The sequence below is a fragment of the Pituophis catenifer genome, unplaced genomic scaffold (assembly GCF_029215685.1).
Source record: "Pituophis catenifer annectens isolate HBS135680 unplaced genomic scaffold, rPitCat1.0.hap2 SCAF_1, whole genome shotgun sequence".
Taxonomy (NCBI): domain Eukaryota; kingdom Metazoa; phylum Chordata; class Lepidosauria; order Squamata; family Colubridae; genus Pituophis; species Pituophis catenifer.
The window spans coordinates 120462316-120534404 of NW_027256881.1; positions in this window are offsets into that span (position 1 = coordinate 120462316).

The window sequence follows — 72089 nt, forward strand, 5'->3', positions numbered from 1 at the left end:
GAAACCATTATGGGCCAGGACTGAATTTTTGTGGGTTGTTTTTTTGGTCTTTTTTTTTTTTTTAATACTTGCTATGGAAAGTCATTGTTGAAATCAATCGATCATATGTAGATCTTTTAAATGGTATATTCCAGATCAAGAACATTTTTTTCCTTTCCCCAGATTTTGAAATAGAAAAATCTACTTCATTATTTCTATACATTTACAAAAATTGCTACAGCAAATGATATATAACTATGCCTGTTTCCAAGGAAATCATTCTTATTAAGACAGGATTGAGGGGGAATAGCCAGGAAAAGCCACATAGAGTATCAAATCATGAGATGCCATAAACATATTTGCAAATACAATATATCTACATATATATACAGGCAAACATAGTTGAAGATGACTTCTCAAGTGCTTCAGAAGCAAGGAATTAGCCATCTTCTCCAAGATTTCACCAAAATCTTAGTTCCCTCCTTTCATCCAATGCTGTTTTCCTCTTTTTTCGCTTCACTAGAAGCAGAGAAGAATCAGAAAATACTGAGCTACAGACCAGTTAACTGGACATTACAGAAAGTTGGCTCAGGCTATGAACAAGGAAATATACAAGTACTGGGTGTGAGTATAGCTTTTCTTCAACCTGAGGAAATCAAGGAGAAAAAGGTAAGGGAGATCGGACCAAGCAAAATCTTGAAGATAACAATACCTGTGTTGAATCAGGAATAAGTCTGAAAATTCTGTCAAGTTGAATAACTGGCACCGATTCATTCACATAAGCTACCTTTTAATGGAGAAAATGACAAGGAATTACTATTCGTGATGTACCATTTATTAGGATCATTTGTTGTTAACAAGTGACTTCTTAGCCTTTCTCTCTTGACTGTAACTGCAATGCCTCTGATAATGTAAGAATAACGATGTTCTTTCAACAATGGAAATGATCATTACTTTTGACTTAGAACACGGATTTAACATCAGCGCCCACCACATGATTACAGAAACTTGGCTTAATTAAAAGAGTGGCCTGCTATTACAGGTAGTCCTCACCTTACAGCCATTTGTTAAATGACTGTTCAAAGTTCAAACTGCCATTTCCAATGGCACTGGATAAAGTGACTTACGACCATTTTTTACACTTACAACCACTGCAGCAGCTCCATGTTCATATAGTCAAAAGTCGGATGTTTGGCATAACCGACTTATATTTATGACGGTTGCAGAGTCCTAGGGTTATGTGATCATCTTTTGTGAATTTCTGACAAGAAAAGTCAATGGGGAAGCCAGATTCACTTAACAACCGTATTTTTCGGAGTATAAAATGCACTGGAGTATAAAATGCAGTTTAGTTTTTGGGGAGGAAAATAGGAAAAGAAAATCAGCCTACCAGGTATTCATCTGGCTAGCGTCCTTAGTATGGTCAGCTTCAGCAGATTAGTTTGCTGGTTTTTTTAAATCCCCTGCTTGGGGATAAAGAACAGTTTCTAAGGCACAGCTGAGAGGAAGCAGCAATGAGAAAAGCAGCCAAATGACGGGGAGATTGCTTCACTCGGTTAGCGCCTAGTTAGGGCTGAAGAAAAGCTTCAAAAAAGCTACATTTGGAGTATAAGACGCACCCAAATTTTCAGCCTCTTTTAGGGGGGAAAAAGCATCTTATACTCCAAAAAATACGGTAATTGATCAACTGCAGTGATTCCCTTAAGAACTGTGGCAAGAAAGGTCGTAAAATGGGGCAAAACTCATTTAATCATTGTTTTGATTAGCAACAGAAATGTTGGGCTCAATTGTGGTCGTAAATCGAGGTCTACCTGTACTGAAATTAGAGAGTTAATATTTTGAAAGTAAAATGTGAAAGTGGAGAGCCCACTTTGATGGAAGAATCTGAGCGTATATGTTGATAGGTAACAAACACACTCCAGGGTTCACATCTTCCTGCTTTTGCTAGCATTAAAAATGGATAGATTCAACATCTTTGTGCATTATGTAATTTGTGCTTTTTCCCCCTCTCAATGGAAAACTCAACTAGACAAACAACCTTCAGAATCGGAATCTCACAACATGCAGTCTGACACAAATGCACCCTCTTTTCTCAGGATGTAAACTAGTAGAGAAAGAGGAGAAAGATCTAAGGATAATAAATTATGTGTTTTTATAATATAAATCTTAGGGTAAAAAAGTGAACATTGATTTAGACATATTGCCTTTTGGTTGCCAAAACAGAAATTGTTTTATGGATGGGGAAAAATAGTTCTTGGAAATCATATATTACAATTTATTATGGCCTTGAGAGAGGTGACTTTGTATTCTTAATGCAAATTGCCTCACATTTCAATTAGCTTGAAAAAGTTAGTAATTTTGAGTTCCTTGCTTTTTTAAGTCACAGTTCTATTTTTAACACATTTTTAAAACTTATTTTTTAATCAGTTTACTACAGAGAAAGAAAGGATAAATTCCTCTCTCAAGTTTTACCCAAGGAATATAATGAATAACGTTTTCTGTTTATAAGACACATATATTAATTTAGATCAAATGACTAGAAGATATCCAAAGTCCCTTCCAACTCTGTTAATTCTGTTCTGTTATAAAATAGGTTTGAGAGAGAGAGAGAGACAGAGAGAGAGAGAGAGAGAGAGAGAGAGAGAGAGAGAGAGAGAGAGAGAGAGAGAGAGAGAGAGAGAGAGATGTCTTGTGATAAAGTGGAACTTGGGAGCAATTCTGTTTCGGAGTCTACATTATTGTAAGATCACATAAATATTTAGAAATCATGTTCCATATAGATTCCACCACCCCCCTATTAAAGTGTATATTTTGATTAAATGCCACATTTGTGTCTTGTGAAGCTGTTAGCAATGTATGGTTACTTATGGTTACAAACTGAAACCAAAGAGGACCTCCCTCCCTCCCTTCCTTTCTATTGGCTGATTTATATTGTGGGCACTGCTATATCTATGTTGGTGTAGCCAAGCTGTGAAATTGATAGTTGTGGGTTCCCGATTCTTCATTCAGAAAGAAACACACACTAAATTTTCTTTAGGGGGAAGACGGATATGTTTCTGATAATACTCGGCTTAGACAAAAGAGAAATTGTAATAAATGTTTCCTATGGCTAGGTGATTATTTTCATTTACTTCTATTATAATCCACCTTTTGCTAGCAGAGCTCTAAGGCAACTGAAGTAAAACCAATTAAAAGCCATGCATCGAGAGAATGAAATGCATTTAGAATATCAACAAAAGTTTTCTAAAGAGGTTTAACATCACCTTGTGAAAAATAAACACCAATAAAGAAAGAAAAAGTAACATTACTCCCTACCCATAGGTTTTGGTCTCCCTTACTGATTCACATTTGTTAATCTGAGTTCATAAAAGATCTATCAGAGTAGCTGAAACTTTAGGTTGTTAACAATGGCAGTTCTCCATGATTTGAAAAAAATGTTTTTTCCAGCATATCATCTGGAGATATGAAATCTTTTACTTATTTCTACATTTTACATTGTCGGTTATTGCTTATCTGAACTTGTTTTTCTTCTTTTAAATGTTTTATTATCGATCCAGGTAACATTGATGCATGGAGAAACAAAATTTGTGGTTTGATTATGGCAATTTATTCTACCAACCTGGACTGGGAAATTGTTTCTTCCTTTTGGACCAATAAGTACTGGTGCTAGTTCCTTAGTTGAAAGACTAGATAAGACAAAATAAGACTCTTAATAATTGTAAGTGAAATGCCAATTTGTTTATTTTTATTTATTTATTTGGAAAATATATATTATTGCCAACTCAAGGTGACTCAAAGCAGCTTACAGGAAAAAAGGAATATATAAACACATTAAGTTTGTAGAAACTTAAATGGCTCTGAAGCAGACTTCAGATTGCTTGAAGTATGAAGAATTTGATCCAAATAGATGAATAGGGAAAAGGGGGGTGGGGGAGAGAGAAAGAAAAAAGATGTGTATGTTAACAAGTTCATACAGAGTATGGTTGTGGAAATTGCATAAAACATTGGTCTTTTGAACTAAAAAAAGGGAATACAAATATTTATAGAAATGTAGAAATGTGTACATGGAAATCTTTACATAAATCATGGCAACAAATATATAACAAATAAATTTATTGAACATACACAACAGTGAATAAGCACCATTATACTGTGCAAATTTGCGATTGAACTTGATTGAAGCAAGCCTCACAAAAATGTGAATAATGATTTAGTTATCCATCAACTATATATATCATCTGTCTATATGTAATATTCTGTCCCCAAACAGAACAAATATTTTTCTGAAGGGACAAGAAGAACATCTATAATAGGCCGCTTGATGAATGAAGCCAAGTTTTGGCACTAAAATCATGATGGGAATATTCTCCTTTACCTCTGGCTTTTCTACTCTGGACTCAAACTCAAAATGGAGTCAGCCAAAAAATACTTTAACAACCTCCAAATCTATCCAGATATCAGTACTATCTGTGAAAAGGTAGAGAAATAAAGGAAAGCCAGATTGTTTGCAAAAATGTTTCTACAATCAGATTGATCAGTGCCACGTTTCAGTGGAAAATAGGGCCTTTCAATATAAAACCCTGTAAATGAACTCAGTCAGTATTGCTTGGCCTTCCTCTGCAATTAAAATTAAGAAGCATGTTCAACCTTGGCAACTTTATAATCTGTGGACTTCAACTCCCAGAAATGCCCAGCCAGCCATGCTGGTTGTGGCATTCTGGGAATTGAAGTCCACAAGCCTTAAAGCAGCCAAAGTTGGACACTCCTTCTGTAGACCTCTCATTTTAACCTAAGGCTTGTTCTTCAGTTTTGAACTCCACAAGTCTTAAAGTTGCCAAGGTTGGACACCTCTGTTTTAAGTTTTGGAAAAACTTCCTGATAAAATGATGCAAAGCCTTGTTTAACTTTCCGGATTTTTGTCAATGCATTGCCATTCAACTTTCAGTGCTTATTCAACTTTCTCTTGATACACAGGCTGGTTGTTTTTACTTTTATTTTATTTTTTTAGCCTACAGACTTTTCAGTAACTTCTACTCCTCTCTTATGTTTCAGAACCTTAGTGGGGACACAACAAGCCCTTAAAAAAAAAAAAAGTCATCGTATGAAACAAAAACATCTTTAGAATGTGTATGTCCCTAAAATATGTGTTTAAATACGTTACTGGGTAACGGTTTGCTAAATTTGGAGGTGCTTAATTTAGATAGCATTTGTTAATTCTATAACCCTTATCCAAGCTCAGTAAGAATTATGTAACTGTTTCTCATATTAAAGGCAATTCAAGTTCATGTCAGTTCAGCTCAAATGGAGGCAAAATTCCTTACGTTTGCTGAATGGCCCAATGGAGCAAATGAGTGAGTATTTCCTGATGGACTGCTATTTATGTACTCCCTGAGTCATGATAAACCATGCTTTTTATTAAACATGGCATGTTTGCTCAAAGTAAAACGGCATCATTCTGCAATCCCCAGAAGGAGAACAATTGTGAGTTCTCTACATATATAGCAACATATTCAAAGTTAATGTTGCAGAATGGAGGTTAAAATTTATTTTACAATACCAATTTTTTAAAGACATTTTTGTATATGCTTTAAATTATGTCTTTGAAGGTTTTCTCTTACTGTTTTATATTTTATTGTTGTCAACCTCCTGAAATGCTCAAACTAAAGAGAAAAGTAGGTCATTATTGCTATTTATTATATTACTGTAAGGGATGAGGTGGCTCAGTGGCTAAGACACTGAGTTTGTTGATCGAAAGTTTGGCAGTTCAGCGGTTCGAATCCCTAGTGCCATGTAACGGGATGAGCTCCCGTTACTTGTCCCAGCTTCTGCCAACCTAGCAATTTGAAAGCACGTAAAAAATGCAAGTAGAAAAATAGAGACCACCTTTGGTGAAAGGTAACAGCGTTTTGTGTGCCTTTGGCATTTAGTCATGCTGGCCACATGACCACGGAGACATCTTAGAACAGCGCTGGCTCTTCAGCTTTGAAACGGAGATGAGCACTGCCCCCAGAGTCGGGAACGACTGTGCAAGGGGAACCTTTACCTTTATTATATTACTATACTGTGCTTGGCTTTTGATGGGATTATGCTTCCCCAGAAAAAGGAGGTTTCAGTATGGGAGTTCTAATGGATTCATGACTCCTGCTCCAGGCTGTGGCCAGGAGAACATTTGTATAAGTTCTGCTTATATGCCAGTTTTGACATTACTTAAGGATGCACTGAAGACAGTCTCTTATGCTTTTGTCATCATTAGATTAGAATATGTGGAATATGTGCTGTATGTGGGGTTGCTCTTGAAGACCATCTGGAAACTTCAAATGGTCCAAAGACAGTGGCCTGCTGGCTCAGCAGTCAATCATGATACTGTCATGATCTACTTCTGCTGAAGGATTTGCACAGGTCATAAAAAATGTTCCAAGTGCAATTCAGTGTAATGGTTACTAATTATGAAGTTCAATATGGCTTGGCTATTTTAGAACCACCTTCCTCAACATTTTTTGCCTATGCTACCAGAACAAATAGAGAGTATTTTCTACTAACAGTTTTCATCTATAGGAGATACAGTGAGAGGTGTTCAGCAATGGGAATGCTCTCTAGCAGATCCCCTCAGCTAGCCCCCTAAGACAAAGAGGGTCTCACCCCAGTGGTCTTCTGAGAGTAGGTAAAACATGGCTTTTCAAGAGATTAAATATAACCAGTGGTGCCATATTTAACACATGTATTATACTACTTTTAGCATTAATTTAAATCTAAATTTAATTAGATCGCTGTTTGAATGGATATGATTATTACACATTGTTATATGTAAATTCTATAGGCTGCTTAGAGTCCCTTCAGTTTCAAGCAGTAAATAAGCTTAAATAAACAAATAAGGTGGCTTTAAATTGGTGTATGTGATAGAGAGAAAGAGAAATAATAACAAATTTGACAGAACATTAAATGTGCTAAATCCCAATAATTGTTCCTTTCCTTTCCTTCCACATGCCTGCTCTAAGAAGTATTCTTAAATGTAATGGCAACCATCAGAAAAAGAAGGAAGGAAGGGAGGGAGGGAGGGAGGGAGGGAGGGAGGGAGGGAGGGAAGCAAGAGAAAGAGACAGAAGGAAAAGAAAGGAAAGGAAAGGAAAGGAAAGGAAAGGAAAGGAAAGGAAAGGAAAGGAAAGGAAAGGAAAGGAAAGGAAAGGAAAGGAAAGGAAAGGAAAGGAAAGGAAAGGAAAGGAAAGGAAATCTTTGAGAACACATTTTTGAAAAAAAGAATAAAGTTGCCAGCAGACTAGAATGAGGGAACTCTGTTTTTCCCCACCACAAATCTCCTCATCCCTGAAAAGAATGAAAATTGCATTCCCTATGTTGCAGTGTCTAAGCCGTGATGTGAATTGAAGGGGATAAAATAATACATTCACGTACTGCTGACTGAACTGACCCTTTCCAGTTTCATACTTTCAAAAAAGAAACCTCTTTGTACTGAACGCTTCTCTTGTTACAGTATTTTGAAGTCCTTAAATAGTGCTCCTGTTCTCCTTACTTCCCATGATGATCAAGTTCGTAGAGTTACCTTTCTGTCTTTGCATTCTGCTTTAGGGTAGAGAGAGACCCCTATTGGAGAGAAGGAACTTTTGTTCCTAACTTCAATCTGTGTATGTTTAGCAGCCTGAAGTTTTCAATAAATTGAAGGAAGGAAGAGTGAGAAAAGAGTTTCCTAAAAGCTTATTGTCCTTATCATCAGATTTATCACCCAGGAGTGGAATGCCTCATGGGAAAAAAAAATAAAATTTCTCCTTTTTCAAGATTCCATCATGAATAGTAACATATAATGGCTGTCATATTAGAGACCAATAGTACCAAATGGTAAAAAATAAATAAATACTGAGCTTGGTCAATTATTAGAATAAAAACCAGATGTCCACCTGGAATCAGATTGCTTCAGACCACTGTAGGTCATCTCACCAACTATCCTGAGGAATACTAGCACCATACTACCATTGTTCATGGTAGTTGCATCATGACATAATAGGTCTTTGTTTCTAACAAAAGTATTTCATCCAGGGGTGGGTTCTACTTACCTTTACTACTGGTTCGCATTGCACCTGTGTGCGCTCTTCTGCGCATGCGCAGATCGCTTATAATGATGTCTGGGTCAGTGGGCGGAGCTTCCTGCTGGTTTTACTACCGGTTCTTGTGAACCAGTCCGAACCGGGGGCAACCCACCACTGGTTTCATCCCCAAATCTAAATTTGATAATGTAAATATTATGTATTATACTGGTGGAAACACTGGAATGCTCAAAGCATATAAAATTATTTCTGAAACATGGAGGCATTCACAAGAAAGCCACGGGTACATCTTTCTCTGTGCATCTACTTATCTTGCAGAACTATAATGATAGTAACAATACTAACATAAATGTTAGTATAAATACTAACATGTATAATATTATTCAATTCAATTCTGAATAGAGCTGGAAGGGACCTTGGAGGTCTTCTAGTCCAACCTTCTGTTCAAACACGAGTCCCTTTACCATTTCAGACAAGTGGCTGTCCAGTCTCTTCTTAAAAACCTCCAGTGATGAACCCAAAACTTTTGAAGGCAAGCTGTTCCACTGGTTATTTCTTCTCACTGTTAGGAAGTTTCTCCTTAATTCCAGGTTGCTTCTTTCCTTGATTAGTTTACATTCATCATTTCTTGTCCTGCCCTCTAGTGCTTTGGAAAATAAATTGACTCCTTCTTCTTTGTGGTGGCCCATCAAATACTACTTCTACTACCACTACTGTTGTAACAATAATAATAACCACCTACCCTTCAGAGTTGCTGCAAGAATTACAGAAATTACATGTGTGGAGCATGGTGTACCTTTTGAATGGATTTCTTAAATGCTAAGTTATTCTAAGTAGCTAAAGGGAACAGGAAAGATTTGAATGTAAAACTCATACCCACGAAACTATTAATTTTCTCTTTGCATGTAGATGCTTTGAGGTTGGCTTTGCATGGAAGATTTTTCCTAGCTTTTAGATGATTTTGGTTTTTGTTTCTTCATGTTTACCTCTTATAATTAATGCAAGATTTATTTCTTCTCTCAGATAATACAAGCGTGGGATTGTGATTTGTGACAGTCTCTTGGTTTCTAGCCTGGCGTCTTAACCACTAGACAAAACTGTCACAAAGAATGACAAAAACTACACAAAGTTCTTAGCTATAAATCTAAATACTGTTTGTAACAGGCATGTTAAAATTAATTCAGCATAAATCCTCTATGCTAGCATAAAAGTTTATGTTTCCAAACATTTCATTTAAGTTGATATGCTATTTTTAGAAAGTGGCTTACAATAAATGTGATCGTAAATCATGTTAAGGAAGCAATACATCTCAAAGCCACAAGGTCACCTTACATAAAGTTAGAACATTGGTTCGTGTAACTCAGAATTGCAAACAATGATTGCTAGGGCTGCAGCTTTTGAGTTTTCACAGAGATGTATCTCCTGGATTTCCTAGAAATGCTGAGAATTGTATTGTGAACCATTTGTTTCTGATACACGTTCTGCATTGCTAACTATCAGTCCTTGAGACAAATTCAGTATTACATGAAAATAATGAAGCTGACTATCAAACCAGGTTCAAAGAAGAGAAAAAGGTTCTGCTATCGAAATTAGTTGCTATACAATGCCATTTATTTTAACTGGGAAGTTAATTTTAGTATGTGTTAAAGACATTAATGTGGATAAGATTGTAGCATTTGTTTCCAAAAATCTATGCTGAGAATAGTTCTCTTGCTGCCACTACTGCTTCCTCCTAGTTGAAAGTTCATCCAAGACTGAACAAGATGGATGTTTCAGATATAGATAGATAGATAGATAGATAGATAGATAGATAGATAGATAGGTAGATAGGTAGATAGAGGATAGAGATGGATGGATGGATGGATGGATGGCCGAGTGGTGAAGATGCTTGCCTCTCACTCAGAAGGTTGAGCATTCTATTCTAGGTAGCAGCAGATGTTTCTCTCTTAGGACACAAAGAAAAAAAATCTGTTACGAACTCTTTATTTTATTATTTTATTTTATTTTATTTTATTTTATTTTATTTTATTTTATTTTATTTTATTTTATTTTATTTTATTTTATTTTATTTTATTTTATTTTATTTTATTTTATTTATTTTATTTTATTTTATTTTATTTATTTTAATTAGATTTATATGCCGCCCTATTTCCATAGGACTCAGGGCGGCTCACAACAATTAAGATATACAATCTCAATCCAAGAAAAGAAACATGTTAAAATACATATTAAACGCATATTAAAATACATTAAAAATCAAAACCCCATCAGTCCAGGCTGGGCAATTTAAATAGCCATGTTTTTAGTTCGCGGCGGAAAGTGCGAAGGTTAGGGGCATTAGGCATTATAGGCATTAGGAACGGCATCTGGCCAGTAAACACTCAGCTCCTTCTAGTCGCCCAAACTCTACCCCAAATTAAGGGAAAATAGGGTTATAAAAAGGGAGTTTTGAGAGACAGGAGGCGGGAAAGAGAGAGAGAGAGCACACACATTAAGTTCAGAGATGGACTGAGACCGTATTTAAGTCTGTTAAGTTCACAGCCATAAAATATAATCAGTATATGTTGCCGAAACTGCCATCGGTCCAACAGTAACAAGAATTTCCTCACCCCCATGTTATCCCCAACAGAAATAAAAAAAAAATGTGTGCAAATGTGTGCATCCATCCAAGCACTTTTATTTCCTGTTGTATGCATTTGTCTAATCTATAATCAGACAACCAAAGGGTGAGGGGTGGGGGAGTGATTTGTACTATGGAAAAGTGGAAAAGACAACCTATCACCAGTGATGGGATTCAAGTAATTTAACAATCGGTTCTCTGCCCTAATGATTTCTTCCAACAACCAGTTTTCCAAACTGCTCAGAAAGTTAACAACTGGTTCTCCTGAAGTGGTGCGAACTGGCTGAATCCCACCATTGCCTTTCACCTTGCAAACTGAAAAGTCTGAAAACCAGATGTGGGAAAGGTATGAAAATGTGTATACTCTGCAAAGGGGAAGCTCTATAAGTGTCACAATCAGGAGTGTCTCCAGGGAGGTAAAATCAAAATAAATTAACTTGCATTGAATTTGAAACTCTGCTCTTTTTAACATGCAGCCTAAGTAAGGGAGGTGCTTCAGTCACTCAATTACTTATCAATAGTTTTTTGCGCTTTCTATAGTACAGGCAATAATATAAGGAATATTTGGATGTTGTGGGAAGAAATATAATTTTTATCATTCCCATTACAGATTTACCCTCTGGGATAATCCTAGTTTGAAATTGTAAGTAAAGCTTTTTTTACATTTGTCAGGGAAGAATAATGGATCAACAGATGTATTAATATATTGTGGACTGGGCATATTGTGATCAAGTTTTTAAACCTTTTGAATTTATATAAGAGAAAATTGGATTTCCCAAAATTATGAAATGGTGCTTAGTAGCAGAAGGCATTTTGTGTGTTTCAAAGTCTATATTATTGATTAAAAGAAACAGTGAAGAGATACTATTAAGGTAACTTAAGGTTTTTTTGCAACCATTCTGCAATTATGAGTTGGAATATTCCTTATTAAGAAATATATAGTGGAAGGTTTCTAATGATACTAAGATAAGATTAATTTAAGAAAAAGAATTTCATATCCACTGCACACTTCAGATGATGCTTAAAAAGGCTTATTATTTATTTATTTATTAGTCCAATTTATATGCCGTCCTTCTCTGTAGACTCAGGGTGGCTTACAATGCATTATAGCAATAGCCTGCATACTTTTTTTGTATATACCTGCTTATTAGGGCTTTCAGCCCCCCCTAAACGGTGTTGTTCTATACAAAGTTGGCTTATTGCCCCCACAATCCGGGTCCTCAATTTACCTACCTCGAAAGGATGGAAGGCTGAGTCAACCTTGAGCCTGGTGAGATTTGAACTTGTACTAATTGCAGGCAGCTGGCAGCTAAGTGCTAGCACTTAACAACACTTTAGTCCGTTGCACCACCGAGGCTCTTCTAAGATGGGCTTGTGTATCAAATATATATAAAACAAATGAAAAAAAAACTCTCATGAAATGGCCTTTCCCAATTGTTCCATTTTGGTGTAGAATCCATACATTTGTTAATGTGGCTTTACAAAAGTCAGTACCATTTGAAAATACAAAATTACTTTTGAACTCTATCCTCAAACTTTAGAAATTCTTTTTGTGTGATGAACTGTGGGTTTACTAAACCTTGCATGCAGCAAAAAGCAATTACTGCCTGGTGTTGGGAAGACAGGGCAACCATGAATTTCTTGATGCTCATTTATTGACTAAGAATAGTCATCAGTACAATGGAAACACCAATCACAATACTCCCTGGGCTCAAGATTTAATGATGTGTTTAAAAAGTGGGCTGGGTGACTTCTTTTAATATCCTCTAAAGCTTTCTACAAAGCAGGAATTGTTCAAAAGCTCTTTTCACTTTAATAAATATATCAGCAAAATTGTAGTGGCCAATTGAATTCTACTTAATTCTAGGACTCAATATGTAAACAAAGAGAGGAACTGGGTGATAAGAAAGAGAAGATTAAACAGCTCTTATTTGACTTATAGTGTATTTAGTAGTGGATTATATTTTAAATAGATCCTTTTTTAAAAAATCAAGGTTGCATTATCTCTTCCATTCTGCAGTCTTGGCTAAATGGAAAAATTATTAGATCCCAAAGCAAAACTTAAAATAAAACTTCATCCAAATTTCTGTTAGAAATTGGCCTATCATTTCCCATTTATACTAATGGACCATTTCAGTCCTTTCCCTTTCAAATTTGATTGAAGCTTCTATTCTCTACAACCTCTTTTTTATCCAAGATTTCAGAAAGAATGCTCTCTAATGAGTCCTGAGTGAATTGAACATTGCTAGTAAAGGGTCATTCTAAAATGTGGACATTTGGTATACTTGGACAATTTTCTACAGATGCAATTTTGAAATGTTTTCAGCTGTTTCAGGCTAGAAGTTGGTCAGGTTGTACAAAAGTGGCTTCGTCAACACTTCTCAGTAACAATTAGATACGGGTTTGTATTTACTGGAACCATAATTAGACTTGAGATGTAAAGAACTGCAAAGAGGGGAGAGGAAGAAGGCAAAATATCTTCTCCTATACACATTTCTTATGATGATGATGATGATGATGATGATGATGATGATGATGATGATGAAATGTGAAAAAGCTGTATGAAATAAGTTACTGATGCTTATGCTAGTGCTTTGCTCAGTCAAAATTTGTATTTTGATCAGGGTTTTTTTTACACCTAAAATGAAAGACGGCTACCTTCATAAGGACACTCCTTTATTTGTGGCTTCTTATGGTGACTGTTGGAGTTTGAGGCAGTGGTGAAATCCAAATTTTTTTTACGACCTGTTCTGTGGGTGTGGTGTGGCTTGGTGGGCATGGTTTGGTGGGCGTAGCAGGGTAAGTATACTGCAAAATCTCCATTCCCACCACACTCTGAGGTCAGCCAGAGGCGGCATTTGCTGGTTCTCCAAACTACTCAAAATTTCTGCTACCGGTTCTCCAGAACTTGCTGGATTTCACCTCTGGTTTGGGGGTACTATAAGTTTTTAATTCTTTCTAGCTAAATTTTCTACCTAATCTTGCAAAGTAAATGAGGTAATTCTGAATGGATGTGTAGGAAGAGCTGAAAATCAGCAGAATGGGAGATGTTTGAGATGGGAGTTGTTTCTATGTGTTCTACCATGCACATTTTAAAAAATCCTCACTTATTGGTTCTGATGAAGGACCATCTGATTCTTAAGACTGTATTCCAGGCTGGCATGGGGGCAACAGGAGGCTGGAGATTCTGGCTAGCCTAGGAACTCATATTAAGAAATGAATCTGGTCAAGCAGGATAACAAACCTGCTGAAAATTTTTACTTTAGTTATTGAATGTATTTGCTGCCCCAATAATTGATGACTCTCAATAGTACTATTATGATTATGTGGCATCAAGTTGCTTTCAGCTCCTGGTGACCACATTGTTAGTTTTTCTCCATGATGATCTCTCCTAACTTGCTCTTTCAGGACTTCCAATAGTGCCCTCATCTCCACTACACCTGAGTTGTCTTCTTCTTCTCTTTCCTTTCACCTTCCCCAGCATTAGAACCTTTCCCAGAGGTCTTTGTATATGATACCCAAAATCAGAGTAAAAAATATAAATGGATAAAGTAAAATTAAAGCATATTAATATATATATCAATGTGAACAAACCAAAGGAGCATTCATCCAGCGTCAAATTCCATAGGAAGCAACCCAATTCTCAAAGCCTGTTGTAATAGATAGTTTTCAACCCATTTTTGATCATTAATAGAGTAGGAATCATTTTGATTGGGGAAATATGGGGTTCTACAGAAAGGGAGCAGCAATGGAGAAGGCATCCTTCTGTGAACTCTATAGATTATTTATTTATTTATTTATTTATTTATTTCTTATTAAAATTTATATGACACTACCTGAGCAAGGGCGCATGAAATGAACCTGCTATATGTGGTTTTACTGGATAGATATAATCTCTTGGGAGAAGATGGGCTTGTAAATTAGTAGGTCATGAACCATGGAAGGCTTTAAGGATGAAGCTGAAATTTTGAATTGCACCCCAAATCCACCAATATAGTTCTGCCACTAGTATAGTTCTCCAAGTAGCAGTATGGGCAACTCAAGATGTGCCTACTCAGAGATGCAATATTCAGGATCAATTGTAGCTTTTGACAGCCTTCTGTGTCGTATGCTGCAATAGTCCAAGTGAGACAGGTCTATGACAATTCACCATGGCCAACTTGCCATGGCCAACTCACCATGGTTAATTTGCCACAACCAACTTGCCGTGGCCAACTCACCATGGTTAATTTGCTACATCCAGCTTGCTGTGGCCAACTTGCTGTAGGACAACTTACTGCAGGACAAGAATATCAAAGAAATAGTGGAATAGATCCATTAAAGAAAGGATGCAAAAGGAGGGGTAGAATGAAATGTGAATGGCAAAAATTAAAATATTTTTTAACATTTATTCTAAACAATTAAATAGAATTGTTAAATTGTTCTGCAGCGAGTTGGCCTTGGTGAGTTGGCAGTGGCAAGTTGCCCCATTCTGAAGTGAGTCTACATGTGCAGAGACCTTTTAGGAGAGATCATCATTAGAACCCAAGCTGGAGCTGTGCAAATATCCTCCTAATCAAAACTGCCACTCTTGAACAACGGTTGTCAATATTGAAGGGAGAAAGGGTGATAGAGAAAGTGAGTGACAGTTCTATCTTCATTTCCCAGAAAATCTTCAGCTGAGAGGTTTTAGGGAAAGGAATCTTGACACATTTACTCTGCTTTTGTATTATGTTCTCTGATCTTTCTAAATTCTGTCTCTTTTGAATAGGAACATCTGAAAACTGATGAGTAACACAGATGAGTCCTTCAGAGTTTGGGCATTTTCCTGTTGCTCTCTTTCATTAAAAGGTTAGTTTTCCTTCCAAGGAATACATAATCCAGAGGTGGGTTCTAAATTTTTTTATTACCGGTTCTGTGGGCGTGGCTTATTTTGTGGGCATGTCTTGATGGTCATGTGACAATTTTTTGGATTTAGCAGAGGTACTGGTCTACCAGATAGTATCGATCTACCCATTTATTTTTGCAGGCACTGATCTACTTATGTATTTTTGCAGGCACTGGTCTACTCATGTATTTTTGCAGGCACTGATCTACTCATGTATTTTTGCAGGCACCAGTCTACTCATTTGTTTTCTTTTAACACTGATCAGCTGTAGGGTGGCCCTTTGAAGCCCCGCGGCAAGAGTTTAAACAGTTTTTTTCCCTCTAGCCATCAGCAATAGATTGGGGGTGGGGCCAAATAAAAGGTAAGAATAATCCGGAGGGTGGGTGGGTGGGACGGGGGGGCAGGGACAGGGGGTGCAGAACCGATTTGGTGACGTCATATTGTCACCGCTACCGGCTTGGCAGAGCCGGGTGGAACCGGGCGGAACCCACCACTGACATAATCCTTTTATTGGGTTGTCTGGGGATGACAAGCAGAGAATTAAAATATTGAGAGAAGAGGTTGGGGCCTTTCCAGTGTTATCTTCTGTTCCCTCTAGCTATGCTGGGGTGGGGAAATATGCTGGCTGGGATCAGCAATAGTTGGTCATGATTGGGGAAATGGGAGTAGCAGGAAGAAAGGGAACCAGTGCAAATTAAAGTGAAGGGGTGTGTGTATGTGTGTGTGTGCATGTGTGTGTATGCATGAGAGAGACAGACAGAACCAGGGCTTAAAGTACCATCAGTTTTCACATTGTCCTGTCCTGTCCTGTCCTGTCCTGTCCTGTCCTGTCCTGTCCTGTCCTGTCCTAGCCTAGCCTAGCCTAGCCTAACCTAGCCTAGCCTAGCCTAGCCTGGCCCAGCCCGGCCCAGCCCAGTCCAGTCATGTCCAGTCACCATCTTAACCTTTCTTGGTCATTGCTTCCCACATATAAATAAAGAAGGGTTGTAATGTTATGAAAACATGTCTGTATTTTCCAAGTGCAAGGTCCATGAAATATCACACCTTCCAAAATATCATATCCATTCCAAAATGGGTATGGCTCTAGAATCCCTCAGTGAAGACTTCTGATTCAATTAACATGAATTAAGGCTGTCAAGAACCATCTTCAAGGAGATTTGGCTGGATTAATGGTTGAAAGGGTTAAATAGGTTATGAGAATAAACTTAACTGACATTAGGCTTGACATATTTACCTGGCTCAAAGGGATGGGTTCTACTATGTTGTGTGAACCCAGTTAGTCCAGAGCGCTTCCCGTCTCATCTAATTTTCTTAATTACTTGTTTCTATTTACACTTGGATGAGAGAGTTAATAGAAAATTAAGTCACTTATCTGATTGCAAGGAACAGATGCAAAGTCCCACACAAATGGAGCCATTGTAGAAATGCCGATTTCCCCTCCCCACTCTTTTGCTTATTTTATGTTTTCGTCCCATATCTCACGGTCATTGAGAAAATGAGGGTGGGAACCTTCACTCAGTCTATCTATGATGACTTTAACTAGTAAACAGGATTAGAAATTAATCAGGCAAGCTCACATGAATCTAAAAAATTCTGGTAAGTAATCTTTCTTGGAAAAAAAGTTATAAAGCCGAAACAAAATAAATCCAAGGCTGTGAGTTTCAAGAGCAAGGCCTGCATATAAAATCAATGTTTAAAGTTTTGGGGGCATATTTCACCCTTTGTAACAGGCTGCTTGGCCTTTTTCTTAGGGTAGAAAAGCCAGTTTTCATCTGTCCCTTGTTTTTGCAGTGGTCATCAATTTTTCTCTTCCATTTTTTCTTTCTTTCTCAGACTGTGGGAGAATGACTGTGGGGGCTTACACAATTAAAACCCCAAAAGGTAATACCAAACCAATCCTCAACCCTCTTCAAATCATTAAATAATAAAACTATTACACCACAGGAACATAATCTGCAGGAGAACATCATCATACATTTCCTAGACATGAAAGTATTTAATAGGATCTCCAGCAACATTAATGAATCCCCAGGCTAGATGTAAAAACCATGTCTTCAATTTTTTTCAGAATACCACAGGATGGGGGCCAATCTCACCTCAGGGGGAATGATGATATTGTAAAGGGCAGACATTGTGGCCAAAACCACTCTCCTCCTGGGTGGAGGAGGAGAGTGGATGACACCCTTTTTGTAGACAAAAGCTACAACATGCCCTTTCTGCTGGACTAATGGGACAGATAGATGTAATTGGGGTGAGGCAGTCTCTCAAATATCCCAGCCCCATGCCATGTTGTGCAAATATAGCCATTATGTACCATCTTCTAATAGAATAGAATTCTTTATAGAATTCTTTATTGGCCAACTGTGATTGGACACACAAGGAATTTGTCTTTGGTGCATATGCTCTCAGTGTACATAAAAAGACAAGATATACTCATCAAGAATCAGAAGGCATAACAGCCAGTGACAGTCATACGGTACAATAAGCAATCAAATCATACCAGGAAACAATCAATATCAATATAAATCGCAAGGATACAAGCAACAAAGTTACAGTCATGTAGTCACAAGTGGGATTTCTTATTTATCATGTCATCGTTAGAGGCTCTGAGGTTTCTTTGATTCTTTAGGTTGAACCCAATGCCAGCTTGATTCCTCTAGTTCTAAATTCTTGCAGAAAAATGTATATCTTGTAATCTGCACTATTAGATAATTCATTGTCAATTGGGCTTTTCCTGAGGAAAGTGATATATGCTTAATTTCTCTCAAGATTTCAATATTGTACAATTACTTAGCAAGGTCATACTTAATATGTTAGGGATGTCATGGAGAAATCTTTTTTTTCCCTCCTGTGGAAGTCACAGTGCCAGTAAGACATAATCTTTCTAAAATAATGATTAATTTAAGACAAGAAGTGCATTTGTAGTAGTTTTTAGTTAAGCATTCCTCCAATATTAAACTATATTTTTCAAGGGATAATTTCTTGAGAAATAAAAGATGAAAGGATTAGAATTGAAATTATTTATATTTTAAAACACATTCTGTTGTTTAGGATCCTTCATTAGGAAAAAAAAATCATCCTCTCATATCAAAAGATTCAGTCAGAGAACTATTTCTCTATTTTATAAAATTGTTGGGAATTTTGTTATCCAATATTCAATTAATAACTTGCAAGATTCATTAAGCATGAATCAGATATCTGGTTTTTTTTTTTTTTTTAAATAATCTGTTAATTAGTTGCTCTGGTTTTGTCTAAGCCTATGAAAAATACACTTTTGCATATGCAATTGATGCTTTTGAGAGTTGAAATACATTTCCCCTTTTGTCTCCTTTTTCTTTTTGATTTAAACAAGTCCTTACTATACATTTCAAATGCAAAATGACCAATCATGCAGATAGCTGTCATTAACTTTTGAGTAACCTTTTCCCCAGTCCTTGGACATCTCAAACTTTATTCCAGAATAGTTCATTACAGTGACATATTTTCGTGGGTATTTTGTTGCTATATACATTGGCTGTATGCCTGCAATGCAGTAATATCCTAATGTTTTGATTAGTTAAAACTTTTCAGTTACAGAAAGCAGTTCTTCTCTATAGAATATTTGTTCCCTAAAAACATTCTTTGAAATAATAATAAAAAAAGATAATTATTTCTTTTCAGCATATTCACAGCTGAATGTGTTTTCTCACTTGTACTTTCAGGAAACAGAAAACGAAAAACTATCAGAGTGAAATACAACAGAATGTTATTTGCTTTGGGATAATAGTACGACTGCAGTTCTGTTTACCAAAAAAGATAGCATTGTACTGATGCAAAAAAAACCCCTCACCACCCTCTTTTTTTTTTAATAGACACTATAAAATCTTACATTACTCTGTTCCAAATTGAATCATTTAGGGAACCTGTTAGTGCTAGATCACACCAGTTTTCAGCAAAAATGTAAGCTTGGGAATATCTCTGGGTACTATTAAGGAAAACAATAAAATGTACTATTGTAAGTTCAGTGAAGGTTTCAATGACTTTATTCTCATAAGCTAAAGAAGACAATCAGTATGATAATTACGGCGTGTTAATTACTCTCTCCTTTCAACGAAAGTGCAAATGATATATAGCAGGAAATTAACAGCAGTTACTGCTCAATATTGCATGACTTTTGCATTAAGCATGATATAAGAAGTTGTTAAAATAAAAGAAAATGTAGCCAGGATAATAAAAGCCCTTAATGCTTGGATCTGATGGTTGATGGGCTCATTAGGAAAGAAAATCCTAAGGACAGACCAGATGAGATGTAGTTATGATACAGGGTGCAACGCTGGTGGGCACACACATGTTTGCATGGGCAGAACAAAGCAAGGGAATCCATTTTACATGGAGGTAGCGCTATCTCCATTTTGGAACAATCCATTTGTGATGTGGTGGAGGAAAAGCTGGCACTTTTTTTTTTAATTCTTTTCAAATTACAGGCTTGGTAGCAATGAGTACTTTGATCGTTCCTTTTAAAATCTCAGGAAAATGTAGAAATACAGGTAATCCTCAATTTACAGTCTGGTGTCTGTTCGAGGTCACAATGGCACTGAAAAAAAACCTGACTTACGATTGTTTTTCACACTCGTGACCATTGCAGCATCTTCTTCATGGTCACGTAATCAAAATTCAGACACTTGGCAACTGGCTCATATTTATGACGGTCGCAATGTCCCGGGGTCATGTGATCACCTCATCTTTTATGACGTTCTGACAAGCAAAGTCAATGGACAAGCCAGATTCAGTCAACAATTGTGTTACTAACTACAAAGATTCACTTAACAGCTGTGACAAGAAAGGTCTGAAATGGGGCAAAACTCCCTGAACAACTGTCGCTTAGCAATTTTGGGCTCAATTATCCTTGTAAGTTGAGGACTGTCTGTAAAGATGAGATAGTCAGTTGTTCTTCATATTCCCAACTACTTAAGCTTGGGTAAGGTAGAGACCCAGACAGGAGTATGTTGGCCTAATCCTCTCTGTTGCTTCTTTGACATCATTTTTTACAGCCTTTCATTCAATGGAAGAACGATCTTTGCATCATTTATCTGTACTGCAATATGTTCATAGGTTAGGAAGCATTAAGGCAAGCCAGTTTCTAGAAATTGGCAAATGGATCTGTTACGTGTCAATTTTGCATGTGTTTTGTCTTGTCCCCCATCAATAAGAAAGACATAAAATCTGTAATACCTTGACACATTTTCTCTATAAAATACAAGTTTCATTTCATTACAAGGCTGTTGATACTGTCCATTGAAAACTCACTCCTGACAGTTTACATAGAATCCAAACATCAAAACATACAGGCAAATACAAATACAGATGAACTCTTACACAACAGCTCAACAACTGAAATCACCCCCCCAATTTCCCAGTCAGATAAAACAACCTTATTCAGCTGGTCTAAGGTTAATAAGAAGGTATCCAACACATCCGTATTTCATAATATGATGGTCACAACAGAGGAGGATTGACTACAGACTCATTTGTACATGTAGAGATAGAATCATAAGTATCCTTTTCCTTCATAGAAGCATGGTCCAGGCAGATTCAACTGGAGAAGAATGTTCCATCCTGGAGTTAATTTTCATAGAGATTTAGAGATCATAACCAGAACTTTGAGCTAGACATAAAAGCCACTTAACTACCAATGCAGAAACTGGTGACCAGGTGTAACATTTATAATAACAACTTTCACCATTAGCAATATGGCTATGCATTTTGTACTAACTGTAGCTTCCAAATCTTCTTCCTGATCCAAATAGACCTATAGCTGGTTCAACAACTCAAAGTTTTTTTTCTAACCATAGCTCCAATTCAGAGGTGAGATTCACTTATCTTCCCTACTGGTTCGCAAATGTGAGTGTGTGCTTCCTCTCCACAGGCGCATAACATCCGGGCGGGTGGGTGGAGCCTCCCGCAGTCGCCACTACCAGTTCACCCAAAATGGACAGAACTGGCTGAATCCCACCTCTGCTCCAATTGTTGTTCCAGCAAGAGTCGTGAGTCCAAAGGACTCCACAAGTTGTGGTACAGCTACTTTAATGGGAAAGCAACTTCATTTTGAGTAGGAATAAAATAGCCATGGAAAAGTCATGTTTTGGACAAACGCTATATCCAGGTTGCTGAGATAAGTCTTAGTTATCAAGGTCTCAAAGTCTCCAGACGAATGGTCTTCAAACTTGGCAGCTTTAAGACTTGTGGACTTCAACTCCCAGAATTCTCCAGCCAGCATAGCTGGCTGGAGAATTCTGGAAGTTGAAGTCCACAAGTCTTAAAGCTGCCAAGTTTGAGGACCCCTGCTCCAGACACTGAGTTAGGACTTTTATAGCATAAAATTGAATATAATCAGTATAATTTACCACCACCACCCCTCCAAAGACTAGATGACGTCTCCCAATGGCTGGGACATAGATGATAATTCTCTAATAAGATTAGATGAAGGGATCGCTTCTTCAAAAGACACTGGTGGTATTGTGCCCTGTCTTAAATTGATCTAAGGACAGCAAAAGTTGTATGTCTATTTCTAGATCACATGCTATTTCCTCTGAGATTTAACATATGATCACCAATGTGAATAGAAGTGAATATATCATGAGAATGAAGAGGATTTTAAAATCCAAACTCAGTGGAGGAAATACCATCAAGACAATTAACACCTGGACAATTCCAATGATTAGCTACACAAGTGGAATCATGAACTGGATCACTTTGAACAGTGGACCACATAGTTAGCTGCTACAAGAAGATTGCACAGACTGACTACAAAAAACGCATGAGAAAATAATAATAGTGCCATTGGAATACCTTCAAGATAATACCACTTAATGGTATAATTGGATGTCAAATCCAGCTGCAAATAGAGGTATTTGATAAGCATGTCACTTGGTATATGTAATAGACTTTTGTAAGATACCCTATATATATGTAATGGGACAATTTTATTCCCTTCTCGCGTTGTGATGTAGACTGCTATAGATTTAATGTTTGTTGGAAGTATAAGATAAAAAAAAAAAGAAAAGAAATATCACTTACCTGCAACAAAAAGTGATGGGACCACAAAGCAATTGCCAAAGCAATATAAAATGAAACTAAAGTGCTCTGGGACTTTAGAATTCAAACAGAGAAGCACCTGCTCCATAATACCCCAGGCTTAACACTGTTAACAAAAAAAAAAAAAAAGACAAAAAAGTCTAGATGGTAGACATCATAGTACCTGGAGACAACAGAACAGGAGAGAAAGAACTGGAGAAAATCACAAAATATAAAGATTGCAAAAACAGGTGGAATGATTGTGACATACACACAAAAAAGCAAAGATAGACACCTTGAGTGCAATTCCAACCGTTACTTGATCATCATCAGCATTGATAAAATCATCATTAGTCAATTTCAAAAGACAGCTTTAGTTGGAATAGTTTACCATAGCTTTAGTAGCATCAAATAATATTTGCCTATTCCAGTTCCTTGAGAAGAATGATTGTTGAACAAAAATGCCAAGTTCATTCTAAACCATGGGTGTCAAACTCAAGGCTCGCGTGTCAGATCTGGCCTGCAGGGTGCTTTAATCTGGCCTGCGGGGCCGGCCTGAAAATAGCAAAGGACCAACCCTTGGTGCCTCTGGCAATCAAAACGGGGTGTGGGCGGTACCCCCATGCCATTTTGGCCAGCAGAGTGGTGCAGGAGGCCATCCAGGCCAAAAAACACACAGCCCCCACACACACCCTGTTCTGGCCAGCAGGGTGCTGGAGGCATTGGTCCCATCTCCCACCCCCCACAGAACTACAATGCTGATCCGGCCCTCAAAGAAATCCAGTTTGACACCCTTGGTCTAAACATTGACTGATTGTGCAAGATGTGTGATCAATCATAATAATAATACCGACTTTGGACTGATGAGAAGCACTTCATACTTTTGTAAGACAAAGCAATCTTTTTAATCTGCCTCTTAATGTAACATTCTACCATGTTTCCCTGAAAATAAGACCCTGCCTTACATTTTTTTGAACCCCGAAATAAGCGCTTGGCCTTATTTTTGGGGAGCTCTTATTATTTGGGGTGTGTGGAACAAGATGGGGCTCCTCTTGCCATCTTACCTGATTTCCAGCTCTGCATTTAAATATTTTTGGGGAGGGCTTATTTTCGGGGGGAGGCTTAATTTTAGTGCATGTGCTCAAAAGTCCGATTGGACTTATTATCAGGGGATGTCTTATTTTCAGGGAAGCAGGGTATATATACAAAAACTCGGACAGAAGCTGTCACAACAAGCTGGAATATAGAGGGGGAAATGTGAGGAAACTGAGTGCCCTATCTTGCTCCAGCCTAAGCACTATTGAATTATCATAGTAGCCCTACTCGTGAGTTTTCACCTAATCTCCATTGAAGAGATTACTTAGGCTCATAAATGATAGATCTCATTAGGTAGGTCCAGCTGAACCATCTAAAGATCAAAATTCCGGATTCAGTCTTATATACTGCATCAAAAGCCCAATATTAAACAAAATGTTTTAAAGCTGTAACAGAAAAAGTGACCTTTGCTGGTATTACAAAGATAATATCTCCTTCAACTGATGAAGCAGAAAAAACTAGGAACCAATTGTTTTTTTTTTTCTCTTTTCACTGAAGTGATAATTTGATAGGTTAAAGGACTGAAATAGCTTAGTTAAAATTTCATTCAGAGCTAGCAACTTTGAAGCACTTATTTGCAAGCTAAATAATTTAAAGCAGCTGAAGATATTCTCAAGTCATCAGAAGTCAGTACCCAGGTGGTTACTAATAGGCCCTTGTCCTCAGGATTACCCTGATGCTTGGGCTCCAAGCTTTTAACAGAAAAAAGTTTCCCCAAGCTTGTAATGAAATATAAATGGCTTTTTCTGTTCTTTCCCTCGTATTCTTGGGTGACGCTGCTTCATTCCTTTTTAAGCACCTTCTGTAGTGATATTACGAATTGTATGATTGATTTATTGCAACATATATATTTTTAAAAAGTGAAAAGAAAGACCGTCTGTAAAATTAAGCAAATTTGTAGTGCTAAAATAGTAAAGTTATATTGCAGCACATAGTATAGTAAAGTATAGCCAGTGAATAAATATTTCTGCAAAAGGCTACAGTCATATACAGATACATACAAAATCAAATACAGATTTTAATTCAGTTACTATGGTTCCTTGAAATGTGACTCCAGTGTATGCTATGAAATGGTTTATTATATGATTCTTCCACTTTCTGGTTTGCAGTCATTTTAACAAGACTGCAACAAACAAAGCAATTATTATTAAACAAGCTAACAAATATTTCTTTGAATTAGCCATTTTGCTAATGAATATAAGGTCCCCAGGATGCCACTCTCCTTTTTTTCTTGGTTGCATGATTTTTACACTAGAGTATAAAAGAACAGAAGAAATTAAAAAAAAAAAAAACATGCCCACATACTGTAAGTCAAGCACTATGAAAATTACTTCACTTGGGGGAATTCATGATGCATATCAAAATATTTTAAACTCAGCACACCTTGTTCTGAGCTCAGGGACATAAATTATAGCTGTGTGTGATGTAACATAAGCAAGTCAGTTAACTGGAAATATGAAAAGAGCTGTGACATGAGGTTGGCCTTGACCAAAAGAGCATTGACCATAACTGCAGAAGACCTGTCTTTCACAAAGCTGTATCTTTGTATGCATTCAGCAAGCAATTGCCCCCATTCTCTTTTGATCAAGTAGCTTCACCATGGAGTCTAAGGAGGCATTTTGGGATCCTTCTTTTTCAATTGACGTCCTCAACACTGTTTATTCTTGTATGAGGTCAGAAAATTATTACACTTGGTTGCATTTTTTTTCTTTTGTTGAATAAATCTGAACTTGTAGGATCAGGGAGAAAAATGCATAAAATGATCAACTTGTCATCACAGAATATGATTATTATAATTTATAAATATAGAGAGATATAAAGAACCAGTGGTTAGGCTGCTACACTAGGAATGGGGAGATCCAGTTTCTAGTCATCCCTTATTCATGAAAGTTGACAAGATGACTTTGGATCAGTCACAGACTAGGAAATAAAGAAGTAAAACTATAGTATCTATCTATCTATCTATCTATCTATCTATCTATCTATCTATCTATCTATCATCTAATCTTCTCTATCTACCTTCCTTTCTTTGTACCTGGATCTATCTATCTATCTATCTATCTATCTATCTATCTATCTATCTATCTATCATTATCTATCGCTCCACAATAAATAGTGGACTCAGATAATAGACTATGGATTAAGGAGACCATAATTTTCAAAGAAAAGGCCTTCATTCTGTGCTGGATAAATTAAGGCTGATAATAATAACATCTACACAGATTTAACAACTACAATTATAATTATTTTTTCCAATATGTATAGTATTCTAAACATCATACTGAAGACTTTGAAAGTAACAAAAATGCATGGATAAAAGAGAGAGAATAAAAAATAATAGAATTCATAGGCAAAAAAAATATTAGCAAAATTACTTAAATGGGGCAGACTTTCTAATATGCTCTATCAAAAAAAAAAGAAAAGAAATAAAATTCAGAGGAGATAATTATATTTATCATTTCAAAAGACCGCAAGCATATCTTCATTCTGCAGTAATCCTTTTCATATTTATTTATTTGACTTGAAAAGCACAGTGTTAGTGACCCATAGTACTGTATTTATTCATATGATACAATGCTTTGGTCACCAGCAGTGTATTATGCATTCTGGGAAGCCATTCTAATATTAAGGCTAAAAAGATGGGGAAGATTTCGCCAATGAGATGCAAGGGTTCCTATCAATAATTATGTGGTTGGTGAGGTTTTTAAAGCAGATTTATCCAGGCAGAGATTATTGTTTGTCTGTTTATTTACTTTTTCTTTAATTGAATGCTGCCCATTCCTGAATGCTTTGGGTAGCTTACAACCAAAATCCTTTCACAGATGAAAAAGATCCTCAAAAATAATACATATAATCACATATAATATAAACAAAACAACACCAATACCAACACACACACATATCTCATCCTTTGCAGTTGTTAATGTATATGGTACTTTGGTATCCTGCATTGTATTGTATTCTTTAGATGAAAAGCATAGGTGAGCAGGATAAAAGAGAGGAAGATTTTGCATATTTCATTTGTGTCTCGCCTCCAAATCTGGGCAAATCCTTGCATATAAAGGATGCAAAGTCAGAATATAGCCTCGACCATTGAATTCTAATGGAAATATGTTTTTTTCTCTCTGGAAGAAGAAAGGAGAGGAGAAGATTATGATGTAGGCTAAGGGATGGACAGAAGACCTGCCTATACACTAACTAAGGAACAGTAGTTACTGATAGCTTCAACATAGTGAATAGTCAACTTGGGCTGTGACTCCTAACCGGGGAGACTAGCTCCAACAGATCCCAGGAACCACATCTCAGCTCTCGGTCTAAAAGAGTGCAATTGTTAGGAATAGCTAAAATACTAGGCAGTGTTCTGCCCCAGCTATGGATCCCAAGGAATGTAGCACACACAAACTATGAACAAAGCTCAATTTACTTCCAAACATAGTTTTCTACAAATGCATGCTGTTAATTAAAACGTCCTTAACAACCTGCCAGAAAGTCCACAGATAAGATAAAGTCTTAAGAGAGTTGGCAGAAAGCCCAGAAGCAAGGTTTGCAAAGACAATCCACATTCAATGACCAGTGAGTGAACCTGTGTTGTTTCCTGCAATGTTTACAAGCTGTGTGCAAACTTAAATAGGCTAAGGGAGTGGCCAATTAGCCCCAAATCTTACTCTCGTGGAGACATCCCCCTGAGTAACCACTCCTGCCTTTTGGCAGCTCTGCGTGCTCGTGCATTGAGAAGAAGCTCCTCCACTTCATCCTCTTCACTTGAAGGAGCCTCTGGAGGTTCTAAAGGCCCTGGCTGAATCTCTGCCACTGGCACCATATCTTCTTCAGCCTCCTCACTGTCCGACTCGAGCGCCGGCTGCACAGGCTGCTGGCACGACACCACACCAGCCTCCTCGTCATCGGGATCAGCAACAATCCACGCAGGCCGTTGACGGGCCACAACAGGCAGAACCCTCAAACTCCCAGACCTCGGTAGAGGATCTGAGATTGACAAAGAAACATAATAACCATAGGGGTGATTTTTTAAAAATACATATATACACACACCGCAGCACACCCACTTCACTACCCCCTTACACACACACACACACACACACACACACACACACACACACACACACACACACCACACAGCCTATCTCATGGCCCAGTTTTCACTGCAATTTGTTACATAAAAGAAAACCAGGCCTTGTCTTTTTATTGCAGTCTTATGATCTTTATAACTTAATGTTTTATCTAAGTTAGTCCTCTCTCCCCCCCACCTCTCTCTCTCAGAAGCAGACCTATCTTGACTCATATTTATAATTAGAATTCCTGTGGATTAGCAAACCCAGAAAAAGTCACTCACTATTTCTACAATTTTTTCAACCTTCTTGCAATGGGTTGGCATTGACACTGAATATAATCTTTATGATTAAACATCAGCTTGTACTTTGCACTCTATTCATTAAACTTGAACAAGTGTTTACTTAAGCCTTCTTCACTTCTAGCTACTAAAAGTATATCAGAAATGTTAGATTTTTTCCTAGTAATTTTCATTCCAAGTACTGTTTCTTTCAGTCTAATATTTCTCATGGTATGTTCTACATTGACGCAAAATAAATCAGGTGACAAAATTTCCAATTCTTTCCCACAGTTGAACCACTGAGTTACTTTCCAAGGCACTGAAAGGCAAGATGAGAAACAATGGATGAAAACTAACCAAAGAGAGAAGCAACCTAGAATTAAGGAGAAATATCCTAATGGTGAGAGCCATCAACCAATGGAACAACTTGCCTTGTGGGTGCTCCATCACTGAAGGCTTTCAAAAAGAAACTGGACAATCATTTACCTGAAATGTCATAGGCTCTCCTCAAGCAGGACTAGAAGACTTTCAAGGTCCCCTTCCAATAGGGGTGGGATTCTACCTGTTCGGACCAGTTCAGATGAACCGGTAGCTCTGACGATCAGCTGGGAGCGAACTGGTTTGCTCTGACAATCAGCTGGGCCCATCCGCCCCTTCGCTTTACTTACTTTTATTTCCTTTGTTTGAAGTCCAGCTGATTGCTGTGCCTCAGCTGTTTTACTCACTGGGGCTGCAGTAGAAGGTAAGTTTTAGAGCTGAATTCTAATGCACCCCGCACGCGATCTGTGAACCGGTTGTTACACTAGTTGAATCCCACCACTGTCTTCCAACTCTATTATTCTATGTTCTAACTCTTGCTTCCCAAACAGCATATATTTTTTTTTTATAAGCAGATGAAACGGTCCAGCTTTGGGGGCTTTATTTTACTGGTGTAAAGGATAATTCTTCAATAGTTCAATCATTCTTGAGCATTGCACTTTTGAAATGGAATGTAGACTGATCTTTTCCAGTTCTTTGACTGCCTCTGTTTTCCACACTGCTTAGAAATGGTGAGAAGCTTTTTAACAAGTTTTTAAACAATTCTGCTGCCATTACATCAACTGCTGCACCCTTGATGGAAGCCAAATTTTCTAAGGCCCATTTAGCTTCATTTTTCAAAATGTCTGGCTCTAGCTAAGTCTTATCTTATATCCATATCTCTTATGGACCGGAGATATTGCAGATATTATTTGATTCTTCCTGTATTCACATCATCTCTTCTCTCTTCTTTTCTCCATTAGAGTTTAGCTTCTTTTGTTGTACTTATCTTCACATAAAAAAGTTTTCCTTTTGATTTCTATAATTCACCAAAAAAATCCTCTTTTCTTTCTCATTTGATTGCTGACCTCAATATCTTTGCACTTCACTGCTCATTTAAATATATTTCCTTTTCTTGTCTTGCTGTCCTCTGAAATCAGACTTTTAATTGAGTAAATTTTTCACTGCTAGTATTTGCTTGTGCTTTTTCTCTACCATTTCAATGTACCAGTAAACAGTAATTTCACTCACCTTGCTTTGCTTTTTAGAACCCAAAAGGTTTTATCTTGCTGAATCTTTTATGATAACTACAATTTTTGGTCCAGAGTTCTTTGCAAAACCTCTTTATAAAACATAGGTTGTTGGGTTTTTGTTTTTTTTTTAATCTTTGCCACATGGTCATAAGAAATAGTGTTAAGATTATCGGCTTGGTGATTTTCTGTGTCTTCTTAAGTTTAAGTTGGAATTTTGCCCAGAAGTTCAAGCTTGAGGTTTTAGTTTGCTTGACTGCAAACCGGTCTTCCATCTCTGCTTGTAAAATACATATACTAGACAACAGAGTAACAACAGTAGAGACCTTCAAGTTTCTGGGTCCTATAATATCTCAAGACTTAAAATGGACACCAAATCAAATATGTCATCAAAAAGCACAACAAAGAATGTTCTTCCTGCACCAAGTCAAGAAGCTCAGGCTGCCCAAGGAACTGCTGATACCATTCTACAGAGGAATTATTAAGTCTGTCATCTGCACCTCTATAACAGTCTGGATTGGCACTGCAACCAATCAAGACAAGCACAGAGTTCAACGGATAATTAGAACTGCAGAAAAAACAATTGCTACCAATCTGCTTCGTTGAGGACCTATATACTGCATGAGCCAAAAAGAGGGCTGTGAAAATATCTACAGACCCCTCGCATCCTAGACATAAACAGTTTCAACTTCTACCCTCAAAATGACTCTATAGTGCTCTGCACGTCAGAACAACTAGACACAAGGACAGTTCCTCCCGCCCATGCCATCACTCAACTAAACAACTAATTCCCACAACACTATCAAACTATCTAGAAAGGCAATATTACCATCATTATTCTCAACTTTCCTCTTCCCTATCTCCTTATCTTCTTATGACTATAACTTTGTTGCTTGTATCCGACGATTTATATTTGTTACTTAGTATCCTAGTATGATTTATGTTGATTGCTTATTTCGTATCCATGACTATCACTAAGTGTTGTATCTAATGTTTTATGATGAATGTATTTTTACAATCACTATGATAATGGTCTATCACTATTGTTGTACAGTATGTACACTGAGAGTTTATGCACCAGAGACAAATTCCTTGTGTGTCTAATCACATTTGGCCAATAAAGGACTCTATTCTGTTCTATATAGTCAATTTGATTTTGATGTTGCCCATTTGGCAATGCCTATAAGTTGTATTTCAGGTTGTTAAAAAAAAAGATTATTTGTTATGATACCAAATTCACTGGAGCTTAAATTCAACTCCTGTGATTCATGGTGGGTTTTTTTTTTCCTCCTTTTCATCAGGCTCTTTGTGAGCAAGCAAGTTATTGTTAAAACTCTTTAGGTATCCTGGGATATAAGGAATTATGGCTATTGTTGCCTCTTTCTGTTTTCCTTTAAACTGGAATTCACAATGTGATTCACAACCATGGTCTAACACGCAATCAGTTCTAAATTATTTGTTTTTCTTCCTTTAAAGTTTTACAGAAGACTAGGAGGGTGGATACTTGCCAAACCTCAGGAGCAGAGCATTCTGTAAGGCCACCCTATCTTACCTGGTAGAATGGGTAGATGTCTTTAGGGAAAGATCGATCCGGAACTCTGTTATCGGCTGCAGATAACAGATGCTGGCAGGCATCTGAAGGCAAAATGGAGGCCAGGGCGATGCGTGCGAGTGGCGGCCACAGAAGAAGGCAAGGCAGGTGTCGGGTTGTGCGAGGCCCGGTAAGTAGGGCAGCTTCACCCCCCTATCCCCACCCTAGCTTATTTTTTACCTGTGTGCCTCACCCAGTGGTGGGTTGCCCCTTGTTCGGACCAGTTCGCAAGAACCGGTAGTAAAACTGGCGGGAGGCCCCGCCCACCGCCCTGGATGTCATCATCAGCAATCTGTGCATGCGCAGAAGCAAGGCAGGCATGCAAGTTAAGGGATCACGCATGCGAACCGTTGTGAACCGATAGTAAAGTAAGTTAAGTTAAGTAGAACCCACCCCTGGCCTCACCCCACCTTCCCACTTCATTCCTTCCTATTGTTTTCATTTAATACTTCAGAGGTGAAACCTTTGCATAGCTGCATGTTGCATGTACTTTTAGTTTCTTTTTTGGGTTATATTTGGATGCAGTTTGCTCTGTGTTTATTTCCTAGTCATCATATATTTCAGTTAAAATGGCAAGAGAAAAAAATAATGAGGGTTATAGGTACATTATAGGTTCTGCAAATATATACAGTTCAAAGAAAAGATTCCACTAGAAGTCAGTAATGAAAATTGACCAGTGGTGAAATGCACTTACCTTTGCTATCGGTTCGGGAGTGTGAACACACATGCCTCTTCTGTGCATGCGCAGAGGGTCAAAAACGGGACTTAATGACATCCCGGTGGGTGGGCAGAGCCTCTCTCTGCTGGCGCTACTGGTTCACGTGAGCCATATAGATCTGGCCAGATTTCACTGCTGAAGTTGATGTAGAAGCTAGTGTCTCTATGTACAGTGAATCGGCAGCACTCAATGAAAAAGGGCAAAGGTTTATTATTAATATCATTATTGCCACTTGTCTCCAAATGAATGCTACCCAGATCCTGCAATGTCCATGTATTAATGTTGATGTATATTTTAAAAAAGGGCAAAGGGTGCAGGCAAAACACACACATACACACACGCACATATGCACCTTGTAATGCAGCACCTAAGCTGAATAGAAATGTGAGGAATAAAAGCAACCCAACAAAACAGCAACTATTGCTATAATGAGGAAGCATGCTGCTCTTCTCCCTACCCTCAAAGTCAAAATCCAATCTCATCTACAGATGAAATTGCTTCTCAGCCTTATTGTTCATTGAATCATTGATTAATATCTGTCCGTAGAAAAGATAGAACCCAGAAATCTGAGAGGAAGAATGACCAAAATAAAGTTAGAGTGTTTAATATGTGGCCCGTGGATTCACTGTTCCATATTACTTAACCAGCACAATTGATGATGATGATGATGATGATGACAACGATGACAATGATGATGTCCAGTCATGTCCAACTTTTGGTGATTCTATGGGCCAGGATCTTCCAATCTCCACATCTTCCAATCTTGCACTACTTCTTTGAGTTGTTCTACGCTCTGGATGGTGTCAGCTTCGATGGTGTCCAGTCATTGTGTTTGTTGAGTGGCCTGGTTTCTTTTTACCATTAATTCTTCCAAACATAATTGCTTTCACCAGTGAATTATCCTGCATGAGATGGCCAAAAAAAGTGAGACACATGACTTTGATGCATGATTTTGCAGCATAATCAACTGGGGCTAATTCTAATTTTCAGGTCAAAAGGGGATCAGTAGCCCTTACATCTTAACTGCACAGAGGAAGACTCATATATCTCAATTCTGTCCAATTAGGATCTCATGAGTGATTGAATCTTGAATAAATAGATATCACTTGGCCAACTTCACACCATCCCTATGTCACATAGTTAGAAAGAACAGCCAATGAAATATATGTATTAAACATTATTTCATCCTACCACAATCAAAATTCCTTTTGATGGCTTATACTATAAGAAAACTATTCAAAAGTTCTCTAAATTTTAGAATTTACCACCAAGATTCAGTATAACTCTTTCTACAATGTGGTCCTAGTCCATGGTTTTTGTTTAACAATTTGGTTGTTGTTTTAAGCAAAGCAGGGCATACTATGCTCAGTTTTATCCTCTGTCTATTTAGTCTTGGAAAGTTATCTGTGGAAAAGAAGAAAACAGATAGAAGAAAAACTTCTTAGTTATCAAGATCTAATTTCATTGCATCCATTTTTAAACCCCCCCCCAGGAACCTCAATATGGGCAGAGACCTATTTGAATCTCTGCTTGCAAAAAAAAAAAAAAAACCAAAACCAAAAACAACAACACTTAATGGGATCTCCACATCAGACTAATGTAGAATATCTGATGAAAAGCACAAACTTATTTGTTTCACAACCAATGCACGCCTCCTTCTCCTCTGTAAAAGTGAAATGCACTATTAATAATGCATCTGGCTCTTTTGGCTCCTGCGCATAATATAGATTATATCATAGGTCTAAATGCAATAGAAATGGACATTGTACTCCTCGACACGTCTGAAAAGATTGTTTCTTATTTTCTTCCCACCCTCCAGTGAAGAGAGAATCATTAGTCTCTTGAAGATTCATTGATCACAAGGACATCCCATCAAAGCAACGTATAAAATGGAGCTTATGATGTTGCTTTCTCTTTTTAGCAAAGCACTTTTCTCACAAAAGTCCAATCACATATGCCATTATTTCTGATGGCTGTGGTCTTGATTGCATCCAATGCTTTTCATGCCAGCAGGGAATCAGATAGTTGTGGAAGGAATTTCTTTAGCCCCTGAGCAAAACAGCAGCTCAGCCATAACAGCTACAAGTCAAATACTTCCAAAAAAAAAAAAAAAGGTCTAAAGTCCAGTAATATAAGAGCACAAAACTATCTCACATCAGTTCAACATAAGTTACATCTTTGTATAGTATTCAAGCTAAAATATGATCCTTGGTTTAGGGAAGACAATCTAGAAGCCAGATGTTCTGGGCTGCTAACTACACACAGACACACAGACAGACACAACTCTCAGATTATGAACTCAAGCTATTTAGTAAAAATGTAAATCTGTCACCAAAATAACAGTGCAAACTCAATATTTTCTCCCTGGAAAGCAGGCAAATTCATCTCTATGGAGTTTAGCAAGCCTTCAGAGAGATGAATTCCAGATTCAGAAAAAAATCCAAGAAGAGTTCATTTCTAGTCAAAGGCTTCAAATAATCCCACAATCACATGCAGGATGAGCCATAGATAGGAAATTCAAACATCGTTTGATAACCAAAAACCAGTTATGATAGCCAACACTTTTATGTAGCTAAGGTTATCTGCTTGCCTAATTGACTGCTTCTTTCTTTCAAATAGAACACTTGATTTCCCTTTGTTGTTCTCTTAATTTAAAATTTAATTTGCCTTTTCCTTACTATCTAGTTATTGTCATCTTCACCATCTTTCATTCTTCTGTACTTGTCTGTTACTGTTGTTTGTTGTTAATGTTTCTTGTTTACTTTGGAAACATCCAGATTTGTTAGGATGGGAGGGAGGGAGGGAGGCAGCTCAGACGATTGCAGGAATAAAATATATATAACTTAGAACTTCCAAAGAAAAGGGAAGAACGAATGCAAAAAAATAAATATTAATTATTCTACTGAAGTCTCCAGGAAAAAGACTTCAGGGGATTGATTTTGAAAGATAGTTCCTTCAGATTTTTTAAAATCCCAGAACTCAAAATTTGTAGGTTTTACTTAGAAATCTAGAATGATTGTGTGTGAGGGAGAACAATCAATCTGACCACTTTCCTGTTTGTCCCATAGCAAAACCACAAGTCACTTCAACTTAAAAATATGTCAAGGAATATCATGACTATAGTAGATATTTTAGAGACTTATCTTTCATAGTGAGTAGAGTGTTTGCCACAACTTAATCTAGTTTCAGCTGAAGTAACATTCCTGATTCTTTGCTTTGTTCTCCTTGCTCCAAGCCAAACTGACATGTGTTGCAGTCATTTACAATAAAAGACGCTGAGTTATTGAGCCTTGATCTTAGATAAAAGAAATTGCAAGCTCAGTTCTTTCTGGAACCCGGAAGTTCTTTAGTTGTTCCTTTTGCTACCATTACCTCCTTTTATGAAATCATAATTTGAAGATTATGTGAAAAGTTCTAAAATGCAAAGAGACAGAAAAGGCAATTCTGTATTTGCCCAGAAATGATACCTGAGGAGTTCAACTCCATGCGTTTAAGTAAGGCCAAGATTACAGCCTCAGGTTTGTTGCCAGCTCTTTTCAGAAATGAAGCAGAAAGAAGGCTAAGAAAAATCAGCACCAAAAAAAAAAAAAAAAAGCACTCAACACTCACATACATATAGTACACACGCACACATACGCTTTTCCAACTTGCAGAAAACATGACATGTGTGATACTTTGAAATGTGCTTAGCACCATTAGAAAATAAGGTGGGTGGGTGGGAAATCCCATATCATAAAATTATCTTGCATATTGGAGAGAGTAGAAATGCCTCAAATATATTTCAAGTTCATGAAATTTATGAAACTACAAAATTTACTGCAAGATATATGATTGTATCTTAAGAGCTCAGCAGGTCAAGCAGATTAAGGCAACAGTTCTTTGCCTAGCATTCCAAATATAGGCAAACAGTACTGATGATATTCCTACATATTGCAAATGTAGCATTATTCAGGAGAATGTAAAACTTATGTCATTGTTTTACAGTCAAAGAGCATAAAGAGGTTTCCATTCATATGGACAGTATTGTTGCTACAATAGAAAAGTAGAATTTATGTTAATAGGTATAAAAAATTCCTTAAAAAAATCCTAAAAAATTAAGCAAATTTCAATCATTTAGGGAATATGCAAAACTTCCATGGGAAAAAAAATTAGGGAGAATCTTTTGGCCCACATTAGAATGAAACCTCTGAAAGCCAAAAACTAGTCAAATTATGCAGCAGTAAATTGTAGAAGTATTGAAAAATGTCAAGACCAGCCATTTTAGAAAGCTTGTAGAATACCTTACAGGTGGTCAACAACTTACGACCACAGTAGAGCCCAAAATTTCTAAGCGAGACGGTTATTAGTTGAAATTTGACCTATTTAATGACTTTTCTTACCGCAATTGTTAAGTGAATTACTGCAGTTGTTAAGTTAGTGATACAATTGTTAAGTAAGTCTGGCTTCCCCGTTGACTTTGCTTGTTGGAAGGTCACAGAAGGGGATCACATGACTCCAGGACACAGCAACTGTCATAAATATGAACCAATTGCCAAGCATATGATTTTTGATAATGTGACCGTGGGGATGTTGCAACGGTTGTAAGTGTGAAAACGGTCATAAGTAACTTTTTTCATTGCCTTGTAACTTTGGACGGTCACAAAATGAATGGTTTATTAGTTTACGAGGACTACCTATAATTAGATCTGCTTAAAAGGCAGACTCTTAGCAATATTTGATTGATTTTTTGCTCAGTAGGCAGGGGTGAAATGCTCTAAAGTCTACTGCTGGTTTGCTTCGCTACCGGTTCACTGCGTGCACGCATGCATGGTGCGCGCCAAACACATGCTTCATGCGCACATGCGCACCACAGGCGCTACCGTGCAGTGCTGAAAAAGGAGGATCAAGAAGCCTTTTCTAAGGTAAACAGAACAGTGAGAGGGGGAACAGCTGTGCTGCACGATTTAGATTCGCTAGAAAGCAGGATTTCCTGCTTTCTAGCAAATATAAATCACGTGGCACAGCTGATTGTTGGAAATACTGGTTCGCCCAAACCGATAGCTTTTATTACTTCCAGTTCGGGCGAACCGGTCTGAACTGGTAGCATTTCAGCCCTGTCAGTAGGATTAGGATTAGACTGGGAAATTGAAAAATATTCCAGAAGAAACCATTCTATACCATTTATGATGCCATGCAACCTCTATGGTCTATTGATTTAGATCCAGCATATGAATATGTAGGAAACCAGACCATTTGAATGACCAACCAACAAAAGAACCAACCAGCTGCTCAGAATTTAAATATAGCTCCAAACAACCAACCAATCACTTGACCAATTGACCACATTGGCACACAAGATATTTATAAACTAAAGAGAAATAGGACAAGAAAAGCCTGCTGATGATTTACCTAGTCTGGTAATGAAACGTTCAGAAAATAAATTGAAATAAGCTTGGAGATCAAATCACTGCCAAAATCTAAACACCCAGCTACAAGTATTTTCTATTATTTCAAAGCTCTATAGTCATCAGAAGTCATTCTCAAAAAAAAAAAAAAAAAAGCTTGAGTACTGATGATGACCACCCAAATATAATAGAAAGTACTGTTACTATTTTTCTTTTCGGAGGCAGAGTCAATTCTGAATTGTGTACACAAAGGGCTATTTCCTCAATCATGCATTTCTGAAAAGTCATTCTAGATCTTCACTAGAGAGATTGAAGCTCTAGGCCAAGTAACAGAATGTATTTAAAGCATTATCTGTACACTGAACAGAAAACAAAACAGCCAAGAGCTAGTTTTAAAGTTTTATATTTGTGGGGGGGAGGAGGATATCTAGCTTAAAAGCTGTAATTCTTTACAAATATTATAACTGGAAACCAGTGGCATATGCCTTAAATCAGTCAATGACTGATTCTGAAATAAAAAGATACACAAATTGAGCTAGATGTGTTGAAAATGTGTTTACTTGTAAATATTTTCGGTGATAATATGGCTGAAAAATTCAAGTAGAAACAGGCCACATGTCAGGGTATATAGATTTAAAAGCTGTAAGCTGATGGAAGGTTGTAAGCAGAGGCAACTGTAAGCTGATGCAATGGAAATGAGGCTGCCTGGTTACTGCCACTTTAAGAAGCTGGGTAAGATGCTGCCTATATAAGGGAAGCCATTAGAGGACATTTCCTTCTCCTCATGTTCTCTCTCATCATGTATCTTATTGCTCTCCTTGTGTCAGTAGCTGTATGAAAAGGTATTTACCACATATAAGTCTGTATACTGTATATTCAGCTGTAGATAAAACCACTATTAATTATCTAAAGGTGCTGTGTGTCGTGTGTTGCTCCTGGGTTTATCTCGTAATTCTAGTCACTCTGCCTAAACTCTGACACCATAGGTTTCTTACAATATTTTTCCACATGTCGCTGCACACTGAGGATTCAAAGAGAAATCCAACTTCAAACTCATGATTTGATTGTCATTTGCACACAGTCAGTTTACGTGATCAGAGAATATACCCTTTCCAGAGCTATAAACCCAACGATAAAAGGATAAAAGACCACTGAGCTTCAAATGAAGTCCTATGTTGGACCTGTCAAAATAGTCCTCACTGAAAATAAAAAATGGAGGAAATCAAAGTGGCAACCTTGACAATTTAACAGTGTGCTCTAAAGGAAGATTTTGCTTATAGACTGGGGAAAGGCAGTGGCAATTGTGATTTCTATGCCCGTTGCTTAAACCTATGAATGTAAAAGGAAGGAAAGAAAATAGGGAAAATTGATAACATAGAGACATCTTTGCACAGCAGACGGTACCTAATTTTTAAAATTGTTCTATCTGTATAATCGTTTTGATCTTTCTTTTTTTAAATGTAATCTGTATTAAGAATTTTAATTGCCATAGTAAAAGCTAATACAAACTGAACTTAGAAGAAGAGAAGAGAATGGAAAGATGAAAAAGAAAAGAGATAATGTAGTGAAGAAAAAGAAACCAAACATATAAAGAAGTGACTTCCAACCTTAATCACACAAAGTACAAATAGATTAAAAAAAAAACCTTGCCCCCTATAAGTTTAAACAGATACTTCTGTATCCCATATCCCATCCCTTATCTATAAACAAATTCATGAAAACATTAACTTTTCAGTCCTGGTGCCAGAAAAAAAGTTGATTACCAGAACTTGGGGGTAAAGTCTTATTTTAACTTGAACAAATAAACTAATTTTATATTCCTTTCTTTACTTCTAACAGTACATTTATTTATTATTTTTATATGTTACTCATCTCACTGATCTAATGACTGTGAAAAGCTTAGAGCATAATAATAATAAAATAAAAGATAATACAAGACAAAGATTATGAAAGAATAAACAAAAACTAAAAAAAAAAATAATACCAAGAGGAGCTTCTCTATTCAGTTAGCCACCCCCAGCATATATGATCCTATTGTGGCCCCAGGCCAGTTGACAGAATCATGTTTTGAGGCTCTTCTGGAAGAACAGGAGTATGGGGTATGCCCTTACCTGACAATGTCTCCTCAAATGGTGATGAAATGTTTGCAACCAAATTGCCAAGCTCGGAGCTCAAATACCAACCCAAGCTACTAAACAAACATATTTCAATAATGCCCTTACCTCCAACAGGAGAATATCCCAAAGGGCAAGTGCCACCACTGAAAAGACTCTTCCCCTAGACTCCACTAGCCAAAATTATTTGGCAGACAGGATCTGAAGTAGATGAGAAGGACACGTCAATTCAATTGGGTCAACACAGCTTCTCAGATATCCTGGACCCATGCCATAAAGGCTTTCAAAAGTAATAACCAATTAAATAATAAAGAATAGAGTAGATTAGAGTAGAGTAGAGTAGAGTAGAATAGAATAGAATAGAATAGAATAGAATAGAATAGAATAGAATAGAATAGAATAGAATAGAATAGAATAGAATATTCTTTATTGGCCAAGTGTGATTGGATATACAAGGAATTTGTCTCCAGTTCATAAGCTCTCAATGTATATGCAAATAGCAAAGTGATGAATCATAAGTCAAAAGATACAATCATAAATCATAAGGTACAACCAACAAAGTATCATAAGAGTAAGTATACAAAAGATAAGAAGGATAATAGCAATATAGCCCCACTATAAGGTTAGATATCCTTATTCAGTTCTGAAATAACTGAATATTTTTTTTAGTTTTGTTTTTTTGGGGTGATGTCTTCAAGTCAGTGTTGACTCTTTGGACTAGTCCCTGAAGTTTTGATTCCTGGACTACTTCCTATAGTGTCACAAGATTTAAGATATGATTTGCTATTGCCTTCTTCCTGTGGCTGAGAGAGAGCGAATAGTCCAAGATCACCCACTTTGTACCTGGTTTCTACCCACATACCTTAAAAAATACACCAAACTGACTCTCTTTAACTCTTTAATGAGCCACTTATTTTATAGTCTGTGTTAGTTGTTGGTACTCATTGTTGTTTAGTAACATTTAGCATTATATATAGTTTTATATAATTGTGTACCAATTAAATAGATTTATGTAGCTGCATTCATAATTGACTCTGCAATCCTATTCCTATTTATAATCTTAATGATATTGGTACTGTGTTTTACATTTGTCTTAGCCTCTTCAATTTTATTTATTCTTACCGTACATAGTTTAAACTACCGGAACAATGGTTTTAATTTTAGCACTGAATGCAAATGTTATTGGACAATGACAGTCCTATATAAATATTCCACTTTATGTAAAAGCAGCAGTTTTGTTAGAAGCTAGAGATAATATCACTATTAACAAATAGATTGAAACATGCACACAGTATAGGCTTACCTTGTTTATTCATTACAGGATGAATCTGTTATTATAGGTCACACATTAGCCATTTCATGGTGTTACTGTAAAGTTTTAAGATGACTTACTTATCAGTTTTGTTAAGGTAAAATAATCTTTTGAATCTGTCCTTATTATCAGACTGTAAACTAATGTATACTTCTCCTGTTTTGGATTATTGAAATATACAAATTATAATTCATTTTATAGCATGAAAATGCATTTATAAAACCACTTATTAAATTAAAATTGAGATGACAAGTATGATCTGATGGCTCTCCCTTTTTAAAAACAAAAAAGCTAGCCATGTGACTTATTTCAAGCCAATGATAATCTGTTGTGCAGTTCGCCTAACCTAGTAGAACAAAATTCATATCCAATTATTTCCCATGAACAAAATATAAAATTGTTTTAGGGTTATTTATTAGCAAGCACAGGAGGCTTACAACTTAGTTTGTGCATTTCCCACAATGGATAAAAATATGATTGTGGGAAATATATATATATATATATCGCCAAAATCAGTATAAGTGGGAACAAGGGAACAAGATCAGTAAATGGTTTCATCTAACTTCTAAGGAGACTTTCATGTGCCACTTTTAACCTCTTTGTTTATATGTTAAAATATAATTATGAGACAAACAGCATTACAGAGATACCTTAAAAAAAAAACAAATCCAAGGGAAGCCCTAGGAACTCTAGAAAGTCATACATCAGAGAGACAGACTTAATAAGCAGCTGGTCTCAAGGGGCCATCAGCTATAAACTTCTATAATTCCACTGTTGTCACTAGTGCTATGCCACTTTGCTAGAGGCAGGAATCTGGTCCATAATTAGATATCAGATCTGTGATACAAAAGTCAGCAGGGTAAAGATGTTCTCTTCATAGAGCTCATTTATGACACAACAAGCAAAAACAGCAGAAAAGCCGGAAGATAAGAACTACGCACCTAAGTATGAAGTATGAAGATTATGGAGAAGAACAGCTGTGAGAGTAAAGAGCCAGGGGTCCAGAAAACAGATTGTTTGATGTTCTGATTAGGCAGAAAAACAGTTAAGGGAGACTACAATTTGCATTGTTGATAGGGGATTAAACATGGATCTGAAAATGGAGCCTATCCAAGTTTTTCAAACAATTCAGAAAGCAGGCCACACCACACCAAAACAAATGCAAATAAAAATCCAAAATAGTAAGGGACAGAGAGTCCGTAAGTGTAAATGAGGAAGAATAATTCATAAACCCTAGGCTAGTTCTATGTCTTCCCAGAAATAAAGCCAGTTTATATTCAAAATAAGAATGATTGACAGTAAAACTTCTTGAATAAAAGAACGTGGGGCATTTTTAAATAACTTTATTAAATTTTAAAATAAACCAATAAAAGCTAACAGAATCCAATAATCAAGAAAAAGAAAACAGAAAAGAAAAAGTAAAAAGAAAGAGGAATGAAGTGTAACAAAAAAAATAAAGGGGAGGGGAACTTCAGGTGCGAGGGCAAGTGGCTGCCGGTCACGTGAGGGGAGTTTTACGCATGCACTAACCCGCCTCTTGCATAGCCCAGTTCCGAACAGGCCACAGCCCAGTAGTGGGCTGCGGTCCAAGGAATGCTATGGAACAGCATTCCCCCAAGATACAGTTGGACCCCACCCTGCTAATTTTCTGAAAAGCCCTAAAAAGTGGTTTTGTCAGCAGGTCTGGGGACCACATATGGAAATTGAGCTGATCAAGTGGTTGATTTGATGGTGTTGTTGCTGCCAGCGGTAGGTGAGTAGGTGGGATTTTTTACCTTTTTAAATGTTGTGAGCTGCCTGTGTCACCTGTGTGTGAGTTTGGTGGCCATATAAATTTGCTAAATACATATATAGATACAAACGTTTGAGGTATAAAAAAGGAGGGATACAAGGAAACAAAGAGCTAGGTGTGTCATTATACACCTGGGATATGAAGAATCCTAGATTAGTATTGATTCTCTTTAAGCATGTGGCGCCTTGAAGTAGAGCAGGATTGACCAGGCCAGGAGTGGCTCCTGGGGATGATCCAGGGATTTTTTCCTCTGGAGAGAACTTAAAAAAAAAAAAAATGAGGACAAAACTCATTACCCTGCAGGATTAATAAATAAATATTCCACTAGACCCTTTGAATTGCTGTGCTCTGACCCTTTATATGCTCTAGGTCATTTTCTTTCTTTCTTCTTATTTTGAGAGAGAGAACAAGAGAGAGAGAGAGGGAGGGAGCGAGGGAGAAGTACTCTGAATTGGAAAGGTTGTCACTTTTGAAGAACCCAGATATTTCATTCCTTTTTTTTTTTTTTGCTGCTGTGATCCTCTCCACTTCCCAAATCCACCCAGTTTTTGCAAGAAACAAACAACTGATTAGTTATATATTATTGGACGTGCATTTAATAGTTGAATAAATCTCATCAATTAATATAGGGCTACAAATCTTAAATCCCTCAATCAGGACAAAAAGGAGGAACAGTGATGATTGTTTCATGATTTCTATTCCAATAATGATTAGTAGGATGCAAAAGGAATTTATATTTCCAAACTGAGGTCTACTTTTGAATTGACTCTTGTATCAATCTGACTTTGGAGTTTTGTTTTGTCCTCTCAAAGGCAAGCAGATTATCCAATACAATACCTTTCTGGGAGAAAACAGTCGCTGGAGTTCATTTTTAACCTAGCAAGTTTGAAGAAGTTTAAGGAAGACATGAATATACATTTTTTTTTGGGGGGGGGCAGGGGGAGAATCCCAAAATACCTTTGAACCACCGGACTTCCCCAGGTGTTGATAACAGTACAGACCCTAATGAAAAGCCATTGCAGGATGGCTTCTTCCCTTACTATATCATTGAAGCTTGAGAAGATAGAAAGATGCTGTACCATGACATGGCATCCTATAAACGCATATCCCTTAAATTAAATAAATAAATGCAAGAACACCATTCCTCACTGTGATAGTCATACCTCCCAAAAGTATCCAAAGGCAGGGTTTTGTTATTGTGCCTGGGGATTTGGTCAGGGTGCAGAGCCTGCTGGATGGTTATAGTGATTCACACATGACTTGCCCTTGCCTATTTACTATTTTAATGCTTTTAATCTGGTTTTATGTTGGTTTTAATGTGATCTGCTTTGACAAAGAGAGTCCGTGGAGAAGCTGGCTGTAAAACTAAAAGTCGCAATCGTGTGATGTCTCTCTTAATGACCATGGGTGATTTGCTTAACAACTGTGGCAAGAAGTAAGATCGTAAGTTCATTGCAGTCATGTGATATTTCTTGCAATGACAGCATTTCTTAGTGATGGAGTTGCCAGTCCTAGTTGTGGTTGTTAAATTAACATATAATTTTAAGTGAAGCTAACATATAATTTTAACAATGTGTTTGACTGAGTTGCATTATTATTACTTAGCATATCCTTAGAGCGTCTGGTTTTAGTTTTCTGTTTTTTAGAGTGCCCATCTTGTTTTATTCAGCAATTCATGTAGTATGCTGTAGTTGTAAAATTGCCAAGCACTTGCCTGGGTGTGCTAAGTCATAAATATATTATCCATTTTTAGGGTTTTGGAAAACTTAAATATCAACTGGCAAGCTTTTGGAAAATTAGAACTCAGCATGAGTAGAGGAATGAATGTATATTAAGAATGAGGATGGAGCAGCAGAAGGTCAACAATAGCAGTCCATAACTCTTAAATGTTCTCTTTAAAATAAAAATCTAATGCCCTTTTAGCTTTAAAGAGATAGTAGTTTGTGACAGCAAAATGTTCTTATTATTAACAATTCTAGAATATGAGTTTAAAAATCAGCCTCATTCACCATACCTGGATCAACTTGGGTGAAGGTTTTGTAAGTAAAATAGGTTTCATTTTGGTATCCATTCTCCTCCATTTTAATCAGTTTTGATACTCATAATTTCAATCAGTCTATATTCAGTTCTACAGTTGCATCATTCATAACATCTTTTGATTTATTTGACTACAAGCTCTGCATCTGTTCGCCGGATGGTTTACATTCCTCCTCTGTGCATAACTTATCATGCTTCAGTCACAAACCTTGCAACAGTCTTCATCATCAATCCACAATGCTCTATTCAACAATAAAATAAAAATGCAGGGAACACCATGGCTTTTACCTCTAAATCTCTGTATAACCTAAGTGTTAATCCTAATCACTGCCAGGGAAGTAGTTTTTCAAAGAATCATTGGTCATTGAGGTGTTGCAATCCAAGAGAGGCAAAAACAAATTTCATTTGTATAAAAACAAGACATGTAATAGTGGAGGCAGAAATGAACAATACACTGGCTACAGAGCTAATATGTTGCTCGACTTCAGCAGCCTATGAAATGGGCCATCATATTTGTTTCTAATAAGGAACTTTATCTCAACTCAACTGGACCACAGCTTTGTTACAGGTAGTCCTTAATTTACAACTACATTTGAGACAAAAATTTCCATTCCTAAGCCATGCAACTGTTAAATTGCAACTGATTTTATAAACTTTTTTTTGCCAAGGTTAAGCGAATCAGTTGTTAAGTGAATTAACTGGTGAATTAACTGGTCATTAAGCAACTTCATCTTCCACCATTGACTTTGCTTGACCATAAGCTGGCTGGGAAAGTCATAAATGGTGATTCAATGATCCTGGACAGTGCAACCATCTTAAATACATGATGGTTAGCAAGTACCTAAATTTTAATCTTATGATAATAAGGATTCTGTGACTGTCAAAAGTGCAAGAACCAGTCATAAATCACTTTTTTCAGAGCTGATATAATTTAAAATGGTTGTTCAATGAATGGTTGTAAGCCAAGGATGACTTAAATAAATAAATAAATTGCCCCACAGTAACGCGTATCAATTACCAACTAGAAAATGATGTCATTGACTAGTCTCAGTTCATGTGGTCACTCAATCGCTGCATGAAACTGGAATGCACATGAAGTTAGAACCAAAGTCATTTGTTAAAAGTGGAAGACTTTGAGTGCATGCTCTTGGGAATAGTCAGTGGTGGGACTTGAATAACTTAACAACCGGTTCTCTGGCTGGGTAGGCATGGCTGGTTCGTCATGTGACCGGGTGGGTGATGTCACTCATCACACCCAGCCCCACCTCCTGGCCAGTTGCCTCAAAGGCAGAGATAGGATTCAGACGGTTGGGGCTAATCCCAGCACTTACTGGCCCTTCCCCTACCCATTTTTCAGCCTGTTTTTGGCTGGTTTTTTGGCCATTTTCAGGCCATTTTTCAGACCATATTTGGCCCAAAAAACAGCCCAAAATAGGCCCCAAAATGCCCCCAAAACAGCCTGAAAAATGGCCCAGAAAACAGGCCAAAAAACAAGCAGGGCCGGGCCAGCCAGTGGTGGGATTTGCCGGTTTGCCAAAACTGTGCAGAATCTTAACTACTGGTTTGCTTGAAGCAATGCGAACCGGCAGCAGCCCACCTCTGGAAATACTCCCTTTTACATTAGGACTTACGATAGGCAGGAAGATCTTCTTTTAATGACCCCATAATCCCTTGCAGGATGGAGTATGAGCAACTGAATGGAACTAGCAGAGTGTTTACTGGCTGGATGCCCTTCCTGTCACCAATGCAGAGTTTTGTTCAGCAGATATATTCTCATTGTGCCCAAAGAAGAGAAATATCTGCCTCTACCTAGGATCGAACTCACAGCCTCCCAATTGTGAGGCAAGAGCTCCACCTCTAGGTCACTGCACCACTCCTACGAAAGGCAGGAAGATGTGAGGAGAAAAAAATGAAGATAATAAGAGACCAATGCCGATATGGAGAAGATTACTGGTTCTTTTTCTTCTTCAGCAACACAAAGGAGGATATAATGTTTATTATTGTATTACTTGGAACAGGCCAGCCTGCAAGAGATATGCTTCTTTACACTGGTAATGTTAGACTTCTTCCTTTCTGAGCTATTCCTGCCAAGGAAACAGGAAAGGCATAAAAAAATAAATTATAATTTTCCCAAGGATTCTATAGATCATAGATTGTTCGGCAACAGTTCATATAGGAGATTGCTTTCACGGCACTTTAGAATGTTGATTACTAAAGCAAATATTGCTATTTGTGAATTGTTTCAACCTTCATTACCAAGTTGGAGTTATTTGTTGCTATTAATCAGCTAGAGCTACAGTGGTCTACACACCAAATATGTGCATGAACAAATATATACATGCATTACTTACATTCCCGAGTTTATAATATTGTGAGACTTAAAACACATTGTTTTTGTGATATACTGGAGTAATGTCAAATCCTCCATAACCATATTCCACATAAATGAATTAGCACAGATGGTATCATATTGAATTAGCATAAGTGGTATCACTTATGAAATTCTGTTGAATTCAAATACCAAACAATACAGAAGGAAAATAATACATGGACGAAGAATATTCAAGGAGAGTTAGATAAATAAGAATCATTCACTGTCAGAGGAAGAACTTAAATGTTAAACATATTCCAGACAAAAAAACACACATTTCTCCAAGTGCCACGGACCCTGTGCAAATATTTTCAGCTTTCCTGCTTTTGGGAAACAGAGGTAACGAAAAGGACCAAGCTCAAAAACAATCCCAAATAACAATATTTCACCATCCTTTCCCAAAGTTTTTGGGTTAAAGATTCTTGGTAAATTATTTGCTGTGATTAGACATAGAATTGCTAGTCATAAAACAACTTTTTCTGTCCTTCCACCCTAAAATATTTCTTTATATTTTTGGGGGGAAGAGATATTGTACTCATTTTTGCAGAGGTTCATATCTCTTTGTCCCTTTGTCCCTGTTCACAAAACATCCTGAGACATTCAATATGCTTCAGAGGAGCCCCTTGTTAACTAGCAAATTTTCCAAGTCAGCCGAATACAGCTCCTTTTGCAACTTTTCCATTAACTCAAAACTTAGCAACCCAACATTTACTGTAACATCCTAAGAAAAAATTGAACATGAAAAACAACAACAATAATAGCAGAAATAAATGGTTGAGGGAGCTAAGTAAGTCTAGCCCTGTTATGGCGAACCCATGGCATGTGTGCCACAGGTGGCACATGGAGCCATATTGATGGGCACACGAGCTCAGCTCCAGCATGCATATGTGCACTGGCCAGCTGATTTTTGGGCCTTCTGGGCCCATCAGAAGTCAGGAAACAAGCTTTTTTCTGGCTTCCAGAGGGCCTCCATGTGTGTGAGGAAGGCCCATTTTTCATTCTCCCCAGGCTCCAGAGGCTTTTAAGGAGCCTGGGTAGGGCAAAAACGGCCTTCCCCACCCACACGGAGGCCCTCTGGAAGCCAGAAATGGCCCATTTGCCGACTTATGGTCCGGGCCCACCATGCCATCCTGTGCCAAAAGGGGGAGGGGGGTTGCGTGCACATGCACTGAGGGTCAGGGTGCATAAAATTATGGGTGTGGGCACATGCGCGCTTGACCCCACCGCGCTCCCCCACTTTTGGCACACGATGGCAAAAAGGTTAGCCATCACTGGTCTAGCCTATCAAAGAGAAGGATTGGAGGGACATGATAACTGTCTTCCAGTACTTGAGGGGCTGTCACAAAGACGGGATTGATTTATTCTCCAAAGAACCAGAGGACAGAAAAACTAGTAATGGGTGGAAATGTGTTGAAGAGAGACACAACCTAGAAGTAAGGAGACATTTTCTGAGAACAATTAATCAATGGAGTAGCTTCCTGAAGAAGCTTCTTAGATCAGAAGTGAAATGCTTTCAAAGAAAACACCAAGAAAGTCCAGTTGCTTTTGGGGAAAAACACATTTGGGACAACCAAGACCTGAATGATTGAAAATCTCCATAGACATCCATCACTGGAGGTTTTCAAAAATAGACTGGACACATATCAAACTGGGATGGTATAAGGTCTCCAGCCTTGAGCAGGATTTTGTACTGCGATCCCTTCCAGCTCTATGATTTTTTGTTCTATGAATTAAAGGGAGAACTAAAATTATATAACATTCCTTATTGTGCCATACATCCGTGACTGTTGATTGAATTCCAATTGCTCAGTGCATTATATCTCATTATATTTGCCTATTTATAGAAATATAGAAACTGCAATTTCAATTAGCAGGAATCCAAGGCCAACAGTTGACATAAAAACTAATAGTTTGTGTGACTTTGCATTCAGGTAACTGCAGGTAACTGCAAAAGATCACGACATGTTGACAGTTGGCATGAATGGCAGAATAATAATAACAACAACAATTCGGTTGTTGATTTATGCTAATGATTCGGTTGATTCGGTTCCCATTTATGCTAATGATTTTGAAACAGAAATGGATTAACATTGTGCTATTTTCCTTCCTGATTAAGTTCTTTGTCAGAAAAGGAAGCAGAGGGACGCTAGTATGTTAGTTTTAACATTTAATATGGTATGGAGTTTCTATGAAACACTGCCCTACTTTAATTATTGCCACTATCCTGCCTGTTTAACTTTTTGTAGGCCATTTACTGAAGCTGTCAGGATACAGAAAGGAATCTGCCTTTGACCAGAACACAAGGATTGTGTCTTTCAAGAGATGTTTTACTCCTATGACCTGTCAAGCACAGCTGGGTAAAATCTGAAGCTTTTCAAATAGCAAAGCGTTCCTCCAGTTCTAAATAGTTAAGGGAAGTTACTACATTACTTTTTTGTGTGGTACTTCATGTCACTTTGGAGGTCTTTTCAGTACTTCAAGTCAAGTGCTCACATACAGAAACCTCCTCTGGATACTGGAAGATCTGGTCATCACGCTGCACCTCAAGGTTAAAAAATGTCAGTTCTAAAGCACTTGACTGAGATGTAGTGTAAGCATATCACACAGGCCTCTATAATGCATGGGGACTGCATGGGGACTCCAGCAGCTCTCCAGGAATACAGGTAGTCCTTGTTTAGTGACCTTAATTGGGTCTTCAATCCACGAAATCCTTATTTACTTTAGTGACTGCAACTGGGATTGACAACTCGGTCATTAAGTGAAGTGATTGCTAAGTGAACAAACATGTGACCACAACTGTGTTTCCAATTTTGTTTTGGTTTTCCTTTGCCAAATTCGCCGTGCCACGTTGATGTCACTTGACGTATCACAATGTTTTTTGCCTTCGTGGAGCTGGAGTGGGCATGGCCTGCGCATGATGCATCTGGCCTGCGGGCCACCAGTTTGACAACCTGCCTTACAGCATCAGAAGGATGTGACCCCAAACAGGTGGGTGAGTCTAAAAGATGGGAAAGGTTTCTAGAAATCATCTGGTAAAAGGACAAATATTGTAGGTATTATAATATAATGCTCACCCCAGCATGGCAATAATTAGCAAGAAATTAATGTAGGTATTTACATTTATTGGAGAGGAAGGGATTATAAGAGAGTAAACAGACATGCAATGGAAAATACACATGGAAGGAATGTGCTAGTACCAGTTTGCCTAGCATGCTTTCCAATGCAGTTGCCTGTGACTAAGCCTTTAGTGTGAAACTGATGAGGATCTTGTCAATTTCATCCAGGAGCTCCAAGTTTGTGAAGAGTTCTAACCAGTTACTTAAGGTCACAGAGCTGAATTTGTTAACTTGCAGTTAGTTAAGAAATGGCTCAAATCTCAAGATGAGAGGGCTTCTTTAAGCAAACTCTCCACTCTGAGACGGGGGAAAAGGGGGAGGGGTGAATCAGGCATAGGAAAACATGATGCAGTTCTAACTGATGAATCCATGATTGAGAGAGAGAGAGAGAGAGAGAGAGATGCTACAAAGGTCATAAATGAAGGCATTGGTCACAAATAGACCTTTTCATCACTGTCGTAGCTGTGAAGCCTTTGTCCAAACAGTTGCTAAATGAGGACTGCCTATACCTGGGCTCTCAATTTTTTCACAGAAAATGCCATGAAATACCACATATCTTGTACATGCAAAGCCTAAGTAATGCCACTGAGGTGTGTTAAATATCTGATATTCATACTCTTTGATAGGACTATCCAATGGGAGAGTGTAACCCTTTGGTCACATTTAGCCTTGAAATACCATAATATGGAACCCAATTCCAAATAGTGGACAGGGCCAGCACAAAACCAAATTCCATTAAATTATAATCTATTTAATTAAAATATTTTAATACAATTATTAGCAATAGCACTTAGACTTATATACCACGTCATAGTGCCTTACAGCTCTCTTTAAGCAGTTTACAGAGTCAGCCTCTTTTTTTAAAAAAAAAAATTTGATTTATATGCAGCCCTTCTCCGGAGACTCAGGGCGGCTTACAATGCCTCTTGCCCCCAACAATCTGGGTCCTCATTTTACTGACTTCAGAAGGATGAAAGGGTGAGTCAACCTTGAACCAGTAGGATTGAACTCCAGGCTGTGGGTAGAGTTTGCCTGCAATACTGCATTTTAACCGCTGCGCCATCACGACTATTGCCATTTAATCCATTTCTGACACAGTAAGTATCACAGTAGAATAGTAACTTTAGTCCTTCCTTAGGGAAATGATACAAACTGTTTTGTGTTACCTTTGTATTATTTCCTTGCAACAAGATGCCTAAGAGAGGATAAACTGATGTGTTTTTATTCCTTTTGATATATTTTATCTTGTCAGGGACTTAGATGGGACTGGATGTGCATGAATGGTTGAAGAGTATTTCTTCTCAAAAGCATAGGCAGGTGCCTGATTAGGAATTAAGATGTCAAATTCTCCAGGAATATTTCTCTGCCAATTAAGAAAATCAAGTTACACAGTTAACCGGTTGGACTATTGCAATGCTCTCTACATGGGGCTCCCCTTGAAGAGCACTCGGAGGCTCCAACTGGTCCAGAATGCGGCCGCGCGGGTGGTTATGGGCGCAACCCGTTATGCCCATGTGACACCCCTCCTGCGCGAGCTGCACTGGCTCCCAGTGGTCTTCCGGGTGCGATTCAAGGTGTTGGTTACCACCTTTAAAGCGCTCCATGGCATAGGACCCGGGTACCTCCGACCGTCTTCTGCCACCAATAGCCTCCCACTGACCAGTCCGTTCCCACAGAGAGGGTCTCCTCAGGGTGCCATCAGCCAAGTTATGTCGGCTGGCGACGCCCAGGGGGAGGGCCTTCTCTGTGGGAGCCCCAGCCCTGTGGAACGAACTGCCCCAGGAAATTCGTAAGATCTCCGACCTCCGGGTGTTTCGCTGCGCATTGAAGACCCTGTTGTTCCGCCAGGCCGGACTATCAACACAATAGTTTTAAATTGGGGTATTTAAATTTATTGGGGTTTTAAATCTGAGCCACTTATTTAATTATTTTAAATTTTATATTGTTGTTTTGTCTGTGTTTTTAAATAGGCTGTACACCGCCCTGAGTCCTTCGGGAGAAGGGCGGTATAGAAATAAAATTATTATTATTATTATTATTATTATTATTATTATTATTATTATTATTATTATTATTATTATTATTATTATTATTATTATTTATTAACAGAAATCACTACCCTCAATGTCATAAACTGTACTCAATCATTAGACCTAAATAAATGAGTGGCATTTGTGTTTATTCCAATCGTTTACTACTCTACCTAACTCGAGATCTTAACAAATCATTAGAAATATGCAAGCAGTTTCCCTCTTCGGAATATTCTGTCCAAATGACTGATGAGCCTGAATAGGACACAGAAAGAGATACTATTGTTTGTAGGATTACACATCTTTGAACACAGATCTGTTTTGAGAATGATTGTTATCCACACAAGACATCTAATATTCTACATAAGTGAAAAGGAAGAAGACAATGAAGTTCCAAGTATAAGCAGATAAACAGCTGCTTATCACTTTCCTAGATTTCCAAAACAACAATTGTTCTTCAGCTTCTGTTTCAGTTATGATGACACAAAATCTCAGGTGGGAATTCTCTCCTCAGATTTAAAGAAGACTTTGAGAACAAAATAAGCATTTGATGCTTTCTACCGAATCAAGACTGAACTGCTTTCTAATTTTATTGCTATTAATTTCAGGTCTCACTAATGTCATCACATTCCAAATCTACTGTTAATTTATAACTGTTTTTGCTTTTACACTTAGAATTATATCCAAAGAAGTTTAGCTCTTTGGGTCTCACACATTTATTAGAAGTGTGTGTGGTATAAAACATTTTGGAGTGATGAAAAGTCTTTCCTAATGTAATTTGGATCAGAAATATAAACATGTGTATCGATGTAACGCAAATATCTGTTGTAAAGAACTGTTACTTGATGTTGCTCCAAGCAGATTAATTCAAATTATGCCATCCAATGTTAATGTATAAATTTCATGCAGACTGCTTCTGGGTGGTTTCTTACAAATACAAACCAAACATAAAACCTCATTCTCCGCTAGCTACTATTTCATTGTGCCCTTTTATTGGTCGATGTCAAGTTCTAAACTGGAGAAAATTTGAGATTTTATAACCAGAGGTAAAAAGCAAATGTTTCCAAGGCAGTAAAAATAAAATAAATCTTAATAAGTATTTGTCATGTGCTGGATAATGGATTATTCTTTCAATGTGAGAACAAGACAAGGGAACCCTTAGACCCAAGAATGACAAATAAAATTCACCTTAACAGATGCAGATTTGCTTTAATGTTGTGCATGAGGATAATAAAATGGGCTTGTAAAATAATACAAGAGACACGGTATATCTTGGATGGACGATAGCATGCCAAAAATTGTATTTAGTTAGATCAGCCAAGCCTCTTAACTTGGCTGCAATTTCCCTTTATTCAAAATAATAAAACCTGGAGGTAAAATATCAATAAAATATTTTCACATTTATGGGTTGATGTCATCATTACAGAACTTATTAGCAGAGGCCAATAAATGACAAAGTTGTCAGCACTTTTATCCTACTTAAAGAATCATAGAAAGTCTTTAAAGCAAAATTCAAGATTTACATCTTATTTGCCTTCTAATCCTCATGGGTGAAAATGGTCCCTCTCTACTTTATTTTATTTTTTTAATAAACAAAGGGAGACTTGTGAGTTAGCAACTAATCTGTGTTGATCCCCATTAATGTACTTATCCATATAAGAAAATACTGTATTAAATATTTTGCTGATGTAAATTGCTACAAATTGATTACATGGTGATGTAAGTTTCTACAATTTACCTGAAATTAGTATTCAGACTGTCTGTAGTCTGTCATACAGCATTAGCCAAATCTCACCATCACCCCCTCAACTCTTTGGCATAATAGCCATATAGGAACATTATGCAAATCCAGATATCCCACAGAAATGAATAATTTAAGCCTATTTTGAAGGACACTTGTCAAATGCATCTTAAAAACTCATTTATATAAGTAAAGCCAGACAAATTGGAATGTTTGTCGGAATTTGTATGGGCTTTCTCTCTGTCATTGCTCTTTTGATGCTGTGCAGATGTACAGAATTGGAAACCATTATAATACAGTGTTTTAACTTACTACCAAGGATTAAAATAGTAAAAAGCTATTTATAGTCATTCATTCATACACACCTGCCTTTATGATCCCAATCAGCAAACTGGTCTTTGGCCTTTGGCAGTGAAACCAGGGCCCTTAGATTTGTAACATCTGAATTAACTGTAAATACTTGCAAAAATAGATGAAGGTCTACTTAAATCCATGCATCTGCTGTTAACAATCTCTGTTAGATGATCTAGGTTCTTCATCATCTGACAAAATGGACCTTGATGGTCCCAACATATTTCACACAGGATAGCATGAAATTGCTAGGAAAGCAACCAAAACTTCAGATCCAGTCTTCCAACTACTCAGGACCCCAATAAAAGAGACAATGGATAGGCATGGTGACTTGAGTTGGTTTTGAAGTCAATATAATAAAACAACTGGTTGGGACAATATCTTCATCTTTGTGCAGGAGGAAGTACTGTGAGACCCAGTCATACTGAGATAAGCCTACACTGATCTACCATTATTGGCTACCAATAATGGTGCAGCCATAAAAAAAACTTAGCCACTCTTTCCATTCTTACACCTAAATCTTGCACAATCTCTGCTTTGACTTAGCTGAAGCAGGTTTTGCTAAATGTAAAAGTAGTCACTTGAATGCCTTATAAAGGTATGCCACTGACAACATTGGGCAAGCAAAGTTTGGCTCCAATTAAGGGGAAAAGAATAAGGTCATACCTTTTGTAATAACAGAGAAAAGAGACAGAATTGTCTGTCTGTCTGTCTGTCTGTCTGTCTGTCTCTATCTATCTATCTATCTATCTATCTATCTATCTATCTATCTATCTATCTGTTTCCCCTAAAATAAGACATCCCCTGATAATAAGCCCAATCAGGCTTTTGAGCACATGGCAATAAGGCCAAGCGCTTATTTCAGGGTTAAAATATATATATAATACAGGGTCTTATTTTCAGGGAAACACAGTATCATCTATCTATCTATCTATCTATCTATCTATCTATCCATCCATCTATCCATCCATCTATCATCTAATCTTAACTCTATCTACCTGCCTTCCTTCCTACTTGTAAATCAGGAATAAAACTGTAAAAGGCAGTTCCCCCCCCCCTCTCTCTCTCTCCCTCCCTCCCTCCCTCCCTCCCTCTCCCTCTCCCTCCCCCCTCCCTCCCTCCCTCCCTCTCCCTCTCCCTCCCCCTCCCTCCCTCCCTCCCTCTCCCTCTCCCTTTCCCTCTCCCTCCCTCCCTCCCTCCCTCCCTCCCTCTCTCTCTCCATTAGAAATCATGTTCCACCATTAAGTACAGTGAAATTAATATCTTGGGTGGGAAATGAAAGAATCAGACAGAGATGCAGAAATGCAACACAGAAACAAAAATGTAAGCTGAGTCTCTGCTTGTTCTTTGCCTTTACCTTCAGTGAATGGGGATACCATTCTAGCTACCCCAGCCAGCAGTTTTTTTAGACATAACTGTGTCTCAATTTGCCTTGCCTTCCTGAGTTCTGAGTTAGTAAGGAGGGCATCTTATAATAATTAATGAATTATTAATTAGTCTATCAATGATAATTCATAGCAGCATTTGGACTCTTAAACTAGTGTGTATCCCCCTCTCCCTGAGCTATTAGATTTGCAGATTTATGCTAATAAAAGAGTAGAAAAAAGCAATCTTGGGATGCTTCTTCTTGTATGAATTGTTGTATTACTGTGTGGTACTACATTGAGCCATGTATTCACTCCTGTACATTGATGAAACATCTGGCAAAAATAATTTTGTCATAATCATAAATAATATGGTTACTCATTTTATGCTTTTATCAACATATGCATACAAATAAGTCCTTGAGTTACAATCATAATTGAGCTCCGCAATGATAGTCGCAAGTCGTGACAGTTGTAAAGTGGACAATCACATGACTGGACCTCATTTTGCAACCTCTTTTTAAGCAGTCATTAAGCAAATGCACTGATTATTAAGCACATTCATAGTTCCCTATTGTCAGCTTTTTCTGGAAACTGGAAGTGAAAGCTGATTTCCTGGGGAAAAAAATCATAAATCACAGTGAGATTATCATAGGGCACTGCAAATGTCTGTAGACATGGTGTCAGCTCCAGTGTGCTGTCGGCATGGAGCTGCCATTCGTGGGGGGAGGAATGCACAAACCTCATTTCAGCCCAGCATCTGCTTCGTTGAGCCTCCCAGGAACTGACAGGATTAACGGGAGGGAATAGCTGGGGGATGACATCATCATGGCCAGCCAGAAATAACAAATGAATTAACTGTTTAAATGCTGGTTGTAAATACTCAAAAATTAAGCATAAGCCAACTTCCAGGTCACATGTGAGAGAGCAGAGCGTGTGATTGGTTGGGTGGTGATAACTAATGGATAAATGGTGGTGGGAAGCACAGGACAGTAGCCCTAACAAGATTTTCATCTGTGATTGTCAGTGAGTGCCAAGAAGTGATTAAACTAAGGTAGCAGCCATCCAGGTTTGTCTCCTTTTATTTCATTCTGTTTGGAACCTGACACATGGTCTGGTTGCTGAGTATCCAACATGCAGTCATGTGACCTTATAGGAAGGGTCTAGGCATCAGAACTTTGGAACTTGGTTGTAGGTACCTTTGGGGGAGTTTGTCATAACTTTGAACAATCATATGGCAAGCAGTTGTAAGTTGAGGACTACCTGTGCGAACATACCGGTTGTTTCAGACTGTAAAAGCATTTATAACCTAAAGGAATAGAAAATTCTAAAACCCAAACGGGCATACACATTGCTCTTATATAACTTGGAAATTGAAAAGTCTTGGGAAAAAAAAAAGTTTTTAATCCATTGGTTTCCGTTCACAAAGAAGACTAGGTAATTAAGATCTTTGATTTAGCCGAAGACACTTTTGGAGCCATTCCTACAAAATATGCAATTTAAATACACAATTATGAATTGGTTTCTTCAGGAATGAATCATGGGAATCAGTCTTCATCAAAGTGGCACGCTCTCATACAATCAGTCTGACTTACAAAACCAAACACAAGCAACATCTTAATTGTCACCCCGTTTAAATGAATTACGTATTTTTAAAAGGGTATGTGGAATACGCGTGCATGTCTGTACACCGAACTCGGGAAGGTGACTTTGTAAAGTCTATTAAATTGTTTTCCATTTAACCGTGCAGAATAGATGATTTATTTAACATGCTGACTTATTTAAAAAGACCACACAAAAATTCCACTTCTGCAGTTCTGATTGGCATTCAGCAAAGGGAGGCAGCTAGCAGCTGCATCTGTATGAAATGTGCGTCTGTGGGTGGGATAACAAGTATGGCATCTGCACAGAATTTGTGTATGAGTGCCTGTACAAGGGTAAGTGCTGAGCACTTACTGATTAAGCAAATCACAACAACAACAACAATAATCCTATCTGTGGCATTCCTTTTCCTTAACTTTAAAAAGGCTGCTCAATTTTCAAACTAAAAAAAAAAAAAGGTCTGTCCCAGGGGTGGTATTCACTTACCTTCGCTACCCGTTTGCAAATGTGAGCGCACATGCCACCTCTGCACATGCACAGAGCCTTCTTCCATGCATGCACAGAGCCTTCCATGCATGCGCAGAGCCTTCCATGCATGCACAGAGCCTTCTTCCATGCATGCACAGAGCCTTCTTCCACGCATGCACAGAACCTTCCATGCATGCGCAGAGCCTTCTTCCACGCATGCACAGAGCCTTCCATGCATGCGCAAAGCCTTCCATGCATGTGCAAAGCCTTCCATGCATGCACAGAGCCTTCCGTGCATGCACAGAGCCTTCCATGCATGCACAGAGCCTTCTTCCACGCATGCACAGAGCCTTCCATGCATGCGCAGAGCCTTCCATGCATGCACAGAGCCTTCCATGCATGCGCAAAGCCTTCCATGCATGTGCAAAGCCTTCCGTGCATGCACAGAGCCTTCCATGCATGCGCAAAGCCTTCCATGCATGTGCAAAGCCTTTCATGCATGCACAGAGCCTTCCATGCATGCGCAAAGTCTTCCACACATGTGCAAAGCCTTCCATGCATGCACAGAGCCTTCTTCCACGCATGCACAGAGCCTTCCATGCATGCGCAGAGCCCTCCACGCATGCGCAAAGCCTTCCATGCATGCGCAAAGTCTTCCACACATGTGCAAAGCCTTCCGTGCGTGCACAGAGCCTTCCACACATGCAGAGAGAGTCCAAAACGGGATATGATGACATCCGAGTGGGTGGGCGGAGCCTCCCATAGCCATCACTACCGGCTGAATACCACCACTGATCTGTCCCATTGTCTTGCTGGAACCTTCCCTTCTTCTTCAAAGGATCATGCTGTCTCTTCTCTTTTTCTTTCTCTTTTTTGCACACTTGACCTATATATAATATTAAATAGCTCCCTAGCTGACTCTCAAGGCTATCAGATTATATGGTAAATGGCAACACACTCCATTACACAGGAACTTTAAAATCCTAGCCCCTCAGAGAGGGCTGCACTGAAGACTTTAATAGGACTCAGGCAGACATTAGCCAGAAGCATCTCATGTCCATCAAGGTTATCCTCACAGGGTTCATAGGGAGGTTACACATGGTCCATGGAGAACCCCATTAATTAAGTTGCAAATAAATGTGTTCAATTGCTACCAACTGAATCTTATTTCTCTTTTTTTTTTAATTCGGTTACCCTCTCTTCTTCACAAAATTGTAGTTTATTTTGTGGCGCACATGGGAAGGCAAACTCAGCAAGAAATGACCTCTCTGTTCATTCTTGTTTGTATGAACGGGAGGGAGTTGATGTATTTCCACAGCATTCCCGATTAGAGGCCCCTAAACCCCTTTGGCCATGCTCTTTGGGATTTCTGAGAATTGTAATTTTAATATATTTGAAGGGATTAGAGAGGGCTGAAAATGAGTCTCGGGAGACAAGGTGTAGAGATGCTGTTTAGGGAACAGTCAGGTAGCTCAAGAGTGGACATGGCAAGATGCTCAGAAGGAAAAACCCTTAGTTTTTCAGGCTATAAAGGAGATGACAGGAGAACTTCACTTTCAGAATGATAACATTCTGTTATTGTAGGTTTACAATAAAGTAGAATTGCCCGTATTTTTCCGTATATAAGACGATACTTTTTCTTTAAAATATTTACTTAAAAATGGAGGGGCGTCTTATACTTGGGGGGCTGAGAGGAGAACCACAGATGCGAATCCGTTGATACCTTATCTCTGCAAACTAGCCTCACTAGCAAAGCTTCCGATTGCTTAAAATTGATTGATTTCTGAATATCCGGTAAGAAAAGTGGTGGGGGGCATTCTATACATGGGAGCGTCTTACAGACAGAAAAATACGATAGGCTACTTAGTTGTGTTTTTTATTTTTATTTTTTTCTTCTCTACCTGATAAGGCTGACATCAAACTTGCAAGTTGGAAAGTACAATTCTCCTGCTCTTTCTCATTTTTTGCTTTGTTTTTTTTTTTTTTTTTTAATTGACAATGCCAAGAACAGAATCAGGAAGCAGGAATGCTGCTCCAATACTTTGGAACACTATTTGTGTGAAAATTGTTATACCAATTCTACCTCTTAATTTGGAAGGTCTGCCTCCCGAATATGCTTTCTGTACCAATGTCATGATTAGACCTTGGCATCTCCAGGTTGCGTTAATAACTCAAGCCAGATTGAATTTAAAACCTGCTGCTGGTGGTCATTTAAGTCATAAGTTTATTTTGTTAAGCATATATAAGATAACAGGTAAAAGTATAAACATAATTTGAATACATGAAAAGAGTAAGTAAAAAGGAATATTAGGACAGGGACAGTAGGCACGCTGGTGCACTTATGCACGCCCCTTACAGACCTCTTAGGAATGGGGTGAGGTCAACAGTAGACAGTTTAAGGTTAAAGTTTTGGGGGTTTGGGGAAGAAACTACAGAGTCAGGTAATGCATTTCAGGCATTGACCACTCTGTTACTGAAGTCATATTTTCTGCAATCAAGTTTGGAATCATTTACCTTGAGTTTATATCTATTATTTGCTCATATATTGTTGTGGTTGAAGCTGAAGTAGTCATTGACAGGAAGTACATTGTGGTAGATAATTTTATGTACTATGCTTAGGTTAGACTGAAGTCGGAATAGTTCTAAATTGTCTAAGCCCAAAATTTGAAGTCTGGTGGCATAAGGTATTTTATTGTGGTTAGAGGAATATAATGTAAGATTAGAGGGATTGAAACTCTACTTTGTTACAAAGCATATTTTATTTGTACAACTGAACAATTAACTTCCAGGTTTTATTGTATTCAGGTACCAGAAGCAAAATAAAAATATTGCAGATATATTTTTTTTGAATAATATTTTTCTTGAATCACAAAGTCATCCAGAGATTTTTGATATTGTAAGTGCAGTATGAAATTGGGCAAATCCCAGGGTTGCATTGTGTTCTTCTGGAATTATAAACAGTATATAACTAGTATTTATTTTAAATGTACTATATAAGAACCAGAGTAAGGAAACTATTCTTTCTGAATTGAAAAAAGGTTCACAAGTTCAGCCAACAGGCTGAAGTATACAATTCATCAAAGCAACATTTCTCCGAAGAAAACATTAGTTTGCAATATTGCAGCTCAGTATATCTTCAGGTTGGATAGGTCATTGTGAAGCATAGATGGGAATGACAATTTGGCCCCATTATAATTAATATGGAGATACATGTCATTTTATATATTATTCTTTGCCATGCAATTAATATCCCTTTCTTGTAATTTGTTTTAATCTCAACTGATGATTCTAGTTTAGAATAGAAAAAGAAGCAGCTCATATTTACTTTACTTTTATTTGATTTATATACCGCCCTACTCCAGAAGGACTCATATGTTTAGCAAGAAACATTTTTGAGCAAAAGATATAGCTTATATGTCCAAATTCACCTTTGCAGTTAGAAGGGCTATGAACTGCTTTTTTTAAAAGAAAGATTGGAAGCATATGTAGACTACCAGTTAATATTAGCAGTGTGAATCAAAACAATGTCTGAACTCTAATGAATTTAGCAGCCACCATATATTTGGTGATGTTTTTTTAAAAAAGACATGCTGCAAATTAATCCTAACATTATATATCCTTTCATGATCAGTGTCTATTAAAGGATATCTGTTCAAACTCAGTGCCTTTAAACGTTGGAAGAGAGCCAATTTAATGGTAAATACCTCCATTAATCAAAAAATACAAACATACAGATTGCATGGCTTAACCTGCATAAGAATTAAGGTTATTAAGACCAGTACTAATCTGGAGATCATTTATTATCTTCCTTGAGGTGCAACTGAGTTCATCAGCAATTTTATTTCAGCCAATAAGTATGTAATGCATTAGAAAGGGTTTTCAGAAAAGTCAAAAATACCTTCCCGAATTTTAATTTTTCTCCACTTTTGTTTTTGCATCCAATTTCAAAATGGCAATTTTATTTTTATTCCAGACTCCATACCTGCTTAGCCACTAAAATGAAGGCCCACCTACATGGTAAGTTTTACCTCAAAGGTCCCTTTCCCAAAGGCTGTCTTTTTCCTTGAGGAAGAACACATTTTGCTTGTCATCCAAGAAGCTTCATCAATTCTGGCATGTTGGGGGTTATGGAAGGATTAATTCTGACATGATTGGTGGTGGTGGGTTTGGAAGGATTATATTTCTTTGCAGTCATCTGGTCCTTAGCACTCTCCCTGAGAGCTCTTGAGGTCACTTGGAGATTTATATGTGCCCTCAGGGTCACCTGTATCAGAGTGCAAAAGAGGGTGGAATTTTCTTGGAACAGCCAAAAGGACTGCATTGTAAATTGGGGATAGATGGTGTCTAATCCCTCCCCTCTGTTGAGAGAGGGCTGCTCAATGTAAACATAAAGCTTTTTTACCTCTCTTTCAAACCAACTACCCTCTTTTTTTTTTTTTAATTTGATTTATATGCCGCCCTTCTCCGGAGACTCAGGGCGGCTTACAGTGCGTTAAGCAATAGCCTTCATACTTTTGTATATTTTATACAAAGTCATCTTATTGCCCCCACAAACTGGGTCCTCAATTTACCTACCTTAGAAAGGATGGAAGGCTGAGTCAACCTTGAGCCTGGCAAGATTCGAACTTACTTTAATTGCAGACAGCTGGTGTTAAATTACAGTGCTTAGTCTGCAGAGCTATCCAGGCTCTCTTTATCTTTTATATATCCCTTTTGGTTTAACAAGAGATGTACTCTTTCTCTCTCCCTTATGAAACATCTTTGCATTTTTATTTTAGTTCTGGGCCCACCATAGCCCAGGAGAAAAGATTTTGTAGGTATATATGAGCATTCCAAAACATGAAACTGGGAATCTCTTGGGGAACGATTAGCATCATAAACTTTATTATAGGAAATAGATTTATTTAACGAAATAATATGTAATATAGAGATAGGAAAGACCTAACATCTCTATAACTGCAATGAACCCAAAGAGTCAGAAGAAAAATGTTCCCTTTGTATTTATGTATGCATATATGTGCCTGCAAAAAAAGAAAAAGAAGGAAGTGGCATGAGAATGTCAATCATATGATATTTGGGTGTCCTGCCGGCCGCCTTGAAAGAGGCGGTGGTGAGGCCCCTCCTCAAGAAGCCCTCTCTGGATCTGGCTATTTTGGCTAACTATCGTCCAGTCTCCAACCTTCGCTTTATTGCGAAGGTTGTTGAGAGTGTGGTGGCACGACAGCTGCCACAGTACCTGGATGAAGCTGTCTATCTAGATCCGCTCCAGTCCGGCTTCAGGCCTGGGCACAGCACGGAAACGGCATTGGTCGCGTTGGTGGATGATCTCTGGAGGGCTCGGGATAGGGGTTGTTCCTCTAACTTGGTCCTATTAGATCTCTCAGTGGCTTTTGATACCATCAACCATGGTATTATGTTGCGCCTATTGGAGAAGTTGGGGGTGGGGGACACCGTTTTGTGGTGGTTCTCCTCCTACCTCTCTGATCAGTAGCAATATGTGTTGACAGGGGGGCAGCGGTTGACCCCGAGGCACCTTGCTTGTGGGGTGCTGCAAGGGTCAGTCCTCACACCCCTTCTGTTCAACATTTATGTAAAGCCGTTGGGTGAGATCATCCGTGGCTTCGGAGTGGAGTTCCATCAGTACGTTGGATGGACGCCCAGTACACCCAGCTGTACATCTCCACCCCAGGCCACCCCAATGATGCCCTTGAAGTGATGTCCCAGTGCCTGGAGGCTGTGCGGACCTGGATGGGTAGAGACAGGCTCCAACTCAACCCTTCCAAGACCAAGTAGCTGTGGCTTCCGGTGTCCCGATATAGCCAGCTGGCGCCATCACTGGTTATTGGGGGCGAATCACTGGTCCCCACGGAGAGGGCTCACAACTTGGGTGTCCTCCTGGATGCACGGCTGTCTTTAGAAGAGCATATGACGGCCGTGGCCAGGGGGACTTTTTATCAGGTTCGCCTGATATGCCAGTTGCATCCCTTCCTAGATCGGGACTCCCTATGCACGGTCACTCAGGCACTCGTCACCTCCCGCCTGGACTACTGCAATGCTCTCTACATGGGGCTCCCCCTGGGGTGCACCCGGAGGCTCCAGCTGGTCCAGAATGCGGCCGCGCAGGGGATTATGGGAGCGATGGGGCGCTCCCATATGACACCACTCCTGCGCGAGCTGCACTGGCTCCCGGTGGTCTTCCGGGTGCACTTTAAAGCACTCCATGGCTTAGGGACGGGGTATTTACGAGACTGCCTTCTGCCACCAATAGCCTCCCACCGGCCAGTATGCTCGCACAGAGAGGGCCTTCTCAGGGTGCCGTCCGCCAGACAGTGTCAGCTGGCGACCCCCAAGGGGAGAGCCTTCTCTGTGGCAGCACCTGCCCTCTGGAACGACCTCCCCCCAGAGATACATACAATAACAGACCTCCGGACTTTTCATCGGGCCCTGAAAACTTATTTATTTTACCTAGCTGGGCTGGCTTGATCCCACAGTTTTTTGTTAAATTTAGTTGATTTTAATTGGGTTGTTTTAAATTGTGGCCATAAATATTTAATTATTTTTAAACTGTTTTTAAATTTTGTATGTTCTGTTTTATTCTGGCTGTTCACTGCCCTGAGTCCTGTTGGAGAAGGGCGGTATACAAATTAAAACAAATAAATATATAAAGGGCAGAGAAAATAATGGACCAAGAGGAGACAAAATCTTAACTTTCTATCTATACCTCCAATTCCCCTTATGGTCAGTAGACCATGAAATGCTGAAGAAGTAGAAAACTCCTTTGAGGATTAAATTTGAAGGCTAAATTTCTGTAAGAATAGTTGCATTTTTTTCTATATGTTGTTTATATATTGTAAATTATATATTGTGTATATATAGACTGTGTATATATGTGTATACATATATATGTATACATACACAATGTGTATATACAGTATAAAGACTGTAACTTTGTTGCTTGTATCCTTACGATTTATATTGATTGTTTCCTGATTGCTTATTTGTACCCTATGACTATCATTAAGTGTTGTACCTTATGATTCTTGATGAATGTATCGTTTCTTTTATGTACACTGAGAGCATACGCACGAAAGACAAATTCCTTGTGTGTCCAAACACACTTGGCCAATAAAGAATTCTATTCTATTCTATTCTATTCTATTCTATTCTATTCTATTCTATTCTATTCTATTCTATTCTATTCTATATTGTGTATGTATATATACATACTCTCTCTCTCTCTCTCTATCTATCTATCTATCTATCTATCTATCTATCTATCTATCTATCTATCTATCTACACTATATATTGTTTAAATTATCCATACATTTATTCCTAGCTTGCTTTATTCTTAAATGAAGTCTTCTAATGAAGACACTTTAATGAATTACCTTTTTTTCCTGGCCTATTATTACACTAGTTCTATTATTTGATATGTTCTCTGTCTGAACTTAATATGTTGGGAGCTGATTTTGGGGAAAAAACAATTAATTGTGAGTAACCTGTATCCATTATTTCTCATATACCTGTGTTTAAAAAACCCAAACCTTCTCTTCCATGCTCTTTTTCTTTCATAGTCCACCCCGTGTTCTGTACATAAATTCAGATTTCCTGGCAGTCCAAAAGTCAAAAAAATATATTGGCTAAAATAAAAACAATATATTTGATTTCTAACTGTTCAATTTTCATCCCTTCTTTATACAGTAAAGAAGAGCACTTCTTTATTACCAGAGAAGAGTCTAACATACTATTCCTCTCCCTATAATCAATGGAGGTTTAGGTTATCTCAAAATCAAATTAGGGATGATAAAAAAATTCTATAGGAGCAGATGTGCTAGGTATGTTAAAAAAATTCTACTGCAACATGGATAAATATCTTCAACGGAATCCAATGGAATTAATCTTTTTCCAGGTCAAAACTACAACACAGAAGAAAAAGGATATATGAGAGATTTGTGTAAAAAGTAATGCATACTTTTGAAGTTGTAGCAAAAATTGGCACACTAATTTCTTTTCAAGTGCACTGAGGATTTTTTTTTTTTAAAGCAAAACTTCAGGATAAAATAAATAAAGAACATTATCAAAGAAGTTTGCATTGCAAAAGGTTTCCCAGGGAATGTAGAATATATGCTAATGTAGACTATGTAATAATGCAGAACTGGAGACCATGAGTTCAAGTCCCAATTTAGCCATGAAAACCAACTGGGTGTCTTTGGGCCAGTCCCTCTCACCCCAGACCACCTCCAGGATGGGGAAAATAGGAGGAGGAAAGTGTGTTGGATATATTTGCTGCCTTGAATTATTTATATAAATAATAAAAGACAGGACAGGACAGGACAGGACAGGACAGGGAAGGGAAGGGAAGGGAAGGGAAGGGAAGGGAAGGAAAGGAAAGGAAAGGAAAGGAAAGGAAAGGAAAGGAAAGGAAAGGAAAGGAAAGGAAAGGAAAGGAAAGAAAAGGAAAGGAAAGGAAAGGAAAGGAGGAAGGAAGGATGGAAGGATGGAAAGGAAGGAAGGAAGGAAGGAAGGAAGGAAGGAAGGAAGGAAGGAAGGAAGGAAGGAAGGAAGGAATAAAGATAATAAACTGAACACAAAAATCTGAAATGTCATATAAAATAATGAGAAACGATTAATTTTTTAAAAAATGTGTCTTTCTTTAATTACATTAAAGAGTATTATATTACTAAGTATACAAATAGGATTAACAGCATTTTGGTGCACCTCTGGTCAAGATATTTTTTGACCCATAATAAACTGAATTTACTCAAGTTGGATGCTCTGTTCACATTATTTGTATTTTCTCATCTTCCTGGACTATTGTAGAGAAAGGTAATTGAAAAATTGTTTAATTGTGAGGCATGTGCAATAAAATCTTAAAGCTAAGAAAACTCTAAACACTGTATTTGTTTTAGAAATTTCTATATTCCTAAATGCTGACTTTAAAAGTAGAAATGTTAAATTTAATAGAATACAATAAATAATCTCATGCTAAAATCATGTTGCGGTTTGATAATATCTAATAGGTGAAAGAAGACAGTAGAACACAGTAGTATACCACCAGCTTAAATAACAAAGGATTTAAAATGTGTTCATAAGACCAGGGGTGGGCTGCTGGGGGTTTGCAGGGGTTCGGGAAAACCTGTAGCTAAGATTTTGTGCAGTTCGGGAAAAACCCCATATCCCACTCCTGGCTGGCCCTGCCCACCATGCCCCTCCCCTCCCAGGAGTCCCCACATGGCCTGTTTTGGATGCAGGTAAGTGCAGGGCGCTCGGGGAGGCTCAGGGAGGGCGAAAAACAGGCCTACTGGAAGTTCGGGAAGGCTGGAAACAGGCCCTTTTCCAATCTCCAGAGGGCCTCCAGAGCCTGTGGAGGCCGTTTTTGCCCTCCCGGAGGTTCGAGAAAAACCTCCGGAGCCCAGGGAGAGCAAACACACACACCCCTGCTGTGCTGCAGGAGGCTGACTAGGCCATGCCCACCATGGCCATGCCCACCCAGCACCTGGGCAGAGAACCCCTTGCTAAAATTTTTGAAGCCCATCCCTGCATAAGGCCAGTCATTAACTCTCCCCTAAAGCAAAATCATTCTGAAATAAAAAGAACAATTTTTTTAAAAAAGGGGGTGGGAAAGAGACCTATTGGTGGGAAACTATTCTCAAGTACATATGGTTTGTCTATTCAAAAGTTCTGAATGTGAAACACAAAAACTATGACGCTCTTACAATGAGCAAAAGGCTCTATGGCATGTTCTAACCTATTAATATGCAATCAACCCAATCTTAAATAAACACAAGAATAGATGTTCCTCTGAAAATTGAAAAACCATTATGATAGTTTGCATTGTTTTAAGTCAGCTTTTCCCCAAAGTGTCTTTCAGATCTTTTCAGACCACAACTCTCACTGGGTTCCAGACTGAGAAAGATTATTGTACAGAGTATGTAAAATAATTGCTCTTCAAAATATTGTTTGGTAAAAAAAAAGATATTTCAATAGAAGCCTTTTTATGATTACTAAGTTGCAAAACTGATAACATTTACATCTCATATTTAAAAGAAAACTACAAGCAAACAGTGCCATGGATTTCATCAAGCACTTATATTTAAAAATGTAACAATATTGCTTGTTGCAAGTTTTTTAAAATAATCTTTTAAAAAGATCTTTATTTCTTATGCTTGGGTTTATATCACTGTTTAAGTCACTTTTATTTTTTTCTCAGCGTTGACTTCCAAGAAAAAAGGAGGGAGGGAGGGAAAGAAAGAGACAGAGAGAGAAGAGAGAGAGAAAGAGAGCGCAGGATTTATTCTGTTTTGCACAGACTGTAGAATATGGTGTCTGAAACTGGTTGCTGTGCAGGGCACAAGGTTTTCATGAGGATAAACACAGCTGTTTAAAAGAAGTTCCACAAATGAAATGATTGGATGGCAAATTAAACTAGCAAAGCTGTTCATTCCTCATGGTCATGCTTTCCTAATTAACCTAGTTCCAGAATGTCTCTGTTTCAGAGGGAAAAATGCAAGTGATAACATTTTTAAAAAATAAAAAGCGATTTGAGTTAATTTAATTTCTTAAAATAATGCCATTGGCTTGCAATACTTAGACAGTGAAAACCTGAACTTGTAAGACTTTCTATTAAATTCATCTAGTTTGTTTTGTGGGTCATCCTAGTGATTATTAGTGTTGTGGCCTGCCGGCAGCCAGCATAACTGGCAGCAGAGTCGGACAGTGAGGAGATTGGGGAGGAACTTGGGCCAGTCCTGGGGGCTGGGGAAAGCTTGGATGAGGGCTCTGCGTTGGAGGCAGAGAGGGAGTTAGACAGCAATGAGGCAGAGGAACAGCTGGAGCCCATTCCCAGTGTGTGCATGCGCAGAGCTGCCAGAAGACAAGAACAACTCAGAAAGCAGGGTCAACTCGGGAGTAAACCCACACCTTGGAGGTGATTGGCCTCTCTCATAGGAATTAAAAGAGGAACGAACAGGGAGTGGGCTTTTGCAGGAAACAATTTGTTCATTCCATGACTCTGAGAGACTCTGTTCCAAGTTTTGCCTTGTACTGTGGTTGGAAACAAGTTACGTAGCAGTTTACTAAATGAGATAAGGCGTGTTGAGAAATATTCCTTTGAAAACCTGTTTGGACAAACCTTGCTGACTGTGAATGAACGTAATTCACAGTCGTGTAAATAAAAGAGGTTTTGCCGGGATCAATTCCTGCCTCCTGTTTGTTGAGGGAGCCTAGGTCAGAATAATTTAAAAAAGTGCCTAGCTTTCATTTAACTACAGCCCTGTTAGGTATTTCTATTTGGCAGGAACACTTATTTAAATATATGCTTCTGAACATAAACAATGATAAGGAATATAAGGAATAAAACATAAACAAAGGATTAGGAATACTTGAAGAAGCAAGATGCCCTATAGGAATAACATCAAATGTCTGGATAAAGTCAAAGACAATCACTGCAAATAACTTGCCAACTTTCAAGCTGGCAACATCAAACTGAGTCAAGAAGATTAGAAGTGAATACATCATGAGACTAAAGAAGATCTTAAAGTCCAAACTCAGTGGAAGAAATTCCATCAAGGCAATTAACATCTGTGCAATTCCAGTCATTAGATACACCCCTGTTCAGACTTCACAATTGTTGATTAGAAAGACAAAAATGTCTGGATAGTGACTGTGGCAGAAATACCTCAAGAACACCTCAAAGGTGCTTTTTTCAAAAGGCATCCCGGACTTTGTTTTTCTTTCCTTGAGGAAAATGTTTTGCTTCTCATCTAAGAAGACTGAAAAAGCTTCTTGGATGACAAGCAAAATGTCTTCCTCAGGGGAAAAAAAACCCAACTCCAGTTGCCTTTTGAAAAAGCACCGTTAGGACAATCATCACCTGGATGACTGACAATTTCCATAGACCAGGGGTGTCAAACTGGTGGCTCATGGGCCAGATGCATCACGTGCAGGTCACACCCACTTGGACTCTACAAAGGCAAAAAAACATCACGATACATTGCGATATGTCATGTGACATGATCAAGTTTGACATCTGTGCCATAGACAATACCTCTAGACATCAGAATAGAAGAAGAAAATTACAAAATGCAAAGACCTGCAAATAGAAATAGAACAACTGGGGCAAAAGAACACAAAGATAATGGCAATAGGTGTAAAAATATGGAGCACCAGCTGAACACCACTGGCATTGACAAAATCACTATCAGTCAATTGCAACAGGCAATTTTCTTAGAAGAGCCTACATCCTGTGATGATATCTTTATTACCATCAATAACATCTGTCTTCGCAGATCTTTGCAAATGATTCAATAGCAAAAGGTGGATTAAAAATAGGTGGATAAAAATGCCAAATCCAGTCTAAATGTCTCGCTATCTGACCAACATTTGACTATCTGACTAACCATAATTGTAATAATAATATGTTCATGATATCATTGTATCATTCCCTTCGGTGGAGAATATGGGATTAGTTTATCTATCAGTAAATGCTAAGAGACATTCATTATATTTGAAGTAAAAACTAGATTTAGTGAAAAATGCATAGATGATAGAAAAACCTAATTTCTATCTAAGCTAAAATACCCAGAAAAAATTCATTTTGTCCCCTGAGCACAGAGATTCAAATAACAATAGACCAGGTGAGAAAGAAAGCCTGGGATTTCCTAGGAAGATCTTTCCCCTTATTTATCTTACCATTTTACCCCAGAGATTAAAACTGTTCATAGATGCAAAGAGATCATCCAATTCCATTTTTTTGTCCCTGCTTGTCTTTTCTAATGGTACGTGAAAAATAATTTGCAAAATTGGAACATTATGAGTTACAATTAAACACTTCAAAGTCACATTTGCAGCTACAGAATAACAAATTATAGTAGAGAAGAACACATTACGCATATATATATAGTAAAAAAAAAAGCAGCCTAATATTTATAAATTAAAATCCATGTATCAGAGTTCTAATCTAAAAAGAAGGGAAAAAAGCAATGTAATCCTTTCAGGTAATAGAAATCTATTTGGAGTTGACAATATATCGTTCCTACAATTGTCTCACCGTTGTTGAACTATCATTCCCAGCGGTATAGTAAATGGTTAGGAAGTTGGGGAAATGCCGGGACTTGTAGTTTAATAACTTCTTCAAACCATGCTGGTTCCCCCCACTTGCCTTTTTTCTTGTTGCTGTTCGTTTTTGAAAAAATGGCACTGAAACAGCAGGTTAAAACGGGGCTGAACCAGAGCTAACATTGGCTCTTTTCTAGTTCTTTTATTTTTTTTGCCAACAACTATATCATAGTTTGATTTTGACTGCTGACAAAAAGTATGTCTGTACAGGATTGCATAATTTAAGACACTCTGAGCACTGTTTCAAAGACCGTTCCTGTACAATTAAATTTTTCCAGCCCGATTGAAGTATACAGCAGCAAATGTTAGCAAAGGTACAGTACATACATGCTTCCTTTCACTCTAAAGAAGCTTCCAGTAGTATTCCACCAGAAGAAAGAACCATCTTGCAGATTCTTTCTATAGGTAGTCTTGGACTTACGACCACAATTGACCCAAAATTTATATTGCTTAGTGAGACATTTGTTAAGTGAGGGTTTTTCTGCCCCATTTTACGACCTTCTTCACCACAGCTGTTAAGTCAGTTACTGCAGACCAGTGGTGGCATTCAGCCGGTTCTATCCAGTTCAGGCCAACCAGCAGGGGCAACTGTGGGATGCCCTGCCCATCTGCACAGACATCATAATGTCCCATTTTTCCATGTTTTTGAGGCTCTGCACATGTGCAGAAGGCCTTGCGCATGTGTGCGCACATTTGCGAACTGGTAGGAAAGACCACCCCTGCTGCAGACGTTAAGTTAGTAACACTGTTGTTAAGTGAATCTGGCTTCCCCATTGACTTTGCTTGTCAGAAGGTCCTCAAAAGTTGATCATGTGACACCCCCCCTCCCAGGAAATGGCAACCATGATAAATATGATCCAGGTTGCCAAGTGTCTGAATTTTGGTCACCATGGGAATGCTGCAATATGTTCCTGAGTCAGTAAAACACACGAGTAGTCCCAAAAATCTCTTTTATTGCAACAGTTATGAATTCTGTTCATTCACAAATGAGTCCCAAATAGTTGTAAAAAGTCCTTCGGGATAAGGCTGATATTCACCCACTTTTATCTCCCTTGACATGCTGCCAAAGACCTAATTGGCAAAGCCACACAGAGTCCAGAATCAAAGAGACCTTCAGGCTTTAAACTGAACAGAATTAACATGCAGCTCTGCGCATGCACGCACTGGGAACAGGCTCCCCCTGTTCCTCTGCCTCACTGATGTCTGACTCTGGAGGTTCCAGAGGCAGCACGTACCTCCCAGATGGCCCTTTCTCTTCCTCTGATGCAGAGCCCTTGTCCGAGCCTTCCCCAGACTTCAGGACTGGCCCATGTTCCTCCCCAACCTCCTCACTGTCCGACTCTGCTGCCAGCTTCATAGGCCGCCAGTGGGCCACAACACAATAGTCATAAGTGTGAAAAATGGTCATGAATCACTTT